The 60,948-nt window shown below is 40.9% G+C and overlaps 1 protein-coding gene across 4 annotated transcripts; it reads left to right on the top strand.

Annotated features, from left to right (window-relative positions):
- Positions 1 to 24,498: 24,498 nt before the first annotated feature.
- Positions 24,499 to 54,432, top strand: csnk1a1 (casein kinase 1, alpha 1; the record flags this gene model as incomplete). 4 transcript variants are annotated; one of them, XM_080901480.1, is made up of 11 exons in its annotated part: positions 24,499 to 25,220; positions 25,477 to 25,583; positions 36,077 to 36,203; positions 36,357 to 36,455; positions 43,773 to 43,856; positions 48,564 to 48,703; positions 48,949 to 49,027; positions 49,272 to 49,346; positions 49,624 to 49,730; positions 50,006 to 50,118; positions 53,269 to 54,432. In XM_080901480.1, exons 1-11 carry the CDS (start codon positions 25,098 to 25,100, stop codon positions 53,274 to 53,276), a joined length of 1,062 nt encoding a protein of 353 aa, XP_080757606.1. In that variant the 5' UTR covers positions 24,499 to 25,097. The 4 variants fall into 4 exon arrangements, with proteins under 4 accessions (XP_080757606.1, XP_080757604.1, XP_080757605.1 ...); XM_080901478.1 differs by having other exon boundaries at positions 50,006 to 50,154; XM_080901479.1 differs by lacking the exon at positions 53,269 to 54,432 and having other exon boundaries at positions 50,006 to 50,159.
- Between the last annotated feature and the right edge of the window lie 6,516 nt (positions 54,433 to 60,948).

Genomic DNA, 60,948 nt, shown 5'->3' with positions numbered 1-60,948 from the left:
AACTTGAGGATACAATAAAGTAAGTATTGGTGATATTACGGATAACGGGGGTAGAATAAGCTGAAGTGTTACTGTAACACACCCAAAGAAAGACTCTAGGTCTGACCAACCGTCTCAGTCGTGGGCAAAAAGATGACAGTCAATAAAATTCTAAAAGATAATTTATTGACAAAAAATATATCAAGAGATAAAAGATAAAACAGTTCAGTGTCCCATTTATGAATCGTATAAAAACACACAGTCCCAAGGCCAGAGCCAGCTATGCCACACGGCCAGTTGCACTCCACGTGTTGCCTGTAACAGGGTTAGAAGTTGTCCTTGGAGACCCACCACCCTGCAAGCATATAGCCAGTGGTCACTCCAGCCTCTGCAACTCTGCTGCCTTTAGGCTGTGGCATATAATAGGCCCTGGCCTGCACAGAGAGACAAAACGACACAGCAGTGTTTGTAGTGTGGGCTATAAGTGGACCAGTGTATCAGTGCAATCAAGTACACCTGCCTCTAATTAGTCCAACCCCATTCCAGCCATTGGCTCACCAAAAATGTGACACACACACACAAAACCACTCCCAACCCAGTGCAACTTCACACAATAATATGGAGCTGAATTAACACAGGCACATTAGTCTACCATGTTACATTACAAGTATCTTCATCAACTCCACAATAAATGTTTATGAGGAAGTTACACAAACACATTAAAGAGGGTGGATAGGAGCTTTTCATGGTTTACACATCATTATAAGGCTTGTCCACAGGTGGCTTTTCACATATCTTATGTATAACAATTGTTATTTGAATCGTTAGAACACAATTCAACTGTCAGGGCTCTGTGTGCGGGCAGGCAGAGATGAGGATCCAAATGCAGGACTCGGAAAACGGAATGTAACTCAAAAACCTCAGCTTTATTGCTGGCAGGAAAACAAACATGAAGTGAGGCTGGAACACTGAGACCAAGGACACACAGGCATAATCTGTGGGTACGACACGGCACTGGGCATGGGAAAACACAGGGCTTAAATACACAGGGTAGTAATGAGGAAATGGGCCACAGAAGGGAGACACAGCTGGGAGAGATCAGGGCTAACGAGACATGGGGAACAAAGCTGCACACACTAACATAAGACAAAGACTTTCACAATAAAACAGGAAACATGAATCACAACTCAGAGACATGGACTCAACACAGAGACAGAAAATGAAACATGGAACTGAACTATACATGAAACCACCATTCCTTAAACATGGATAATAGAAACATGAAACTAATAATAATAATAATAAACATCACAGCAAGAGAATGAGAAACAATCCAAAACACCAAGATAACTGAAACACAAAGTACCAGAGAGACAAAGAATAATCCATGATGCAAAAGTGAACCAAAACATAATAAACTCAAAATACTGGGTCCAATGGACCCAGAACCGTGACATCAACAAAAAGTGTTTGAAATAGTCTCTAAACTGAGGTGACATTTACTTTCAGTCAGCTTATCCGACTGCTAGCAAAGGGTGCATAGAAGGCAGTAGGATACTTTTAACACAGATTTGAGTTGTAAAGATTTAATCTTTTATTTGTTTAAAAAATACATTTCAAAATCAACAAGTGGCAAGATGCAGGTCACATAAATGTAACATTTTTTGCTTCTCCTAGTGTGCTGTAATACTCAAGATTTGTTTTGCTGTTTTCATTCTCCAGAGTTCGGTGGAAACGAGGAGCGAGAGAGAGCCGCCTGGTGGTGTATCTGAAAGAAGAGGATCTCTGAAGAGAACAGTTAGTAGGTAAATCTCACTTTGTTTTGTGATTATATATTTTTAAATGGCACTGTCATGATGTGCTGTGTATAAGACCCAAATGCAGAACTCTCAGAGACAAGACTGAAACTGAAGAAACTAAGAACCACGAACTGGGAAAACCACACAGCAAAATGAGGGTACAACGCACCACGGAAAACACAGGGCTTTTTGTTTTGATTGGTAATTTATTTCAACATGTGAACAATATACAAGTACATTTAGAAAAGAAATAAGAGAGAGAAAAAATATACTATACAAATTACATACAAAAAAACATTCTGATTAATTTACATGTTGAAAGGGAGTGGGAAGAAGTATACACTTATTTAATCCCACCCCTGTCCCATAAATTATCAGTGAATATTTAGTCAGCTTCCTTACTGATATAATTTGTAATAAAAATAGTGAACAGATTTCTGATATACTATATACTATAATATCACATCATGAATTTTTTGTTTGTTTGTTTTTAAATAGAGACATTCACTTAATTTAAATATTTTCCTTTTCTTTATAGATCGAGAAGATCATGTTTTTATAACTCTTTTTGAACAGTTTTATGTTTGGACATTGCTTTAATTCCATATTCAGTTTGTTCCATAGTTTCACTCCTTGAACAGAAACACAAAAGCCTTTTCTTGTAGTACGTACCTTCATTGTTTTGAAGTTACAAAAACCCCTTAAATTATAACTTCCTTCTTTCAAAAAAAACATACTCTGAATATTACCTGGCAGTTCTTTATTTTTTGCTTTGAATAGAATTTGTGCTGTTTGGAATTTCACTATATCGTCAATTTTCAATATTTCTGACTGCAAAAATAGTGAGTTTGTATGTTCCCTATAACCTGCATTGTGGATGATTCGAATTGCTTTCTTTTGAAGAGTAAAAAGTGAATGTAATGTGGTTTTATAGTTATTGCCCCAGACCTCTGCACAATAGCTTAAGTATGGTGAAACCAGTGAACAGTAGAGAATATGAAGTGATGTTCTGTCGAATACCTGTTTTGCCTTGTTTAGTACTGCAATGCTTTGTGATACGTTGGAATGAATATATCTTACGTGAGCTCTCCAGTTAAGTTTTTCATCTATTATTACCCCCAGAAATTTATTTTCACTGACTCTTTCAATATCAACACCATTTATTTGAATCTTTGCATTTGTATTTAAACTACTATTTCCAAATAACATAAGTTTAGATTTATTCAAATTTAATGATAATTTGTTTTTATCAAGCCAGAACTTCACTTTACTTATTTCATTAGTCATATCCTCCAATAAATTCTGCAGATCATCACCAGAGCAAAAAATGTTTGTATCGTCAGCAAAGAGAACCATTTTTAATACTTTGGACACTTTACAGATGTCGTTAATGTACAAGTTGAAGAATTTTGGACCCAAAACTGACCCTTGGGGTACACCACAAGCAATGTCCATACATAAGGAGCAACCACCATTTATTTTCACAAACTGCTTTCTGTCACTTAAATAACTCCGGACCCAATCTAAAACTACCCCTCTGACACCATAACGTTCCAGTTTTCTTATTAATATATCATGATCTATAGTGTCAAATGCCTTTGTCAAGTCTATGAATAACCCAGCCACATATTGCTTTTTGTCTATGGAATTTGTGATGTATTCTATTGAATCTAATAGTGCCGATGATGTTGATCTGCTTGATCTGAATCCGTACTGACTCTCAGTGAGTAGTTTATGTTTATCTATAAATTTTTCCAGTCTGTTTTTAAACAGTTTTTCAAGAACTTTTGAGAATTGAGGTAGTAAAGAGACATAAATACACACTGGAACAAACAGGGAATGGGAGACAGGAGGGAAACACAGCTGGGAGAAATCAGAGCTAATGAGACAAGGGGAAGCAAAACCAGACACACTGCACAGGGACTATCAAAATAAAACAGGAAGCACGCGACAGACACAGAAACACAGACTTGACACCGAACAAAAGGGACACAGGAGCAAAACCCAAGAACTAGAAATGACAGAACAAAGAACTAGAGAGCTAAAAAAAACTACCGGGAGAGAAACCTAAACACTAATAGTGACAACAATGATGAAGTCTACGATCAAAAAACAGAACGAAACCCAAAACACTGGGTCACCGACTCAGGACTGTGACAGGTACGTAAAATACTGACGTCTCCTTTTGTCCTGCGTGGCAGGATGGTGAAGAAGTTCCCAGAAGCTGTGGTAAACATCGCAGTCACCAGTTCAGTCAGTCCGAAGCTGGAGGACAGCATCTCAGAACAGTGTGAAGACGGAGTGAATGGGTGTGTTTTAGCTTCTAAACACACCTTACACAGGTAATAAACATGCTCGTGTTGTTATTGTTTGTTTATACTGAAGTACTGTTTCTGACCACTGATTTATAATTAAAGGGCTGCTGTAATATTTGATTTGGGAATTACTTGGAAAATGTTTTGTAATAAACTGTTTAATCAGTTGGAAAAGTGAAATGTCTGTGTGTGATTTTACAGAAGTTACTTTAGTAACTTAAAACTATTTGGATATTTGTGAGTGGGATATATGTAAAAAAGTAAGTTAGAGCAACTCAGCTAATGTAATGTGTCAACTTAATATTACCAGAAAATCTAAATCAATATGAGGTTGTTCAGCTTAATTATGCTTTCGGTGGTCAAAGTAAAACACGTTGGTTTGTTAAACCAGCCGAGTTTGCCAAACCTAAAAATTACTTGCTGGATTTATTGAACAACACTGAGCTGAGTGGAAACTTTGGGCACATTTTTTTAAGTTGAGCCAACAAAACGTTTTATAGAGTGGAGAAGATGATGTTGTAAACTTGTGCAACATGCAGTGGTTGGATGTTATCACCAAACAGTGTTGGTCAAGTTACTTGAAAAAAGTAATCAGTAACTAATTACTGAAGTAACGCGTTACTGCCCATCCCTGTCACCAAATATTACATCCTGTGACATGTACAGACCCCAGTGTGTGCATTCACTGCTGTAGTCTGACTGCAGCTAGAAGACCTCTGAAGTCTCTCTCACGCACCAGCAGAACATGTAGCAGTCTGCCACTGAAGGAAGTACTCGGGGCTTTAAGAGTGACCGCCATGGAGGGGGGAGTATTATCTAACAGGTACGACAGTTCAGCCAACATTCTCTTATTGCTCACTACCACCACTGGGTCAAGAGGGCGTCCCACAACAGGCCTTCAGCTTGTTCCCAGTATGCTGCTGCCCCAGCAGACCACACCATGAAACACGAGTTATGATGCACTTCTTTCTGTGTGCTGTGGTGAGTGGACATCCAAGCCTTCTTGATTCCATAATCTAACACGGCAAAAATGATCAGAATAAAAGGCAGAACATACAAAACCAATCTGCAGGTTTGCAGTCCGGGCAGCGGTCCCCTGGTGTCTCTGCTGGGAATTTCCACTGTGGACATCTCATCTCACAGAATGAAAAGGGAAGAACCCTATATAGAAAATAGTACATTTAGTGAGTTTTTAAAACTTTTTTTCTTTAAATTAAAACCTCTTGAGACCCAAAGCTGCCAGTAGCGGGGGCAGAGGGGGTGAACTGTAGCTGAACACTATTGGCATGTGTGGTGTCCACAACAACCTCAGGATCGCCACTAAATGCTCATAGAAACCATTTCATCCAAACTCAGCAAAAACAAGTGAGCTAAACTTACAGCCCAGATTCTATTCAGCTGCAAGACTTCAGACTGCAGTTCAGTTTTTTTACACGGCGCCAAATCACAACAGCAGTCGCCTCAGGGTGCTTTATATTGTAAGGTAGACCTGCAATAATACATGCATTATCTTCAGGCATGCTATAGGAGTGTTTGATATTTGGTATGTCAGAAACACTCGTGTAAAATATTGCTTAGCTGTGACTAAAGAAGAGACCTTGCTCATTTGGCAGGACATACACTTTTCCACCGTTTGTTGTATTGTCTACACACAAGTTGTGATTATATCACAGAAATGTGTGATGATGAAATTACTGTTTCTCATGAACAAATCATTGACTACACCACATTTTGCGTACCTATAATAAATAGTATTATGAGAAAAGTCCAAGTACAGCTTTGTGGGACAGGTTTGAGCCACTTACTGTTATTACTGTTTAAATTAAACCTGTTTGTGATCAGTGCTGTTGTCAGGGTGTTTTTGTGTTAAAGGATTAGACCAGAGACATGCTGCAGAAGGTAACTTTATTGAGAACACAAACACAGGAAATCAATAGGCCCTATCTAACACCCATGAGTGCAACATAGCCATCTAGGAAGCGCATGGCCCCTTTTTCGCCACCTTCACAGTATTCTTCTCTTCTCTGTAGGAGAGAAAAACAAACATAGATTCAGTGTGTGTGTGTGCGTGTGCGCGTGCGTGTGTGTGTGTTACATGCCTGTTCTTCTTGCAGAGAAGACACTCGGTGTCATAGGTTTTTCCATCGCTCCCACATACTGGAGCATACTCCTTGGTGCAGATTCCTCCTTCGTACTTCCCACAGTTGGGCTGGATACAAAAGCAGGCAGTGACAGGATTACTGATTCTTAATTTAATCCCTTCAGCAAGTCTTGGGTTTAACCTCCAGTGCCTGGTAGACCTCTGAACAGACCCACACGGGGGTCACCATTAACAGGTGCTCATTTCTTAACTTCTTAACTGAATCAGGAAAATCTGAATCATCTTTATTTGTTTGTGTACACAAACAAGGAATTGCTCTCTGCATGCAAAGAACAAATGTTTTCAAGTAGCAGTATCTATAGTACACACACACAAACACAGGTGTGTGTGTGTATATATATATTTCAATGCGTTAGTATGGTCAGCTCGTTAACGCGTTAGTTAGCGCAGTGCAGCCCCACGCACGGGGCTCGCTAACGAAGAATTGCCGTGTTAATTCAGTTATGGCGTTGATGTTATTTTAACGCTGACAGCACTAATATATATATATATATATGTATATATTCACACACACATATATTGGCAAGAATACCAGAGGCACAAAACACCAGCTACTGGCAGACCGAGCAGTCAGCTGAGACTGCAACACTAGGCTGACCAACCTGTGCAAGAAGGCCTATGACTCAGTGCCCCACAGCTGGATCCTGGAATGCCGAGAACTGTACAAGATCAACAGGACCCTGAGAGCCTTCATCAGGTGCTCAATGGGGATGTGGCGTACAACACTAGCCCATAGCACAAGTCACCATCAAGTACCTCCTGCACAATCCAGTTTCTCTGTCCTGTCTTTGTTTATCGTACAGTTAGTATTGTATAGTATTGTATAGTTAGTAAATAGTACCTTTTAATCCCTTAATTTTACCGAATTTACCAATTTAGCATGTTATTTATTTGTAATTCCTAGTTTTATATCTCTTGGAGATCATTAACAAGACTGGCTACGCAGTTGTCAGCAGCCACCTCCTGTTCATGGATGACATCAAGCTGTATGCTAAGAGTGAGAGGGAAGGTAGTCAGAACTGAGGGGATCGAACTACCAGAAGGCAACATTGCAGACATAGAGGACAGCTACAGGTACCTGGGGATAGGGATGGGTATCGAAACCCGGTTCTTGTTGAGAACCGGTTCCCACTGTTTCAATTCCTTGGAATCGTTTGCCATTTTTGCAAACGATTCCCTTATCGATTCCAGTCGCCCCGAATGACGTCACCACGTTGCGGAGCGTCATTTACCTGACAGGAAACACGGCGCCTAAGCTCAACGCTCAAAAGTTTGGTTAGACTTTATGAGAACAGATGACATCAGGGCAACTTGCAATACTTGCAAAGTAGATGTTTCATTTAAGGGAGGAAACACTACGAATATGCAAAAGCATTTGCTCACAAAACACACGATGACCTTAAATGAATGTCGTGTTTTTAATTCACTCCGGACTCGTGAATCTCAACCCAGCAGCAGCGGTAACGTTTGCACGTCCTCTCCCGTTAATGCAGCAGGTAAATAATCAACTAACAGTGCATATTATGTTAGCGCGATCTGCCTTATTACAAAACCTGCCATTACTGTGCATTTAGTGACCATGATGAGACAGACAGACAGAGTCTGGCTCAGATGCTGGCAGCTCTCGCTGCAGTCTACCGGTAGCGTCTCCTTTCAGGCCAGGACAGACGAATGTCACCGGCCTAGAGGGAAGCGAGCCGGCGTCAGGAACAGGCTGAGAGCTCGTGCACACCGCACACCTCTGCCTAGCATCCTGCTCGCCAACGTCCAGTCACTGGAGAACAAGCTTGACGACCTCAGGGCCAGGATAAAGTTCCAGAGAGACATTCGGGACTGCAATCTCCTCTGCTTCACCGAGACATGGCTGAACCCAGCGGTGCCGGACCACGCCATCCAGCCGGCCGAGTTCTTCTCGGTTCACCGCATGGACAGGACACGGGACTCGGGGAAGTCAAGGGGAGGCGGCGTGTGTTTAATGGTGAACAACAACTGGTGCAACAGTGCGAACGTTGTTCCTCTCACACGCTCCTGCACACCAAATCTGGAACTACTGTCCATCATGTGTCGTCCTTTTTATCTACCTCGGGAATTTACATCGGTCATTGTAAGTGCCGTTTATATTCCACCACAAGCGGACACGGTCACCGCCTTATGCGAGCTGCATGAGGCACTCACACAGCACCAGACACAACACCGGGACGCTGCGCTTATTGTGACGGGGGACTTTAATAGCGCCAACCTCAAACGCGCAGCGCCGAACTTTTATCAACACATCACCTGCCCCACCAGGGGTGAAAGGACACTGGACCACTGCTACACTACGGTCAAGGACGGCTACAAGGCACAATCTCACCCTCCGTTTGGCAAATCTGATCACGCCGCCATCTTCCTCATGCCAAAATACAAACAAAGGCTGAAACAGGAAGTTCCGGTTCAGAGGAAGGTCGCGCGCTGGACGGATCAATCGGTGGCCGCGTTACAGGACGCACTCGATGACGCAGACTGGGGCATGTTCAGAAACAGCTCCGATGATGACGTCAACGTGTTTACGGAAGCGGTTGTGGGATTCATCGGGAAACTAGCGGATGATACCGTGGAGACAAAGACTATCACAACGTTTCCCAACCAGAAGCCGTGGGTGGATAAAACCATCCGCGACGCTCTGAGATCCCGCACCGCTGCCTACAACACGGGACTCACGACGGGGGACATGGACCCGTACAAAGCCGCGTCATATAACGTGCGGAGGGCGGTGAAAGAGGCGAAGCAGCGCTACGGGAGGAAACTAGAGTCACAACTCCAACAGAGTGACTCTAGGAGCCTGTGGCGGGGACTAAGGACAATAACGGACTATAAAGCACCAACAACCGGTATGACGAACGCGGCCGTGACTCTGGCAGACGAGCTGAACACTTTCTATGCTCGCTTCGAGGCTGCAGCTAAGGTCTCCAACAATGCTAGTGCTAGCGGCGCTAACGGCTGCAGACAGGAAGATACTGCCAGCACCGGAAACGTGCTCGTCATCTCCGAGCATGAAGTAAGGAGAGCCTTCAAAAGAGTGAACACCAGGAAAGCAGCAGGACCAGACGGCATCCCAGGTCGTATCCTAAGAGACTGCGCATACCAGCTAGCTCCTGTGTTCACTGAGATATTCAACATCTCTTTATCTCAGTCGGTGATCCCCACATGCTTCAAAGAGTCCATCATTGTTCCTGTCCCGAAGAAACCCCACCCTGCTTCTCTCAATGACTATCGCCCTGTAGCCCTCACCTCAGTAGTGATGAAGTGCTTTGAACGCCTGGTCAGAGACTTCATCATTTCTTCACTACCAGACACACTGGACCCACTACAGTTCGCTTACCGTCCAAATCGTTCCACAGACGATGCCATCTCTCATCTCCTCCACACATCACTCACTCACTTGGACACTAGAAGGGGGAATTATGTTAAAATGCTCTTCATAGACTACAGCTCTGCATTTAACACCATAATTCCCTCCACACTCACCACCAAGCTGGAGCATCTGGGACTCAGCTCATCTATGTGTCAGTGGATCTCCAACTTCCTAACTGGCAGACCACAGGCAGTAAGGATGGGCGGACATGTCTCAGCCTCCACCACTCTCAGCACTGGAGCCCCCCAGGGGTGTGTTCTGAGCCCCCTGCTGTACTCTTTGTACACATATGACTGTGTGGCCACTACCAGCTCCACCACCATCATCAAGTTTGCTGACGACACCGTCGTGGTGGGCCTGATCTCTGATAACAACGAGACGGCCTACCTGAAGGAGATTAGGAATCTGGAGAACTGGTGCCAGAGGAACAACCTCCTTCTAAACGTCAGTAAGACAAAGGAGCTGATAGTGGACTTCAGCACTAAGCAGGAGAGGAACTACCAGACCCCTGTCATCAACGAGTGCCCAGTGGAGAGAGTGGACAGCTTCAAATACCTCGGAGTTCACATCACGCAGGACCTGTCATGGTCCTGTCACATCAACACCGTGGTGAAAAAGGCCCGTCAGCGTCTCTACCACCTCAGACGCTTGAGAGACTTCCAACTGCCCTCCAAGGTGCTCAGGAACTTTTACTCCTGCACCATAGAGAGCATCCTGGCGGGAAACATCTTAACCTGGTTCGGGAACAGCACCATGCAGGACAGACGAGCTCTACAGAGGGTTGTGCGGTCAGCTGAGCGCACCATCCGCTCCGAGCTCCCTGACCTGCACTCAATCTACAGCAGGCGGTGCTGGACCAAGGCCAGGAAGATCGTGAAGGACCTCAGCCATCCCAACAACAGACTGTTCTCTCTGTTGAGGTCAGGAAAGCGATTCCGCTCCCTGAAGACCAACACAGAGAGACTGAGGAGGAGCTTCTTCCCGCAGGCGATACGGTCTCTCAATCACACCACCACACAGTACTGACCCACACATACAGTTCTTACACACACTGGACATTCTGGACTTTGGTTTTGCACAACACTGGTCACTATATTCTTCATTTCCAGTTAATACTTGTACAGCTGCTGTTATTGTGTATATATTTATTTATATTTCTTCATACATTCTTATATAGTTCTATATTGTGTATTTTGTTGTACAGTTATTTTATTTTCAACTTTAGTTTATATATTTTATCTTATTCTTCCCAGTTAAATTTACCCTTCATTCTAATTTGTGTTGTACAGTTATTTCATTTTTAACCTTAATTTATATTTTATTCCTTCCTAGTTAAATTTACCCTTTTTAATTTTTCATATTTATTTCCTATCTTATTCATAGCCTTTTCCTTTTTTTTCTTTAGGTCACGAGCAGTTGTCCAAGCATTTCACTGCATATCGTACTGTGTATGACTGTGTACGTGACAAATAAAATTTGAATTTGAATTTGAATTTGAAGGACATGTCCTGGTCAAAAATGACTCCAAGGTTCCTCACAGTGTTACTGGAGGCCAAGGTAATGCCATCCAGAGGAAGAATCTGGTTAGATACCATATTTCTAAGCTTTTCAGGGCCGAGTACAATAACCTCAGTACAGTTTGTGCTGACCTTTTTGGGTGGTAATATCAGCATGAAGTTCAAAACACAGTTTATGACCAAAAAGAACACCTAAATACTTGCAAATCTCCACAATAACCTCATTCTTTCCTAAATTTCAAAACAGAAAATTAGAGGTCACCTAGAAAGTACAGATATTTGTGTAAAAATAAGAAAAATAAATATTGCCTGTGTCCAGCTCCCAGCAGCGACACTGACCACAGCCGAATGCAACACGCTGAAGAAAAAGTGTTTCTTACAAAACAAAACTGATAAAGGGGTGAATAAAAACCTTGAACTTTGACAAGGATGATCTCAACACTTTTAATAATAATACTGAACCATAACTTTCCCCAATACTGTTTTTCCTTTAAGCTGTTAAAGGTTTCTCAAGAAGAACAGTTCCATGAGGCTCTGAGAAACCAAATACATGTTTAAACTTGATGGTTTGATCTCTGTTAACGGGAAGATCTTGAAAGGGGCGACTCCCGTAAGTAGAAAGGCATCGTAAATAAAGGTAATTAGTTAAAAGAACGTTGTATTCATTTGAAGTGACCATGCCCACTAAGAAGATCCTGGAAAACATTTAAGACGGGAGAAATAAAAATACTGAATAAGACCAACTCGTACCTCTGTGAGATCAACAAGAGCTTCTGATCTTGGTCCTCCAGATGTCCTCAACTTGTGGTTGTTTGGAAACACAGATGCTGTCTCATCCTGGTGGGAAAGGACTGCACAAACATACACACATGTATTATTTGTGTATTTGTATATATGCTTGTGATCGACCCTGTTTTAACCATCACAATTTCATATCCGGTAAGTATGAGGGTAACCAGCAGTTTGTCCATCAGTTTATAATCCCGGTAAGCATAATAAGAGGATGTCATCTGAACGTCCTGTTACGTTGCTCCACTCCAGGTCTTTGATGTGTGAATATGAAAAACATGTTTTGGTCTCTGACAACATCAAAGAAACTCTTCCAGTTTAAATATATTCCTGATCATAAAGGACATCAGGTCTTATCTTGTAAACTAAGGTTTGATAATAATCTGCAGTTCACTTGTTAATGTCGTTTCAAGAGAGAAAACTGGAACTAAAAAAATAATCTGTTTATTTCTTCTGACTATCCTTGAATCCTAAAAGCACACAGTGAATGATAATTTAGGCATTTTTGTATTGTTTAATTAATTAATTAATTAATGTACTGAAATGGACTGAATGTCTTTGTTATAATTATTTGTTTTTACAAATTGTAAACGTTCTTTTAAATTAGTCTTGCTAACATATTTTACATGCACCTAAAACCTCAGTTAAAAGGAGGAAAAAGTTATTTAAAGAAGAGCCTGAGACAGAAAATGTTCTGAAGATCATCAGTTTGTGCTGTGAATGAACTCACCACAGACAGAAAACAGCAGAACAGCCCAGAACAGCACGGTCAGCTTCATAGCTTCCAGTTTGTAGACGTGTTTCTCTGGCAGCAGGTGTGTGTTTCACATGTTATCCTTATACACACACACACTGTGGTCCTGACTGAAGCCGTCCTTTGATTGGCTTCGTTGTAAAGGAAAGGAGACACTCCCACAAGAATACGTCACTGGATAGAAAGAAAACAGCATCCAAAAACTAATATCCAGTTGAAAATGAAGAAGTACAGGGATGTCCACGCCAACAGTTACCCTGTGTTTGGCTTCCTGGAAGGAGGTATTCTTCCAGGTTGGGAAACTTTCAGATTTTGTGGTTTTGCATTTGTGCAAAATAACCCCAACATTTCAGAAAAACAGAATAAAGCTGCTAAAATGGCCCAAACACCTGAACACACACGCACACACAGACACACACACACACAGGGAAATGAATAACGTTACGTCGAAACCAAGCACACCATTATTTTTCTTGTGGCGTTACCAATAAGTGTGATGTGTCACATGGCCCTCTTCCTATTGAAGAAACAAAAGTTGTATCCAAGATGGCCGACTTCTAAATGGCCACCATGGTCACCACCCATCTTGAGGAGTTTGCCCCTCACATATACTAATGTGCCACAAACAGAACTTTAATATCACCAACCATTCCCATGTTGTCACGCTGTATCCATGGCCCACCCTGTTGTACTACTTTTTACTTGCTCCCTACATGTTTACAGTTTGAGCCTAAACAGCAGCACATGGCCTGCAGTCCTTTTATTAATCACCAGAGGATGTTGCATAAAAGAGGCGACCTGTGCCAAAGTCAGGGGTTAAAGGGGACGGTGGTAAATGGACTGATTCTTAAACAGCACTTTTCTACTCTCCCAGAATACTCGCTGTATACAACATGCCTCATTCACACAAGTGCAAACTAATCTACATTCACACACTGATAAACACATCGGAGGGCAACTTGGGGTTGGTATCGTGCCCAAGGATAGGGCTTTGGAGTTGACGTCACGCCGCAATGCATTATGGGAGCGCAGCGCCATTTTCGGGGTCTACGAATCAACACAAACACACTGTGTTGGAACGACGACTACAAGAAAGATGCTTAAAAGCAGCTCAAAAGAGAACGTACTGTATAGAGACCGATTTCATTCAGAGGCGAAGCAGCGGTACTTGCAGAAAATAGCCTGCATTGGAAATGTGGACCCGTATGAAATACGGCCGTGGATTAAAAACCCTGAAGACCAACTGCTACTGACGTAGCCTGACATATTTCATACCTTATCTGTGGAATCAGCGCGTACAAGTCGTCATTCAAACAAAGGTAAGTCAGCTCGAGTACTGCGAGTGAAATGCGTTTGATTTCCCTGCAAACATTCAGATTAGTGCAGCATAAATTCATTCATGAGGGGAAATTACAGTGAGAACATGTGGAGGCTGTCAGAGGGATAACAGTGAGTTCAGTGCATTGATGTGACATTGTCCTGAAGCATTGTTATTCTTTATGGTTAAAGAAATTGCACTAATTTATTCATATTTATTATAAATAATCCTAATTAAACATCTTGCTTCCATGTTTGTATCTTGTGTCACTAAAAATACAATTTATTTTAATTTTATATATTGATCAATGACCTGCAGAATCTCCTTATCATATTAAGGGATTCATAATTGTCACTTTATGCTTTCTCCATCTCTAAAGTGATGACATCCTTGCATTACCGGTACATACTTTAGGTTCATTTTCTGCAGGCAGATTTACACTATAACATGCAGCGTTCTATAGATGGACACATAAAGAAATGAAAAATTACATGTATGTGCTAACTTTCTAAACACTTTGTTACATTTATGATAAAGTAGATAAAACACATTTACGTCGGCCTTGGCTCATAGTTCTTGTCTTTAAATGAACTTTGTCTGTGTGTGTTTCAGGTCCTGCACTCTCAAAGACTGAATGAACCAGCATTGCAGCCATGGGTCACTGTGAGCATCACAGGGAAGGTTGAAGCCGCCCGCTGCACCTGTAAGGCCGGAGTCGCAGAGACCTGCAGCCACGTCGCTGCTCTTCTGTTTAATGTAGAAGCAGCAGTGTTGATCCGTGGCACAAGGACTGTTACAGATGAACCTGCATACTGGGTTTTGCTGGGTAATGTGACCAAGATACAGCCAGAGGTTGGCCATAAGATAGACTTCTCCTCTTCAGCTGCCCAAAAAAAGGCTCTTGATCAAAACCTAAACAGACCATCTGTAGTGACAGGGAAAAGGAGCCGTCCTCAAAACAGAAAAACCCCACCTGCTACTGTGGAGGAGTTGTCACTGCTATTGGATACTTTGCTGGAACACAGTAAAGCTGTGGGTTGTGGGCATGACCCATAATGTTTTATCTAGGGGTCTAGATGTATGCCTGTAGTGCACTGCCGTGTAAATAATTTGCATTTACTGAATATGTACTGACTGAGTCCCACTGTTCAAAAGTTGAATAAAGAAACAAACTAATTTTTGCCTTTTTTTTTTTTTTTTTTTTTATTAAAACCACCTTATAGAACATCACATCAGTTACAATGATGATATCATTTATAGTTTACAAATGACAAAATGTTTACACAAAATCATGAGTGTTTACATGACATCACCCACTACTAACATTATTTACTGTATCTTTTGAAAAAAATACAGCAATTTTAACAGCACAAGACTTAAGAATATTTAACAGGAGCAGGTTTCATTCTTCCCTGGTTTTATTATCACACTGTTCACCAAACGCAGCAAACCTTCACCATCTTATCCAGGAGGGTCACCTCTTCACCTTCACATGGAAGAAGTAATCTGATTGGCATGGTGGTATGTTTGCAGCAGGTCCCTTGTGTAGCGCTGGAACCCAGTCACGATGTTTCATCCATTTCATCGGCTGGTTTGCTGCAATAATGCCAAATAATTAGCAACTCTATAAATAGAAGGTAGTTCTGCAAAATCACTCAGTAGGATGTTTGTTCTAATTTGCTATGAGCTCAGAGCGCATCGAAAATAAAACTAATAGGCTATAAAGATATGAACATATTTAGAACTTACCGGAATGAAAATGTCTGGAGCACCAACAGATATTTGGAGATGGAAGAGAACTGGAGCTGGTCTCACAGCTGCTCTCCAGGCTGGACGCCTTCGTTTGGTAACATCGATACACGAGCTGCTCATGTTGCTTCCAGGTTGGGAAAGAATGAAAAGATAAACCATTTTCAAGCTTATTCTCTTTCCGGTCATGTGATCGAACATTGCAGCCGACCACACAGCAAATACGAACCATGGCTGTTGTGTGTGACTTCGCTCCCTTTTCACTTGCGCTAGACCCCCAAAATGGCGGATCGGGCCAAAATCCTTTCCACGCCCACCCCCCGTGACATCACGCTCCAAAGCCCTATATCCGGTTGTTCAGTCTGACGTCACTAGCCGTGTCTGGACCTAAACTCTGCTGCAGGTCCATATATCAAACATCACTGTGGCATTACTGAGAGTTGAAAAACTGTCTAAAGTCTTTCATCTTTAATAAAATGATCAGCGTTCTGCTCTACCAGGTGTAACAATTGAGTTTAACATCCAGGCATCCATGAAAACGGAATTTATGACATTTAACGGAGTTAGAAGTTAGCAGGGAGTTAGCTCGCTAGCTTCTATCTAAATACAATATAGCATGTCCTGACTGCGGGGTTTTGGAAACAAATTAAAACGTACAGCTCTGTTATCACTTCCAACATAAATGAAGACAGAAAACTAAACAGCAGTGACGTTTGTAGGGTTACTGAAGTTGGGCTAGCTGGCGGGAGCCTGGGATTGTTTAGCTAAACGGCCCTAAACTGTTTCCCATTCATTCTCTATGGTAGCGCTAAAGCACTACGGGTGTGATATATTTTTGGCCACTACGGTCTTCCGGCGCTGTTGCGAGTTTGAGATGCGGCGGCACTTTGAAAAAATCTCCTCTTTTACGTTTCGGGAGAGAAAACAAGTAACTCACCTCTCGCAACACATCCCAACGCTCCTCATTCATTGATCAAAGGTAAGAAACGTCGTTTGAAATAAGAATAAACAAACAGAATACATTTACAGCTGTATATTACAGGTAATAGGCGTGTTGCGATTGCATTTACGAAGCATCCATCGCTCAGTTAAAGACGGTGGGAGTTTATCTGCTGTTGTAAAGTGTCACGGTAAAAAATGAATGAACGTGATCCTTAAATAAATTGCGTGTTTCATTGACGTGTTTTACTGTTAAATAAACTTTGTAGGTTTCCGACTGCTGTGACACTGACATTACTATAATGTGGTACAATTAAATAACCGATAAGTGTCTTGTTATGAGATGACATGCTAAATGACTGAACCTGCTTAAAAAATGTATTGCTTTCATCTTGTAATGGGCAGTAATCTTATCAATGCGAAAATCTATTTTGATATCTCTCTAACATGAGCAATGCCCACTCGTGTATGAATAAACACGATAGCTTAAATAGATATGTTGATAATCTACCAGCAATTCTTATGTGCCATGACTGCTAAGCAGTTATCACAAATTTTGCAGATAATCATTCAACCATGAAAGGTTTTTATTTACAGACAGAACAGTTTGTTATACCTGGAGGAAAAAACAATTTTATCGCAAATGTTGTCAATGTTCTTTCAAATTGTGTCTCGTTATTGTTCTCCTGCATCCTGCTGTCTAAACCAAGCAGCAAGATTATAACCTGGAATGTCTTTGTTTCTGTTTGGAATCAATTTTGTTTAATATAATTGTTTATTTTTTCACTGCATGTCAAGATGCACAAAGGTTTGTTGCGCCATATCCAGGGAAAATCTCTGTGGCGTTCCGCAAGAGGCCACTTGGATACCTCGTCAAAAGAAGCTCGACGGATTAAAAATGACCCCAAACTGCAGGACAAGTCTGCACCTGTGAGGGAAGACGATGCTCTGACTGTCATCTATCAGAGAGGAGGGGATGAGTCTGACATGAAGGAAGTGCAGGGAGAGTACATCCTGCAGTTTGGAAAATATAAAGGGAAATCTTTCCGGTGGCTTCTGGAGAATGATGTCGGGTACACCATGTACCTGATCAAAGATCTCCAGAAGGAAGAGGCTGCAGGGACCTCTGTGGAAGAAGGGCATGGCAAGGAGAGCTTGCATTCATTTGTACAGTATACCCTCAGCTTTACAGAGATAAAAGCTCTTCTGGACTATGAGGCCAGCAGAGTGAGTGTTGCTGCAGAAGCCTCTGAGGATGATCAGCTGGTTGGCTTTGGCTCACGAGCCAAGAGCACCTGGAAGGAGATTCAGGAGTCTCCTTTCTATGAGGCAGAGAGACAAAGATGGGTGGAAGAAAAGAGGAAATAGGGGAGAAACTGTTGATATTGTACATAATATAGTTTTGTTCTAGTTTTGTAATGTTTATTTTGTTTATATAAATAAAAACTGATTGTAAATATAAAAATGTGAATAAATTGTGTTCTTTAAAAATAGCAGCACAGCTCTCTTCTTTATAACCTCTTAGAGTTCACCTGTATGTTTATATACCTGTGTGTGCTCACCATCAGGTAATCAGTTTTAAGAAGCTGTGAGTGCTGCCCTGAAAGCTTACATATTATTTCTAAATCACTTCATGTAATGATAACAAGCCATCCTTTCTCTAGTGGGGTCTCACAGCTTTTATCTTTATAATCTTTCTGGTTGATTTATATCATTAGAAACATGACTGCTGTCTTGTATCTGTGTGACTGTACAGCCTATTTCAGACATGACAACCAGACAGTGTCTGAAGTTATCTTTAATGCATGAAACACAGCTGGAGATAGTCCAGACACTTTCTCACTGATATTTTTGGTTTAGGTATTGTTGCTTTCTGGCTTGAAGCTTATCTACAAAAGCAGTTCAATAAGGAGAGATCATGTGGAAAAACCGAACATGATTTATTGAGATACAGAAATCAATGTAACTGTTAGGAAGTTAGACTCCAATGACCCATCATAGCAGAAGAAATCTCAGCAGTGACAGGATTTTGCATAAGCCACACCCCAGTCAAAATGCTGGTAGTGATGAAGATGGAGGCTGGGACAGGGTTCTGAGTGACCACGGTGAGGAGGAGAAAGGAGAGAGGGCGGGCTGCATGGCTGTGGATCTGAAACGCAGAATGGTAGAAGCAGAAGAGCAACAGATTTAAAGCATGCAGAGTGGAGGCTGGCAAGAGCATGACTGGAATAAAGTAATGATGTCAGTACTGAGTTTGTGCTGGAAAATGAATAGATATAAACTAACAGCCACCAGGAAGCAGACAGATGACTTATTACAGACATGCCTTGTTTAAATTATGTATAAGCATCATTTTCTATGTCATCAGAATGTATCTGTATTATAGTTTTAGCTTTAGTCTTTTTATTAAAAGTTGGATGTCTGCATAATTGTAGACTATATGTCTGGTATGTATCATCTCAAGACTGTCATGATACAGTCTGAGTTATGACAGTATAGGTACGTAATGCAGAAAAATTGCTCCACAGGCCATAACACTATATAATATAAATAAAATGATAATGAAATAAAAATTAAAAGCAAAGTGAAAAATAAATGTTATCCACAATAAGTAGATTGAAAATGGTGTTTAACTTTTGATAATGTAACACAACCTTTGTCCCAACCAGGACTCGAACCCGCGCTCAGACAGTTCAGTGTAAAAAAACCCATTTTTTTCCAATGCCCGAAAAGCTGCGATTTGATTGGCTGTTTCTCCGTTACACCTATACGTTAGGAGAACAACTGAGATAATCCATCCAAAATACGAGGTTAGTCATTCATATACTGCTGCATGGGCTGAGCTGCAGTTACATCCTAAGGTTTTAAAAACTGAGCTTAAATAAATGATTAGCGGTAATAAAAGCCGAGGGAGGTCAACAGTGATCACTGACAGTCAGTGATCCCTGTTGACCTCCCTTTCTTTTGAGATCAAATAGAAGAAAATACATAACATTAAACATGTTAACAACACAAAAGCCATATTAAACGCAGACTACTTTAGACCCGGAAGTAGGATTCGTGGCGTCATCGCTGAACAACCAGATTTGACATGCAGACTGGGGAAGCTAAGGCTCGAACCACCAATCAGTAGCTGATCTGCTCCACCACCTGAGCCACAGCCACCCAGATGGTGGAGTTGTTGTTTGTTATTTGTTTTGTTTTTGCCACAACACCAGAACAACTGCGGGTGTCCTTAATAAGTTACAGTTGCAGTACTTCTAACTAGCTCAACAAACATCAGCACGCACACACTGTTTGTGTGCAGTGTGTTGCACAGTGTACCTGCTGGCTAAAGGTCCAGCTGCTGCATTTCACAGGGAGAAACAAGAAAGAGCTAGCTTCACTCAGAGTTGGAGAAAGATAAGAAAGACTGGAGAGGAAGAGGAGAGGTCAGATTTAAAGTGTGGTCTGCTCAGTGGGATTTTATAAACTGGAAATTTCAAGCTTACATGTAAATCCTCGTGTTTTTAAATCAGGGTTTGTGCACAAGACATTGTTTTTTTAATATCGTGGAATGTGCTACAAATCAAACTGAGGTAGACTAGCTGCTATTCAGAGGCTCCATTACAACCATGCTTAGGATCCCCCCCCTGCTGGATCCACTTTGACCCCTGACTCTGCACATTTTACTGTTAAGAGGCAAAGTCACCTTCTACAATGTAGGCAGCAGTGTGTGTACATATCTCCCTTCTGTTTCTTCAGATTCAGGCTGAGTGTAGTTATAACTACATATAATATAAAAGTATTTTACAGTTTTGTACTGTTCTTCTAGAATATCATTAAATTCACATAAATAGACTGATTTCACATTTCAAACGTAAATTAACGTAAAATCACTGTAAATGTAATAAAACATAATCTTCTTGTTTTTTAAATGTATCTGTCTGTACATGAGCATATTTAGATTGAAATACATTCACAAATGTATCATGATTTCACAAATATCTGTCCGTTATTTGAAAGATTGAACTGTTAAATTCAAATGTAATGCTATGGAAAAGTATATAACATGATTCTTATAAACTTTCTTTTACATCAAATAATAATTATTATTATTGTTACTTTGGGCGATCGTGGCTCAAGAGTTGGCAGTTTGCCTTGTAATCAGAAGGTTGCCGGTTCGAGCCCCGGCTCGGACAGTCTCGGTCGTTGTGTCCTTGGGCGAGACACTTCACCTGCCACCTACTGGTGATGGTCAGAGGGGAATTATAAAGTGGAATTGAGGGTCTCAAAGAGCGCTATATGATTGCAGTCCATTATTATTTAAACCAACTGTTAACTGTATATTTCTGTACATTTAAGTATTATGATTCATATTGCTGCATTCACTGACCTTGTTTATAGGTAATTTCATTGTTTAATCACATTAAATTGTTCCTAATTTAATGTTTAAAAGCACTTGAAAAAGGCAAAATCCCATGTAAAATTAGGGCAACAAACCGTATTTTCATTACTGGAAATAACCGTATTTTTATGAGTAAGTTATTTTCTGTTATTTTACGGTATTGTTTTGGCGCCCCAGCTGCCAGAATATTACTGTTTTTTTAAGATGTTTTTTCTAACAGTGTACAATATCTACTGATATTATTTGTATGATAGCACAAGGTTCACAAACCTCATATAGAAACCTCCTTTTTACTGGTTTCAGAGCCTGTACTTTTTACTTTTACTTGAGTAAAGAAGTTGAATCAGTGAGTAGTTTTTAACAGTAGTATTTATACTAACACGTAAGTACAGAACGCCTGTGCTTTTGCCATCTCGTTGGTCTCTGGATTTCAGCTGGATTGGGCTGAAAGGCCATTAAACCTGCCAGCTTTATTCCCCATTTCATAATATGTTTTATTCATATATCTGACATGTCCTTCTGCCTTATAAGTTAGTAACCCATGTAACTGTCGTTAGTTTTTCAATTGTAACATTTTCTCTATTGTATAATTCCTTCATCTTAATGCATGATCCCACACAGAAGTCTAGCCAGTCTTCATTTGGGCACATTTCAAATTGTTATTTTCATGACTCCTATTGTTTCAGTGAAGATGACAAAATGTGTTTCATCATCGTGAAAAAACGTCCTCATGATTGGTACACATGCTAAACAGGACAGCAACTCCCTACATGATGCACTGCGTACTCAAACCCTTTCTCTGACTCAAGAAACCCTAAATCATTTCTCTTGATTGGGTTATTGATTGTGCTACATTATAACTATGATGTTATGATATGTTCCCCTTTTTGTTTAAACAAGTGTTTCCCATAAATGTGCTTCACTTGTAGATGGGTGTGAGATATGTCCACGACATATGTCAGGAAAAACAAAGAAATGGCATTAATAACACAGAGCAGGACCTCCAGTCAACCACGGTCGTTTAACTGTGTTTACCTCTGTGCTGGTCAGAGGGGTGAGACCTTCCCCCTCTGTGGGAAAAAAGGCTCAGTACGATGTCAAAGAGGCCCAGATGAGTGTAATCTGCTCATATCGAACCACCAGGACATTAAGAAATATCTCTTCTATTACTGTGACATGTAACTGTCCACATCGTCTTCATGTTTATGGATTTATGGCATTCATTGTTCCTCGTGTAGGTTCAACTCCCCTCCTCTTGTTTTCTTTCTTACAGTTGAGTCAACAGACCTCTGCCCTTTACCCTTAACGTCCAGCCTTCCTTCAGCTGTCCTTAACATGCTCCGTTTCTCCACAGCATATCTCGACTCTCCAGCAGCAGCGTGGCCTCCGTTAGTGCAGCGAAAGTCTCCTCTCCGGTGTGCAGATATATTTTCACTTTTGCTGGATGCAGACATTTGGCCTGGACATCCTTTCTTTTGATTTCGTGAACATTTGCTGTCTTCATTCGTGGATCGGGACAGTTGTCTTTTTTAAAGAATGTCCATTTATGTAAAAAAAGACTTTTTGGCTCCATGCTTGTTATTTTTTGCTGTGCTGAGGAATCTCACTATTATCGACCTGGGAGGTGCTGGTGAATCTCGAGGACTAGTTTGGATGTCTGGATGTCCAATTGGGAGGTAGTTTCAGTGTCTGCTGAGCAGCTCTTTCACAACTCTGACTGTATCCTTCCTTTCACTTGCCTCTGGGACCTGGAAGATTGGAATGTTATTGGCCTGTTTTGGAGATCTTTGCGGAGAGGATCCATACCCGGTGAATTCTGTACCGCAGCACCCAGCGCTGCAACATGACTGTGTCTTGGACCATTCTAGCTCTTTCATGTCCTGGGGGGCAGGCCTGTGGCTCCCCCCACACACTATTAGATACTTAAACACAGAAACCTTATGAGCACAGCACGCTCACACACACAGGTGCCCACACACCATCTTGGTCGGCTGCTGCCTCTAAACATGTCATGTAATATTAATACTGTGTGCTGCTCAGTAACACTTATCATATGTATGTTACTCTTAGTTATACATATGCTGGTTGTTGCTATGGTTTCCCTGCTGTGTGGTTTTTTTCAGCAGGTATTCAAGCAGATTGTCTTGTTTTTTCTCTCCCTGCCAAACTTGTCTTACTTTCTTCTTTTGCTTTTCTGTCCCCCAGTTTTGTCTGTTGTGATTTTAATATCTCAAAATAAAAAAATCCTAATAAAATATGACATTATAGCAAAAGGCGTAATGGTCTACTTGAGGAACAAAGATCTGTTTTTTGGTCTTCTGACTGCCCACTAAAAAAATCTACCCTTGTCATATTCGTTCTCTGAATGACCATGTAGAATTTCTGGCAAATATTTGTAACATATTTTGGAATAATATTTCATGTTTTCCAGTCACATGACGTAGTCTGTTCGAAAACATCACCTGCTGGTGCATTCAAGTGCTCTGTGGTGGAACCTGACCAAATTATCAACCAAACAAAAGTTAACCCCCCAAAAAGAACTTTTCACGGTTAATTAATTGGCCTTTTGTGCTTTACGTTTTATTACTGGCTATGGAAGTCGTGTACATCATTGTTCTTTGTATGCTGCTGCTAAATGTCCATCTTTGCATATTCACAGACTCTCCCATTGGTTGATTTTTATCTATAAATCTCTCCTTGGGCTGGTTCCATCTTATTTATGTGTTTATATGTGTAAAAACCACAACCAATACAACCTTCGTTCGAACAAAATCATACAATTGATTGTCCCAAAAATCAGAACAGAATTGGGGGAAAAGGCCTTTAAATACGCTGCCCCTGCTTCCTGGAATAATCTGCAGAAGGAACTGAAATGATCAGAATTGGTTACCTTGGGAGAGTTTAAGTCTGTCTTAAAGGAACGAGAGAACAGCTCTTTTACTCAGTGTGATTGTTTTTAATGTACTCTTAATTTGATCTGTTATTGTATATTTTACACATGTTTGTATGGGATATTGTATTTGTTTTAAATGTTATATACCTATGTGGTATGTGACTTTTGTTGCTATGATGCCAGGTCTCCCTTGTAAATGAGATTTTTAATCTCAATGAGATTTTTACCTGGATAAATAAAGGATTAATAAAAATTAATTGGCCTTTAACATACGTCGACACGCGATAGGACAAAAAAACTAATTAAAAAAGAAACAAAATATACAAAATTTTAAGGCCATTCAAACTAGGAATGTTGCGTTATAAAGCATTTATACTGCGGGCATACATAAAGCATATTTCCTTTCTTAGCACTAAGTTTTGTGGCATATTTTTTATATTTACTTTTATTTCCGATAGCAACTGAAGGGGCCATGAGGTACCTTAGCTAATCGCCTCCAACGGCAACCAGCTGAGAGAAAGGGTAGAGAAGACAAGATGGCGGAGTGAGTGGGTTGTACTTTGTACAGACGGTTTCGACCCTTAAAGTTTGCTGAAAACGTCTTTAAAAGATCGAAGAAGCAACGGCACCCGCGAGAGTATAAAGATTTACTTTCGCTCTTCACTGCAGAGGAAACCTGGACAGTTTCTCCGTTGCGTTCGTTACGACGACGTTAGCTTGATGCTAACGTTAGCTAACGTTAGATTTGACGGACATTAGTTGCTACTTCGAGGTAGCTGGTTGGGTGTTAAAGGCCTTAGGCTTGTTCTAATTTAGTTCTGGATGTTTGTACGTCGATACTAACACGCCATTGAGCGTTTACCTGACCAGTTTGTGTTTTAACTAAGATTATTGTAGCCAGACGAAAGCCAGAAAACTATATATGAGATCTATCGAAGCCTGGTTCATTGGTTTTCGAAAATATTTTGTAGTAACAGCTAGCCCACATTGCCCCCTGTAACACCAAGTGGATATACGGGACGCCGTATGTTCTGCTGACAATCGGGCTAAATTGCCACAGAATTTCCTAAAGCAAATCAGGTGGAATTTGATATCTGGTGGATATGGCGAGCAGCAGTGGCTCTAAAGCAGAGTTCATAGTCGGTGGAAAATACAAACTCGTCAGAAAAATCGGATCAGGATCTTTCGGCGACATATATCTGGCCATCAACATCACAAATGGAGAGGTAATATGGTGCATCTTTCTACATCTTGGATTGTTTAGCTGTCTTCTGGAAGTTGCTAAATAATTTTACCGAATATGACGGTAGCTTTGTCCTATGTGTGCGATAACTTTATAGGTTGGAAAGTGCACAGCTTCTATTTATCTGCTAGGGTTACACAATACTTTTAGCTGCATTCAGTTTATGAATCCCTGGATGTTAGTAGTAAAAAGAATGGTAAATATTGAAGTGTATTTGTTGTCGTGTTTCTATTTTTCAGGAAGTAGCTGTTAAATTGGAATCACAAAAGGCCAGACATCCGCAGTTGTTATACGAAAGCAAACTATACAAAATCCTACAAGGCGGTGTCGGGATTCCACACATCAGGTAAGGAGACATGGTTGGGCGGCACGGCGTCTGTGTCGATACTAACATGGAAACATTTATTTCGGTCAATAAATGTCGTCCCGTCTGCTCTGGGAAAAAGACGGCTAACAGTGATTGTGAACCCTGCTGGCATTAGGCCTGCTAATCAGCCCAACAGCTACGAGGACACACTGTGTATTATGTATTTCCAGCCACCGCTTTCAAACGCTTCCCTCTCGGTTCCGTTTGACACTTTTGGCTGCGTGGTGACAGCCGTGTACAGACCCTAGGTGCGTACTTGTATCCTGAATTACAGCTGTTACGGAGCGGAAAGGGGACTGTGTGATTGGAAATGGCCGCTCTTTTGTTGTGCTAGCTTCCAACATGTCCTCCGTTCCCTTGTCAGAAAATGGCGGCGGCGAACAGAAGCGAAAACAGCAGACCATGCCCAGCAGTGTGTGTTTGCAGCGCGTAAACGAAGCCTCTACAGGGCCCGTCAGCGGGGACACGTAATACTAGTTGCTGTAACTGCTAATAATAACCATTTAGGGTGAGCGGTAATCTTAAGTACACTAGCTGCGTCCCACTTCCACACTGTATATTTGAACTATGCAGTGTGTACACTTCAGTCCGAGCACCAGGGTCGCGGTATTTCACCTCTTTGTTCACATCGTCTGTGCCAGAAAGACTGCTTATGATGACGTTTTTGTTTCATTAGTCGTGAGTTGGACCGGTTGTTTTGATGAAAGCATTACATTTTCTTTAGTGTATGTTTATTTAGAACAGATGTGACACCACAATAATTTAGATTCCTGACAGGTCTTACATGCCTTGATTACCAGCATTAGTAAGGAATTGGGTAGCTGCTGTTAATGATGTGACCCGTGTTAAATGTAGGGCAGGCTGCAGCTGTCAAAGGTCAACTGGATTTTTCTTTAGCGTGCTGGAAGGCAGAAACTGGAGGCGGATTTCCTCATTTCTGGTTCATTTTTTGGTTTCTGGTGTAACACCCGTCCACTCATGTCCACAGACGAACATATTTGAAGGACCATTTTTAGCCATTGGTAACTACAGAGCAAACAAACTTTAATGCAGTGTGAACACGCGTCACTACTGACCATGATAGAGGAGGGACGAGCCATTTAATTAGCTTGGGTCACTTTGTCATCGTGGCACGCAGTGTGAAAGTTGGATAACGTGTGTTTTTTGTTTGTGGTAGTCATTGAACTAGAGTTTTAATTAAAAGCTGGAATCCTAATTTTATTTGTATTTTTTTTAATATTCATGTGTAATTGGTCAGGGCAAAATGTAGGTGACAGAAATAAACAAGACTTCTATTAGAAGATCCAAAAGGCATCAAGACAGGATGAGCTGGGAAATGAGCAGCGCTGACCTGGACCTGCCCCTCATCCTTATTGCTTTTGAGTCCACCCTGCCGTGCAGATCTAGTTCAGTCACTACTCTCTGGGTAAACCCACAGAGACCGGTTGAGCTGAGCTTCAGACTCTAACTGTACCTTTGAATGTTGTTTGATATAATTGATCACTGAATACACAGGAACACATTTCAATAAGAAGTATTCCAAAAACAGACTGCATTTTAAAATGCCTGCACACAGTCTGCATCATCACTCCTGCTGAAGAACAGATTATTGGTGTCCCTCAGCTGGACAGTCACTCCCTGAAGATGAGTGCTGATCACCTGCTTTGTTCAGCTGCTCTTGATACTGTTGCTCCTTTTAAAACAGAGTGTGTTAAACCTAAAAAAGGTGCCTGGCTAAACAACGTGACTCAACGTGCTGTTAGAAACGAAGAAGAGAAAACCTTCAGCTCTCCTTTGATATGTTAAGCCCTGTTTGGTTAGCAGGATGGTGTTAGAGGAAGGATTTTAGGACAGAAGTATTTATCAGACATCATCTGTAATTCCTGTCACAGACCTCGTGTCTTATTAACACCATTAGTTCTGCTATCAACCACCAAACACTTTCCAGGGTCTCCAGCCACCTGTGAAAACTCTTGTTTTTTGTCAATAAGGTCACTGCTATCAGGTCTCATATCACTCCTCCAGCTTCTGTTCCCCCAAATTTATCAGCTGTTGGATGCCTTTGAGCCTGTTTCTGTGTCGCCTCGACATTATCCCCACTCGTTATTTTAAAGACGTCTTTGAAACTATTGGACCTAGTGTGTTGTCCATTATTAACACCTGTCTTCTAATGGGAACTGTACCAACTGATTTCAAGCACGCCATGGTGCAGCAGCCATTTCTCAAAGAAATATATTTAGGTAACGTTTAGACATTGTGTCTTCACTCAGATATTCATTGTGACAAAGCGTGATAGTCAATAGTTTAATTAAAAAAAGAAAGAAAGATTAACCTGTCTTTGGCATTTCGACTTCATGCATCAAACTATCCAAAGCAGCCACGTGATAATGTTCATATTTGACCTTCAGAACAAGCTGCTGATCATGTACCGTTTGTTAATGCTCCTGGCACTTGTTTTAGCATTTAAGTGTTCTATTAAAAAAATAAAAGAATTCATTTTTCTTTTTGTATCTTAGACTTGTAGCTGGATTTTCTAAGGTCAGCGCTCGCAAGCAGGTTTCATACCCGAGGGGAAAATCCCTCCAAACTAAAACAGCCACTTTTCTTTCATTGGTTACAAAATGTACCACATGAGCCAATCAAAAATGATGTGGCAGCACGTGGCATATGGTTGCTTAGAAAGAGAGGAAAGTTTTGGGAGTGATGGCGAGTTTGAAATGTGAGAGATTTGACATTGAATGTGTTTGGAGTGTGTAGCTGGTGTGTAGCGTAGCCATTTGTTTTGTGTGTTAAAACAATGAGACGACTAAAAAGCCACCAAAGCCTTCTGTCACTGTACATGTAGAACACAGTTGTGGGTGCTCTGCACCAACTGTGTATGGAATAAAAACATAAATGTTAGGGCAGCAACAATACACCCGTCTGTCTTGTGGTGGACAAGAACTATCAGGAATAATTAGTGGCGTCTTGTCTCCCCGATTGTTCTGTAGTAGAACAAAAAAGGAATTTGCTGCAGTTTTATATGAATGGTTGGACAGAACTTTGTTGCCCACCTTATATTTGTATTTCAAATAATGAAAAGCTTTCTTTCAACATGTTGGTGGTTTTCACATTAAATTGAGCTGTTTTGGGGGTTTTCTTTCAACTTTTCCCTACTTGGACTAGATTGTCAAACGTAGAATCCAAGTATGCTCGCCCCCGACCGGTTGCAGCAGATGGCCCCGCCCCTCCCTGAGGCTGGTTCTGCTGGAGGTTTCTTCCTGTTAAAAGGGAGTTGTTCCTTCCCGCTGTCACCAAAGGGCTTGCTCATAGGTGTGATATTTACCTGTTTTCTTTGTGTCATTGTAGGGTCTGTAAAGCGCCTTGAGACAACTGTTGTGATTTAGGGCTAAATAAATGAGATTAACTTTTATGATCCTTCACATCAATTAAAATTTGTATCTATAGCACTCTCCTCAGCCTTTGGCAGTACTACGTAGATGAATGGTCTCTAGCAACATACATGAACTGTGATTAGGCTGAACGGCCATGTCCATCTCAGTAATGTATGTGTTCATTTAATAAACTACATCTAAATTGAGCCTGCATCTGTTTGTTGAAAGACATAATTACACACTAATCAGTGGATATTTAGGAGTACTGCATTTGTTTTTTCCCAGTTAAACTGGACTTTCAGTGAAACGACTGACTTTGGTGTTTAACAGTGTGCTAAACGGCAGCTTTTCTGACGTGTTTACATTCTGGTAGTCATCTATTCATGTCATATACCGTGTCGTCGGGGTCTAAGGAGAACATAGTCTGGTCAGATGAGACTAAAATTAAACTCTTTGGATGCCTCAGTACACACAGTGTTTAGAGGCCAAAGACACTGCATATTAGCCCAAAAAGAGGGAAGTCTGCAGCTGGGAACATAATAGCGTGGGGCTATTTTTCATACGGCACTGTCATGCTTCATTGATGGAAGGATTAATGTACTGAGACGTTCTTGATAAAAATCTGCTGCCACCTACTGAGGATTGCCAGTAGCTGTGTCCAACTCTGTGATCCCACATAGTTCCTCATTATTACACATCATTTATGGACATCTATGGTTTGAATTTGCATATGTGGATTAGAGGGGTTGTTACCAACATCTGGTGAGAATTTCCTGTCAACAGTTGCTTTGTAATGCTGTGGAATGTTTTCTAGGGTGATGTAGCCTGAAAATCCTATAAAAGCCTTAATAGCCACTAGTATGGGTTATAAAATGGTTGTAAACCATAAATCCCAGTTTAGGCTTGTTTCAATTTGGCTTTTTTGTAGTTTAAGTCTAAAGTAAGTTTCCACTTTAACTGTATTGCAAACAAGCTGTGTTCAGTGAGTCTTGGTGCTCATAGTTCTGGTTTCATGTTGAAACACTCTTGCCTACAGCCTGCGCAACCTGCTGATCTTGCTGCCTCTCCTACATTCCTGCTACGGTCTGACTTGACTTTTATTCAGGCCCCACCTATACCAGTTTGTGCAACTTCCTCACTGTGGCTCGGGCTTTTTTTGTGTGTAAAGAAGTGACTCAAGCCTTGTGTTGGGGTCATGATTATGGCCTGTGAATGTTACAGACTTCAAAATCATGGTAAAGCTGTCAGTTGTGTGCATATTGTGACTATAGTTGATTCCCACCAGGCTTATGGATTGAAAATATATCGTGCCATAAGATAATTATGGCAGTTACAGGTAGGGTTGTTCCTGGGAATTCATTTCTTAGTCTCTTTTTTTTCTTTTGGTCTCGTTTAGTTGACTCATCAGCTCGTCTAAAACTAAGAGACTGATATTCATTGAATTAAGTCCCTGTTTAATGGGCAGTGTCAAAAAGGCATTTGTAACTGTTAATTACATTCCTTAACAAGGAATCATGACGCTTGACCCTCATTGCCATACACCTTTCATCCCCACCCGGTTTATTTAAAGTATCGTCATCATCGTTTATTTATATAGCACTTTATAAACACACCTGGTAGACCAAAGTGCTGATCGATACAAATATAAAATAATACAAAAGCAAAAACCAAACATAGCAATAAAATTGTCAGTTACCCACAGAGTGGTAACTGTAGTATAAATTGTCAGTCGACCCTGTTACACCTTCAGTATTACTTCAGTCAAATGCAGTGCCACAAACTGTTCTCTTCATTTTGAAATGTTGCCTCTAGACCTTGTTGACATAAGAGTATAGCCTGTTCTGAGTGAAAACAAAATGAAACTATGAAGTTAACGTTAGTGAGACTGCAGTTTTGTTTTAAATCATTTGAGTTTTTTCAGTGGCAGCACACAATCACACCCGTTTCCCTCTGGGCTCAAAATTTCCCCCAAATCTTTGATAGTTTAAAAAATATAAAGTGGATTAATCACTCAGTTATGTTACTTTTAATTAAAAGTTTATTCAAACACAAAGATTTCATTATTCCATTTCAAATCGAAGGTCAATAAACACCCTACTTCCATTAGCACCTATTTGGATTCGCCAAGTCATGGGACATCATAGCACGGGCCTCAGTGAAGGCAGACTTTAATGACAACTGAGCCCTTCCTCAGTTTCCACCATTTACAGGCCAACGGCATACAAAGTAAAATGTCACAGGTATCATTTTTCGCCCTCGGAGACCTTCTGTAATGTTATGGACAACTCAACAAGTTTTTTTTTGTTTTTTTTTTAATGTGCACCAGCATGGTTGCCACTAGGGCTGCACGATTTTGCATAAAATGAGAATCACGATTTTTTTTTTTGCTTAGAATTGAGATCATGATTCTCTCACAATTTTCTTTTCCAGTATAAATATTTATTGCGCTTATTAACTGCACATCAACTTCGCAACAGTTGAGACATAAAAACAACAAATGTCTCATTTTGTCGTTGCCAAATGTTGTACTGCTTGAGATTCCGTCTCCACCGTTGCTCGACGCTGCGTGTACAGAGCAGGTAGTGCAACAATAGAAAAATAGTTGCGGGACGGCACTGTGTAGCGTTTGTCGAGGGTGTTGATCATTTTCCTAAATCCCTTGTTTTGCACAGTGTTGATGGGAGCCATATCTTTGGTCAGGTGATAAGTGATAGCCTCCGTGATTTCTTTGTGCCTGCGGGAGTTCGACGTGTATAGGGAAGCGCTGTATAAGGTTCCCGTTATTGATGTTTGGGTGGTTGACCGGGACGGATTTTCTCCTGTCACTTTCTTGTCATCCCTGACGTGCTCTCAGTTGTTTTTCCCTGCTAATTTTAGCAGCCAGCTTCTGTATCACGTGGTAGGAAGAGTGAGCGCTTGTTTTCATGCAGATTACGTCCCGGATCAAAATGCGGTACAATCGTCTTTTTTTTTTTTTTTCTTTTTTCTTTTTTTTTTTTTTTAAATCGTTGTCATTTGGAAATGAGATCGCACATAAGTATGAATTGAGATTAGGGCTGCCACAAACGATTATTTTGATAGTCGACTAGTCACAAATTATTTTTGCGATTAGTCGACTAATCAGATCATCATCCATTGGACGTAAAACTACAGCTTATTGCACCAGCAGCATCCGGTCTTATATAACTATCATTAGCTTACAGCTTGAAGTGTTTGTGCTAACTAAAAATAAAGACAAGATGGTAGTTTATTAAATTTAATGAAATTTGCAGATTGTCTCGGTGAAGTTTAATAAACTCCTTGCTATCTAAAATATAACAGGACACCGGAGTATATTCTCCAGCGTCTCACACTTCTGATAATCAGCTGTCTGCTTGACAGTTTTAGCTGTGCAAAAAACTATAACTTTAATCTCAGCCAAACCGATTTACTCAGGAACAAATAAAATACTAAAGAAAGCCAAACAATAACATTTTTAAGTTATCTAAGTGACTCATATATATTTAACCTGACTAGCGAAAGACGGCGGTGGGTTTGAAAACGATTTGCCGGGAGTCCGGTGTTCTCACGGCTCTAGTTAGCCTAGCCCCCGGCTAGCTATCGAGCTAGTGGGTAACAGACGTCGCCGAAAACGTCGGAGCGCTTTTGAAAATATGCGGTGTCTTGATAAACTGAGCAGATATTTGAGGTTTACACAGCTACATTCTCGCCTGAAAATATGTTAAATGTTTATTTTGTGACCCAGAAAGAATAATAAGAGTAATATTAAAACTAACTAGCTGCCGCCATTGTTGGAAACTGAGCTGGGCCGCGCTATGAATTCTGGGACACAGCTGCTTCTTCTTCTTCGGGGTTTAACGGCAGCTGGCATCCTTGTACATGCAGTGCTGCCATCTTCTGTTTCAGTCCGTTATTACACTCTTAAATCCTGCTACTCATTCCTGCGTCCTTTGTGATCTTACAAAGCTTCAAACGACGCGTCGACTATTAAATTAGTCGTCGACGATTTTAATAGTCGACATAATCGTGACTAGTCGACTAATCGTGGCAGCCCTAATTGAGATTGTGATTTTCTAACGATTAATCGTGCAGCTCTAGTTGCCACCATGTGTAGCTGGACCTGGTGTTACATACTGCCCATATTTTTGTGAATGTGTGTGTGAATGAGTGGATGACTGGATATGTAAAGCGCTATATAAATACAGGCCATTTACCATTTTACTGCCCATATTTTTGCCACAGATTTACTGGTTTACTAGCTGTAGCTTCTTTACTGAATAGGTGCACATCAGTAAGAATCAACATACCCACATATGTCTGTACTAAGGCTGCCACAAACGATTATTTTAATAGTCGACTAGGCACCGATTGTTTTTGCGATTAGTCGACTAATCAGATCATCATCCATTGGACATAAAACGTACAGCTGCATCTGCTCTTATATAACTATCATTAGCTTGCAGCTTTAAGTGTTTAAGGTCTGTGCTAACTAAAAATAAAGACAAGATGATAGTTTATTAAATTTTAATGAAATTTGCAGATTGTTTCGGTGAAGTTTAATAAACTCGGCCGTCTGTTCTTTATGTAAAATATAACAGGACACTGGAGTAAACTCTCGAGCATCTCACACTTCTGATAATCAGCTGTCTGTTTGACGTTTATTCAGCTGTGTGAAAACTAACTTTAATCTCAGCCAAACAGATTTACTGAGGAACCAATAAAACACTGGAAAAGCCAAACAATAACATTTTTAAGTTATCTAAGTGTTTGGACAGTCATCACGGCGTCGCTGTAACCTAATTGGCCTACAAATGCGGCCTCCGAAGGATGCAGCCGCTAAATTTGGACACAGCTATGAAACCTGACACAGCTTCTTCTTCTTCGGGGTTTAACGGCAGCTGGCATCCCTGGACATGCAGTGCTGCCATCTTCTGTTTCAGTCTGTTATTACACTCTTAAATACTACTACTACTTATTCCTGCGTCTTTTGTATCTTACAAAGCTTCAAACGACGCGTCGACTATTAAATTTGTCGTCGATGATTTTGATAGTCGACGTAATCGTGGCAGCACTAGTTTGTACGTCCATTCAATTCATCTTTCTACGCTTGTTGGCATACACATTTGATCCCTCTTTGTTTGTCGTGTTGGGCCTCACCTCTTCAATAAGGTAGCTGTAGCTTAGGAGGTGGAGCAGGTCATTTACTAATTGAAAGGTGGTGCTTCGATCCCTGACTGTTCCAGTTTGGATGCCAAAGTACCCTTGGGCAAGATACTGTAACCCTAAGTTCCTCTCCAATGCAACTATTGGGGTGTGGATGTTAGAAAGCACTTAGGTGTAGAAAAGCTTGTCTGAATGGGTGACTAAGGCATGTCATATAATACTTTGAGTGCTTGTTGTTCTTGTTATTACATTTTATACAGTTGTTATCGGTGCCTTTAAAGACGTGGTTTAAAAGTGCAGTTTGGTCTGGAGATCTGGTGTAAGTGCGTTCCAAAGTCTTGGGACAGAACAACTAAAGGCTCTGAGTCCCATGGTAGTCAGGTGAGCAGACAGGGGAAGATGAGCAGAGTGTACTCTGAGTACGTATGGAGAACATTTGATAAAGACAGGCGAGCAGGGTTATAAAGGACTTTGAAAGTGATGAACAAGATCTTGAAATTGATACTTAGGTGAACTGGAAGCCATGGGAGCTGTTTAAGAACAGGTGTTATGTTTCAGCAATTCTAGCTGCGATTTCATTCTTTTGCCTTTTAATAAAATTAACAGTTACAGTGTTAACTAAACGATGAGGCGACTTGTCACTGGGACCTGAGCACCTGTGGACGTGGGAAGTATAATCCCTGTATAAGTAATCTCGGTTCAAGCTGTAATCAGTAAAATTGAGCTTTTAGAGAGGTATGAAAGCACATCAATGCAAAGCAAAGGGGTGTTTGTTACAGATATTTATTTACTAACAAAATATTCTATGAAAAAACAAAATCAAAAGACTGACTTTCAGTGATTAGTTTTGAAAATATAAATATACAAAGAACCGTGGTTGGTTTGTTCTTTTCCATGTTTCTAGACACATAGCTGGCTTTAGTGAACAGATTGTGTTCAATGTTTTTTCCAGAGTCACATGACTCCACATCACAGTAGTGTTTTAGAGTAGGGAGGAAAAAATGACTGTCTTAAAACAATTTTAAAAGGTAAAAAGTTCAACCTCTGCTGCGTCACAGTAACTTGTGTTTTCTTGTTTCCTTGTTGACACATCAGGATGTCAGTCGGAACAACTAAATTAAACCAGAATTCCACTAAGCAATGATGTCATTGGTGGAGAGAATTCATGTGATGGGCTTCCATGGAACAGCGTGACATTTTAATGTCTCATGTTTGTACCTCAGAAACACATTAGAATTGTTTCAAAGTGACGTGTAACCTTTTGTTCTTATATATACACGACTCATTTATTATGCACAAGGGACACGTAAAACGAGCCTTTTTATAAGAGGCCAACCTGCTTTGGGTCTACAGTGGTCCCTCGCTACAACGCGGTTCACCTTTCACTGGATTTTATTTTTGTGCACTTTTGCATGTTTTCTTGTTTGTTTGTTTGTTTTTTGTTTGTTTGTTTTAAACGGCGTATTGTGTCCTGCGTCCTGATTGGCTACGTTCAGCTTGTCACATTTACATAAATCTTCGATCACTAGCAATGTGACTCTGAAGTGCTGGACTGTATGTTTGTACGTTTTCTCCCCAACAAACAACAGTGTCGACAAAACGTCGCCACCTGCGGGTTCCTTTGGACTTGTTTTCTATGAAGGTTTGAACTTGAGAGTTTAAACGAGAGAAAAGTGTGAAAATGTTCCTGCCTGTCTGAGAAACGAGTATAAAGTGTGTAGTGAGGGCTTTACAGCCTTAAAACATCTATAGTAATTGTAAAAAATAAAGTTGGCTACTTTGCGGATTTCACTTATCGCAGGTTATTTTTGGAACGTAACTCCCAGGATAAACAAGGGACCGCTGTATATTCAGCCTGTGAAGTTGGTTTAGAGAATGCATTGTGACTGAGATCAACCGTGAAAACCTACTTTTCTATGTTACTGTTGTCATCAGGTGGTATGGCCAAGAGAAGGACTACAACGTCCTAGTTATGGACCTGCTTGGACCCAGTCTGGAGGACCTGTTTAACTTCTGTTCTCGCCGCTTCACCATGAAAACTGTCCTTATGCTGGCAGACCAGGTATCCAGCTCATACACACCCACTTCTCTGCAGGCTTTTAAAAAAAGGGAACTAAGCAAAGGTTTATCTGTATCCTGCCTTCATATATAACCTGGAAACTTTTGTCCATTGTAGTAATTTGGTCACATTTAAAACACATTTTTATATCTTCAGATGATCAGCAGAATCGAGTATGTACACACAAAGAACTTCATCCACAGAGACATCAAACCAGATAACTTTCTCATGGGCATCGGCCGTCACTGTAACAAGGTAAGATATGCAGGACCAGTACATAAGTATGTCATATTCAAGGACTGTATAGACCTGTTGGAGGATAGTGATATGACAGGGGCCAGATATTATGAAGCAGTTTCAACATACGTCTTTCAGTTATATGGAATCACTGACGACTAGACTATACGGTCACATGAAGTTGGTTAATCAACTTGCTGAGTTAATCCAGGGTTTCACCTGCAGTTCACATGAAAGGGGTGTTGGCAGCATCCAGTTCATCTAAAAGGGGCTTTTTCATGGGTTACATGACTTTTCTTCCACATAAAGTGGAAGAAGGGGAAATGACTCTAATTTGTCGGCAGATCAAAGTTAAATGAATTTGAACAGGTGTTCTACTAGCTGCAGTTACAGCAGTGTAAAAGAGAAATATAGGAACATTTTATGCCTTTTCGAAATCAATAAATTAATACATGCACATTTCTGTGACAATGCAACACAGTGTGTGCTTCACTCAGTGGGTTTAGGTACAGTTCAATAAGTAGCATATGTATGCCCCCAGCATAGAATCCACATTGCTCTTAAAACATGCTGTGAATAAAAGAAACAGTGAAAACGGTGATTTTAAAATGAAACCCCCAACATAACCTGCTTTGGACACTTGTAGTTTTTATTCTGTCCCCGTTGTCTTTAAAGGGTTTGAGAGTAAAGTTTAAGAACAGAATTCAAACAGGAAGTGTCCTGTTTTAGGATCATGAATTAAAGGTAAATGAACAACCAAAGTGTTAGTGTTTGCTGCCAACGGGGGAAAAACACAGGATTAAAGTTGCATCTAAGAATTAGATCTATTACTGATACTCATCAGGGAAGCACCCTCCAACTCTCCATGCAGAGGTTACAGGAGTGGTGATGCTGTATTCTGCAGAATCAGTCAGTGGGCAGTGATTTCATACCTGTCGATGTCTGGAACATCTATAGCATGAGGCTATAGCAAGTTACACCTCTGTAAGTCAATCACCTTTTGTACTACAGAAAACCAGGACTAACCCTGAAGTCATCTGGATAAGCTGAAGTCCTGCTTCCTAATAGACACCTCTGGTAGTAAATGTATAGCTTTAGTAATCTCCTGATGGTGACGTCATCAACACAAACGTTTTGGTTTTCTGCTTTGATGCTTTGTGTAATGACTCCAGTCGGCACCATGGAAACATGAACCTCTCACTAAAACAGATCTGTAATAGAACTGTGGTGTGTCTAGGAGTGTGCTTGTGAATGTAAAAAAACATAATGATGTTAAAACAATGCAGCCCCAAGTTTTTAAAGAACAGACTTCTGATACCAGCAGCAGTGAAGATGATGGTTTCATATTTTAACGTGGAGCCGCAGTCTGTCTACTTACAGTGTAGAGTAATAGATTTCACAGGGAAGTCAAAATTAATAAATTATTACATTATATGCACAAGACGGTGAGCGTAGGTGAAGGAAAGCATCCAAAACAGCAGCACTTGTTCCTGTAATCACAGTAAATCCCACACAGGGAAAAAGCTCAAAGTCACTCATTAAGCCACCTGCTCAATAAGCTGGGAGACAAAAACAAAACTGAACTTTGTAGCTGCTCACATCCGCAGCCAAAAGCCACAGACGCTACATTAAAATGTGCATATCGGTCAGATACGGAGTTTAAGCTGAAGAGAGCCGACCCACTTTCTGTTGCAGTGACACCTGCACCAAGCAGGGGGCAGTTTAAACGGTGAGGATTTTCACAAGACCATATTGATTTCAAGCCCTTCATAAAAATGTTTTAATTAAATGTAAAATAATATAAAATATTAATTTGTAATAATATATAAAAATGTTTTTTTTGCAGGCCAGTTATAAATGTACATGAGTCTGAACCAGTCACCTGCAGCTGTTTGGTAACTGAATTATTACCATCTACACCGGCAGAGAGGCTGTTTTCAGCAGCACACAGTGTTGCAGCAAAGCTCAGGGACAACTTCAGAATATGCTCACTTTTCTTCATTGCAGCCATCACATGTTCTTTTTCATTGTAGTTTTATTTATAGAGCACAAAATCTTTAAGGGCTTATCCTGCACACACAACCACATATACCTGAACACACAGTCTGTCATCCAGCAGATACAACACTGTTCCAACAGTGTTGTATCTGCATTTTTGCCTGAATGCAGTTAAACTTTGAGTTTCTAAAATGGAGAAACCTTCGTCATTTTCTGTTTTGGTTTTGGAAGACTGCAGATCAGGTGTGACTATTACTATAAATATTAGCAACTTTTCTTTTTGGTCTACTAGAAATGGAAAGGGACATGGTAATCTGTGTTATTGAACGGCAGGGTTTGGTGCCTTGGGCACAAGTATGAATTGTATTTTACAAGAGGGAACAAAGCCTTATTTCCCATTTCCAGCTTGAAGAAGTTCTCATTTAAACATCAGTCCTCCTGTTTTCTCTTATTAGGATTAAGAGGATTATGGATTAGGATTATGAGGGCTGAAAAATTCTCCCAACACACGCAAATTAGACTTGGCATGTGCAAGTCTGCATTTGTGAACATGTTCATGAGTCCCCGTCCCCATGTTGGGAATATTGGTTGAAGGTAGATTTAAATGGGCTTGAATCTCTAAATGCATCTGTGGGAAAAATTGGATACAAATTTGACACCTCTTTATAAAAGCTATTGCCATTAACCTTGAACCATCGTTGATCCCCAACATTATCATCCATGAACATAAGTAAATAAAGCTCTTATTTTGAAAATCGCTACTAACCAGCCAGCCCTGCTCGCATCCGTTTTGTTTCTTTGTAGTAATTGTTGTTTTGCTCTGGATCTGCTGTCAGCGGGAGGACTCATATTAACATTAACGTACAGTTGGTGGACATCTGGTTAATCTTGTGACCACACTCACCAAAACTGCAGTGCAGAACCAGGGTTACTGTTGCCAACTGTAGGTCCAGATAGGGACCTAACACCGTTTAGTGGTGTCAACATGAGCTTATCGCAACTGCAAGATGCAGTCGCAAAATGTTGAACACCTGTAAAGTCCAACATGAACGTGGACTGAATGTCAGCATGCTGAAGGAGCTTTGTGACTGGTGGGAATCAATTCTGAGTCTACTTCCTGAAGTTATTGTGTTTACTGGACATACCGGTCTGTTTTCCCAGATGTCCTTATCTACCAGTTACCAGTTATCTACCAGTTTCCTATTAAACCCCAGTTTCTCACAGAAATCCCTTAAAAATAACAGGCCTTGGAAGTATAGTTGTAAGTTTCATTTACTTGGTCGAATTTGTGACCTTGTTTTGTGGTAGTGTTAGTATCTAATGCATTTTGGGCCACTTAATAGTGTTAGTTTCTTTCATAATCTCTCTCTGTTACCAAATTCAAGTCTGCATGTCACCATGCCTGAGTGAGGTGATGAGTGGTGTAGAGCCGGGGACTCATTTCCATCAGCATTGTGGTTTCCCTCAAAGGACCATTTGTAACTGGATAAATGTAATTGAACTTTGCCATACTGTTAAACTGTCTCTGTATCTGATTTTTGATATTGGGTTACAAATACTCCAAACATTTGCATAAATGCAACAACATAGGTTGACACGTTGCTTTAATTAACAACTTTTAAAGTTATAAGTTTAATAAAGTCACACTACAGCAGCAAAAATAACCTCTTCATAACTTAGCATGTGAACTTTGTCCAGGACGAGCTTTGTCACAGTGGGTGATGAGCAGCTGCTGAGAATGTGGGACAGATTTGTATTTTAGAGAAACAAATGGCTCAACAGTCTTCACATTGTCAGCATAAGCTACCCCCAGCTAATGATGTAGTTAAACAAAAGAAGAGGGGGGCTCTGCAAGCACACTGAATACATAACTGCACATACAGAAACGTGTAGAATTTATTCAAAAGAACAAATTTGTTTCAGTCCACAACTAGATTGGTGAAGTTGGATCGATGGTGTGACCTATGGTCGTGTTCTAAAAAGAACACAAGATGCAAACACCGCCATTAAATTTCAGTTAAATAAAACTATTAGAAGATTTGAGTTAAAAGGGGATAATAATTCCATCCAGATGAGATGCTGACCACAGGCAAACACAAATTCTGTTTGTTTTTTTTGTTTTTCTTCTCATGAAAAAAATCTCTCCTGAGCTTAAATAGTTTGAGAACTACGTTCCTGCTCAGCTTCTGTGGATGGTATGGCATGTCTCCATACACACAATCCACACAAAGCTTCTTGATGGATGATGAAGTAATGTTATCAGAGGTTTGTGGCACCCCCCCCATTTTTGTCCTATGTTAATCCTACCAAGCAGCCTTTTCCACCACACCGGTCCCTCCCTGTCTTCGTCCCATGCATTGAAGCTACATGAAAGAGCTCCTCGGGACAGACAGACGTCAGCCTTCACGCTCCATATAAAAATTGCTAACTGCACTGTGTCAGTGTTGTCTGTGCTTTTATCAACAGCTAATGAAAAAGCCAGATACCTCCCTCTGTGACGGATGTAAGATTGCCTGTAAATTCCCTCACTCACTCTGCTACTGTGTTTTGTTTTTTGACAAATTGATTTTTCATTATTTTTTTTAAGAAGTCTTATCTGGTTGGTGGATCCCTGGTCACAAAGCCTTGGCATGCACCGCTTCAAAAACACTGAGAAACTCTTTGAAGCACGGGCAGTGGCCACAGTAAAGCTGTTGGTGCTGTGTCCCTCTGGGCTGTAGCTTTGATGAACACATTCTGCTGAGGTTGCAGTCTGCCTTTAATTCTTGAACCACGTTGTGTTTTTGATGGAGACTAAAATGACTGATGTTTTTTCTTTTTTAAATACATGTGAAGGAATACAACGTATATCGACCTCCCTCACCACCGACACGCTCACAGCACAAGCTGTTTTGGTTTTTCTTCTTAAATAACAAATATTCATTTTCCTATTTCTCATTAAACAGCCTTCCTTCTGCATCGATTCTCCTTTTTCTGGAAATTCTGAGATGGTCACTAAACCCAGTGGTGTTGTAGAAACACTTTAATCTAGTGGCAGTTTGCTGTCTCTTCATGGGACGGCTTGCGTTTTGGGATATGTAGTTTATTGTCACTTTATGTATATTTGTATTGAATCTCTCGTGGCAGATTAGGCCCGCAGCCTGGTGTGTGACACAAGTGGTGTAGAGCACATAACACAGATCACAGGGAGGTGGTGCTAAAGCTGTGTCCACACTGGAAACAATTTGCTGTGCTTTGAATCGACAGCTGTTCAGTTGTGGACATTACAGGCCTCTGATACATTTAGTACCAGATCGGATGTTTTTCATAATCATTGATAGTCACTTGAGTGACTCATCTGGAAGTTGAGAAACGTGTATCTTGGGTCCCACGCTCGTGTATACTTATTAATATGATCAGTATTACCAACATTTAACTGTTAAGAGTTTGAGTTACCGTCACTTTGTCCCTGTCTTGCTCATTTTTTCTGCACTGCCTGCATGCAAGAAGTTAAAAGCTGCCGTAAATCAAAATTCTGAGTATTATGTTTGCTTTGCAGTTTTAGTCAAATTAAGGTGAAACTGAGCACTTGATGGGTTTTAATAGTGATAAAAGTAAAGCTTTTCATTAAGTTCAGGCGTTGTATTTATAAAGGTTTCCAGTGGAAATCCTAACATCTTTCCTTTTTAAGAACCTTGTTCAATTACTTGGAGGCTTTTAACCTAAAAATTACAACTTTGTGTGTAGTTTGCTTTTGAATATTTTGTTTTCTTGACATGCAGAAAGTTCTTCCTAATATTGAAATATGCTGATGAGTTATAACTGCTAAAGAAATGAGAGTAAGAAGCTGGCCTGACAATTTTAAGGAAAGTAAGGCTTTGGGCCACTCCTTAATATGCAGCCACCCCACAGGCCCTGTGAATAAGAGTGCTGTCATTATGGAAACAACAAGTCCCAACAGGACAAAACATTTTCATCAAAAGAAAAAGGTTATTATTCAGGACAGTTTGGTATTCATTTAGGCACAGATTCTACTCAATGTGCAAACTATAGTCATGGATTTGTTTAATGCTTCTTTGTAGTCTAATCTGTGTCCACTTCACAAAGCAGAGCTGTGCTGAATTAGTATAGTGTTGTGCATGCGTGTACAGACCTTGCCATGTGAAGTATAATACTGATGAGGCACATCTAATGTTAGACCGAGGCTTCCTTTGCTTGGTCATGGCCCCAAAAATCCCAACATGAGTCATTTATGCCTGCGTTACTGGTGCGTACTGGTTTGTGGCAAGGAAAGTGTCCAGTAAAAACACAAGTTACCTGTGTGGTGGGTATATTTTGTCAAAGATTGATTTTTAGCTTTGCTCTGTGTTTGCTGTGCTATGTGAATGCCCTGGGTAAATATTGCACCTCTATTGCTCTTCACTAATGCAAGTAAGCTTGAGTAGGCCAGTAACAGAACACTGGACGTCCTCATTCGCTGGCTTCTACCTCCCCTATTAAAGAGCTAAAATGACGCCGCATGCCCGTTATAAGAGCTGTCATATTTCATAGCAGATTTATGCAGTGTTGACCATTTAAAAAAAAAAAAAAAAAAAATACATTTTTAAAAAATTAGTATTTATGTGCTAGGAATGTCCAACTTGAATAGAACCAGATTTGGGGTTTGTTGTTGTTTTTAGATCACCAAATCACAAACCACACATTAGCTTAGTCCCTCTGCTAGAGCCTTAAATCTTTGGTAAGGTTGCACTGTATCAGAGGAAATCTTGGGTGTTGGTTTCAGACTTTACAGGTGACTTATTAACCACTTTTGGTTTTGGTTTTTTGGCAATACTAACCTAACTGTAGAAAAGACATTAACCCATGAATTTGCTTTTTGTTTTTTACATGCTTTATGTTAATATCAAATACTCTTCACCACTCGTCACTACCAGTTTACCAAAACCCCACTTGTGCCCAGGTCTTTAGTGAGATATGGCACTTGCTGTCTATTTCCCCCAAGTGTTTGTCAGACATCATACTGAAGCATCCATGTGTCCCATACTACACACACACTTTTGATCTGATCTTTCCATGGTTGTCCTGACAGAAGAAAACCATAATATGATTTCTTCTAGACAGGTGGCCAGAATGATCAAATCTGTAGCACGGTTATTTAAACTGTATTTCTTATTTAGATCCAGCATCGCATGTACAAAAGCCAGTGCATATCCTAGCTCTACAGGACAGTGTTAGTTGTTAAAAGGAGAAAACAATGTGGGTACAAACAGAACTGCCTGTTGTACTCATGTTAACTGTAACTGAAGGTGGATGGAGGCTGTGTAATTTTGACCCCTGCCCCTCTACTGTCTGCCCTAGTGTTTAGACTCGTCAGTGGGGAAGAGGAAAAGAAGCTTGGCTGTTAGCTCTTCTCAGGATCCATCTTTCTCAGGATTAAACCAGGTGTGACCTTTACCACAACACCAGCTGCCTCACAACTGCAGTTGTCGCTTTGCAATCATATTTTACTACACTGGTTTAAAATGAATTAGCCCACCAGCACCCATCTTGCAGTTGCATAATGCCCAGCGTATGTACTCCATCTAACAGTGTGAATCTTGTTAGCATTGGCTAAGAAGTAGTTGTCATTGCCATGTAACAAAGACGCTGCATTCATCTAAATTATACACGAGTGCCTGATTGTCCTCATTGGCCTAAGAGGAAGTGAAATGACTTTATTTTTTATTTTGTTTTAGCGATGAATCAAACCTAACTTTAATAACAAGAAGTCAGTGAGCTAATAGGAACAAACACTGGAGAAACTGCAGAATCATAGAATCTAATGTTCTGGTTGATTCTTGTTAAGTGTTTAATACTTTACCAGTACTGGTGGGTGGTGGGACTGACAGACCAGTGTGCACTGTGTAAGTCTATTTCACACAGAAAAGGAAAAATGGAAGTTTATTTCTTTCTCACCAATAAGACTGGTGTCTTAATGTGCCAGCAGGACAGCAGCAAATCGTATTTAACGTGATTGACATACAGTGATAAACTGTTTGACCTGCTTTAGTGCCTCAATGTTGAGGCATTAAAGTTGCCTGGTTCTTATCCCCCTTTTTAAAGGTCGCTTATAGTTGCTGTGTTTGGTTTTCTAAGCCTAAAATGAAATCTTTCAATAAGAGACATTCAAAGTCTTACAGCTAAGCTGAGGCTGTGCGGGGGACATTATTGATATGTCATCCCAGTGAAGGTGAACTGCACGTGCGACCTCTGTAGAGTCCAGTTATCATGTCATGCTACCTGTAGTGACACTGACCATAGCCAAATATAAAAACTACTTTAAAAAAAGAAGCCCTATTGTTGTCCGTCTAGTGCATCGGTTAATTTCATTACCACCAACACAACCAATGTCAGAGGTCAGGGTTTTTCTGAAAATCCTGTCAATGCAATCAAGAAAGTTGCCTTGGATTTTCAAATTGATGCAATAAGTGTCTACTTAGGTCTGAGGGGTCGTCACCGGCAGTCACCAGTACTTTGTTTTTTGAGCAGTGTATCTGGTGCTTAAAACTCATATCAAATAATGACTATTTGTCAGTTGTGGAAAATAAAATGGGCCAGTATAGTGAACTGTAGGTGTGCTCACTCCAGTCTTGGAGTGAGTAGGATTTCTGTCTTGATAGGATTGCAGGTTTGGTCATGTTGTAACAGGGTGTTTGTGTGTAAACACTGTAGAATTATGGCTGCAAGCCTAAATTACAGAGATGAGACACCTTAATTTGATATTTTTTTTTTTCCCCCCAACCCCTTGACCATCTCACATTTGGGAGGGAGCTATTCATTTATTTATTTATCTCCCCCCCCCCCCCCCCCCCCCCCCCCCCCCCCCGGTCATAAATGGCAGTATTATATTGGCTGTGAGTGTGCATCCAGTTGTAACTCCTGTTGTTGGAAATGTGTCTTCTCTGGACCCCTCAGCCGTAAAAGGTCAACGGGGGTGTTGACGTCATGATGCTGGTTGTGCGGGCAGTTTGGATGCCTATGTTTGTGAATGTGACAGCTTGAGAGCGAGGTGACATAGGTACATAGATACCACAGGTGTATCGACTTAAAATCCCCCTACCAGTGACTTTGACCTCAAGGCCAAGGACGGAGGTCAAGTTTTCTGAACATTTTGTGAATGCCATAACTAGAGGAAGCCGCCTGGGATTTTCAAATTGATATCATTGGTGCCTCTGCTAAAACTCTTGGGCGAGTTTGAATCTCACCGACCTTGACTTGAAGATCAGAGGTCAAGTTTTCTGATTAAGTCGAGAGCCAGGCGACGTAACATTTTGACATTGCTAGCATAGATGTAACCTAATGAAGGTACTGATATTTTAAAGTGTTGTGATCAAGCCTTTATTTGACTTTGGGGGTTTTGTTTTTGATTTTTTTTTTTTTTTTTGTATTTAGCATTTAAGGGTGGGGTTGTTTTTTTGGTTTGGTGTTTTTGTTTTTTAAAAGAAATTCTAATAAAGCAAAAATACATCGGAAAGTTTTTGGGGTTTTTTGACAAATGTTATGCAGTTAAACGATTACATATTGCAGTTTCTAAAATGGAGAATGGGCAGAAGTGTCCGATTACTTTTAAGTAACAAGTAAGATTACTCTTCCAAAAAAGTAATTAGATTACTGTTACTTTCCCGTAAGCACACCGCATTACTAAACCGTCGTGATTTTATTTGTGAGTGTGTCTCATGACGATGGCGTAAGCGCGTGTGATGTGTGCAAGAGAGTACGACCATGCAGCGTTTAAAGCGTGGACGCACTGACAGTACTTTGAGTTTGATTCTGTAAAAACTGACAAACATCTGCATGGTAGAGGTGGGAATCACCATATATCCCACGATGCGATATTATCACGATATTTAACTCACGATACGATATTATTGCGAAATTTAAAAATATTTTGCGATATTTAAATTCTGCACATAAAGGTAAACTTGATCAATATTCATTTTATCTAATAACAAAGTCTCGCACTCAGTCTTTCTCTCATCTCAGTCAGTTTTATTGTTGACAAACTGAACGGTTTGTATTACAGTCTAGTCCAACTGAACTGAATGCAACCATCTGGTACAATTACAGCTATTCTGAACTATGCAATTTATGAAAACTATGCAGCCCCTTCAGCAACTGAAGAATTTGAAAGTAAATTAAAACAAAATATAATTTTACATTAAATAAAAAAGTTTTAAACTTAATTAAAATAAAACATGTCTTAAATTAAAATAAGTAAACTGTCGTGTTTATTGCTGCCATAAAACAAGTTAAAAACATTTGGACAGTGAAGGAATGTCAGGATTCTTGCTCAGAAAAAGGATCAACATGCTCTGAAGTCAGAGTCCACAAAAACTTTTTTTGTAACAAAATATCGATTTCTGCTGTCCCTGTATCGATACATTATTAGCAAACAAAATATCACGATACTACACAGAATCGATTTTTTTCCCCACCCCTACTGCATGGGAAGAAATGAAACTTCAAATCTGAGCGAGCGCCGAGCACGCCGGTTGTCAAAAACTGATTTCCGGTATTTCCGTGTGTTTACTTATATTGGTAAATAGACTTTACTGAACAGGATTTACAAAGACGTTACATATAAAATTGCCTGTTTTTCAAGTATCTTTACAAATCTTGTGTTATTGTACCGACATTATAATCGATCCGGTCCTTTTTGGCCACTTAAAATATGTTTACAACATAACTGTTGTATTGGTTGCGGGTTTTTTTCTGCTGCCCTCTTGGCCAGATTACTCTTAAAGAAGACAGTTTTATTGTCAACTGGATTTTTTTTATGTATAAAGGAAATATAAAAGTCACTGCTAAAAACTGATTGTAGTTTCTACCTTTGCAGCTCAGTATGACTTGATATCTGCGTAAAGTTATAAGATTAAAACAAGTTTAACTAAATGTTATGTGATTATGCAGAAAAAAACTGGGCTCAAAGGTCTGTTGCTTTATTACGTATTCAGGTTGTGTATCATGTTTTTAAAAAGTAATAAAGTAACTAATTTTGAAAAATAATCAGTGAAGTAATGGATTACTGATTACATCTTCAAGAAAGTAATCAGTATCTAATTACTTCTGTTAAGTAACATGACCAACACTAATGGAGATTAATGAGCAGTTTGTTCGTTTTTTCATATTTATTATTGCTCGTTTAATAAGACTGGATACTCTTTATCCAGTTACTTACCTGGTTACTTAATCAATGGAATACCAGATTATTACAGTAATCAGTGGCAGCTGTAATTCAGTGTGTGCCGTCATCTGTACAGCACAGTGGACATACTGCCATGGTTTGTGTTTCAGCCAGTAACGTTGGTAAAATTTGGTAATAGTGTGAATGCAGAGGACTGCGTGAGATTTTGGACCAATGCCATGTGGAAAGTTTCTAGCTTTAGTTTTAAACATGACAGTGATTGCAAAGACACTTTGAGGTAAAGGCATATCTGATAGGGGGGTACCCCCAAAATAAAACAGTGGAACTGTGAACCCAGGCTGCATTATTATTGAAGCCAGGTGGTGTCATATTGAGAGAGTGGAACAAAAGACGGCTCGCCTCCAAATGAAGCTCGGCCAGTCGTCCCAGAAGGCAACTTTAAATATTACCAAAAGCTTTAGGCTGTGTTGAAGATTAAGGGTGCTCACTACCAAATACACTCTGAAGCTTGTTAACTTGTTTTGTTGTTTTGTTTGTCCATGTATTAGTTGCATGTGTCAATAAATCACTGCACCCATTTACGCAACAAAGAATAAATGACAGCTTTTTCCAGACTTTTGCACAGTGCTGTAAACGCAAACTAGAGAATCAGTAGTCGAGTAATAGATCGATTATCAAAATGGCTTTTTACAGTCATTTAAGACATTTCACCTGAGACTAGTGTCAGTTCATATAAATGAATCGTAATGTTCCAGAATAAGAGTGCAGTGCCCCCACCCTCCAAGCACACTCCGCTCAGCAGACACCCGTACGCTTCTGCATATCGACACCATCACAGGGTTACGTTCATCGTTGAGTAATGTTAGCATTTGTTTTACAGAAGGACAAAAAGGATGATTTTAATGAAAGAACTCTTTGTTCGTCGGTAACCGACAACTAACTAGTCTTCTGTCCCTCTCCATCAGTTGTTCCTTATTGACTTTGGTTTGGCAAAGAAGTACAGAGACAACCGAACACGACAACACATCCCATACAGAGAAGACAAGAACCTGACTGGCACGGCACGCTATGCTTCCATCAACGCGCACCTGGGCATCGAGCAGAGGTCTGTGCAAACATCTGATAGACAAAGGACATTATAGGTTACTTTTTTTCCAACAGTGTTAAAAATCAAGCCAATTTTTTTTTTTTTTAAATGGGCTTTTTTCTGGTTTACATTGTATCTTTCTCTTCGTAATACTGCCACAGCAACCATTTCTAAGAGAACGAAAAATAATGAATATTTTGACGGTGTCAGGGAAACGCTAATGCACTCGTTGTGTACTCAATGAACACTTTTGTTGTCTTCAGTCGCCGTGATGATATGGAGTCACTAGGCTACGTGCTGATGTACTTCAACAGAACCAGTCTGCCATGGCAGGGATTAAAGGTATGTCGCTGCCTTTGACACACTGCAGGCAAAGACGGTAGTTTTGTTTGTGCTGGACGTGTGGTAGACAAACTACAGACGCAGCACACCATGATGTTTTGTGGTATCGCTCACTAGCATGAGTTAGAGATGCACTGATTGTAACTTCTCTCTGGCTCAGACGCAGTGCACCTGTAGCCTGAGTGCATTTAGTGTAACAGTGGGTTGTGGCGTAAACATGCTGTTTGTATTTTGTGTTGTCCAGGCTGCCACAAAGAAGCAGAAGTATGAAAAGATTTCAGAAAAGAAGATGTCCACCCCAGTTGAGGTCCTCTGTAAGGTAAAAACACTTTAACCGCACAACACCAAGAGTTTGAGACCTACATGTTCAGTGTGCCCACACAGAGAGAAACCTAAATAGACTGTACAAGGATGCCAGAGCTAGCAAAAAGAACACTTTGAATTTTACATGTAACATTAGTCAGGCCAATAAACCCTTCAGTTTAAAAAGTCTAATGAAAATGGCCTTTTCTTGCAGTTATGTCACATCTTACAGGGTTAAACAGGCACCATGATCAAAGCAGTGCACACTCAGTTGTATGAATGCATATTTCCAGGGTTTCCCAGCAGAATTTGCCATGTATCTAAACTACTGCCGTGGCTTGCGCTTTGAGGAGGCTCCAGACTACATGTATCTGCGCCAGCTGTTTCGCATCCTCTTCAGGTGAACACACGTGTCCAACTTTCTGTACATGGCTGTCAGTTTTGGGGTCGTCAGCTTTGAGAGCTAAATGCAGTTTCCAGTAGTTAACCCCAACACGTGCTTTTACTACATTGCCATTGCTGATCCATTAGCTAATCTTTTGTATGCAATTGCAAACTTTTAGTACAGACGGATTTGTATGCGTTTGAATAAACTAAACTGTTTCTTTCCTACAAAATTATTTTAAACTGTTCAATGTTAACGTTGGTGTATTATTTCTGTGTGTGTGTTTTAAGGACTCTGAACCACCAGTATGACTACACATTTGACTGGACCATGCTGAAACAGAAAGCCGCTCAGCAGGGGGCCTCCTCCGGGGGCCAGGGCCAGCAGGCACAAACCCCCACAGGCAAGCAAACTGACAAACCCAAGCCTAACATGAAAGGTTAGTAGCAAACAGCCAAGTGACGTTTTTTACAGGCGCCAATAGCTCAGCATTATATTCAGGACTTTTAGATACTGGGTTTATTTTGTTTGTTTGTTTTATTGTTTTGTTTTATTATTAGAATTCCCTATTCCATGCCCCAGTGCCCCTGGAGAACAAACAAGCACCAAATTGGAAATGTACAGCAAAAAGGATATTGTTGCTGAAATAAAGTCAAGCCACATTATAAGCCTGAGGCACAATAATATTAATGATAATAATAATAATAATATTGGAAAAGAGAGAAAGATTTAATTGGAAGCAAAGACGTCCTTGGGGAATTTGACTACTAACTTTGCTGTCATGCTATTCTGTCCTTTTTGGGGGTTGGACTACAGGCTTTCTCTGCTGTCGCAATGTTTTAATACTGACCAACTATCATTCTTGATTCTTCTGCAGTCGCTAACATTTCCTATCCAAATGAAAATGCTGAACATGTTGTGTCTCTTGCTGCTCCATGTTACATGATTGAGATGGTTACACTGTATGGCAATGGCAGCTGTAGGCTGCTGCTGCGTTTGTGTGTAAAAACATTTTTGTACACATTTGACAAATTGAATAACATCAACAAATAGCAACATATCAGGAATTTCAAAAGTGGCTGCATCAGATGTTTTTGCTGCAGCGCCCTGTTTAACAGGGATTTCTCTGCCTCTATCTACATAAAGATGCAAAGGGAACACACGTGCACATATGTACACACAGAGACGTGTGTGCACATGTGTGTACTGTTTGAATGTCAGAGCTTGACATCATTCAAAGTTGTATGTATTTATTTACTGATTATAAGGCTGTAAATTCTGCCCAATACTGACTGTAAATTATGTGCCTTTAACTTCTTCTAAACCCAGATCACTCAAATGCATCATTGTGACAGCAGCATCACGTGGCCCAGTTTGCATTAGAACCCATTTTGGCCCCACCAGACTTGAGGCTGTGACAGTCTTGCTGTAGCAGGACCTCGTGGCAGCACACATATGACCACGAGCATGTTCTTTTGTTGCTCTGTAGTGAAAAATGGCTTTGAGAATAAGACCAGTCTAGAAGGCGCGCAGCATTTAATATCTATCAAGTGATCAGCGTGTTCGTCTGTTGATCTTGTGCTCAACGTTTTGCACACCATAATCTACATGTCATAGTTGGTTGCAGTCACCAGAGGGCAGCTGCTCTCATGCAGTGCTGTTTGTGATGCTACTTTAGTTTAGCTTGTGCTACAGAGAAGACCTGGACAGAGTCATCAGGCTATTGCACAGCCATGTGCCATGTTCCTGCAGGCACAGGAAGAACATGCAAACTCCACACAGAGCTGAACAGCCACATGCAGTTTGTTGCAACAAAGTGGTCCATGTACGCCAGCATATAGAGTACTGACATACCTGTCTGTGGGTGACATGTTGTGGTTCAGGTGAGATGCAATATGTCACCATTTAAAGTAGTTTAGTTTACAGCATGGTTCGATGTAACATTGGCACGCACATGTTGTGCATGTGCACTACCGTCAAGTTTTAGAGCACCCCAGTTTTAGGACGCTGGTTTAGCTCAGCGGGCGACCACGTGCCATACGGCTGAGAGCGGCCGGCCCGGGTTCGAGTCCGACCCACAGCCCTTTCTGCCCCCGCTTTCCTGTCCTTTCTTCACTAAATAAAATATATATGTTGTTGTTTTTTTAAAGAGCAACCCCAAATTTTCCAGTTATTTATTGCAATTCAAGTCCAGTGAAGAACTTGAAATGGTGCAAAGGACAGTGGTGAACTGCCAGAGGTTTAAAAGAAGGTAAGGTTGCCTAAGACTAGAAACTGCATTTCAGAATTATTCAAAAAGGCCTTTTTCAGGGAGCACAAAATGTGTTAACAATTTAAAGCTTCTCTGCATCAATGGAGGTTCAAGCCTTGAGAGCTGGTGCTACTAATGCCTACATGAACCTAGTTAGTCAGAACCACCTCAGGAAAAAGAACAAGATGGTGAGCTTGGAAACACGGAGCGTCCAGCACAGTCTCCAGACTTGAACCCCGTCCATTTACAAACTCATGACAGAAAGAAAAATGTTCAGAAAAACATTTAAATAAAAAAGCACAATGCTGCTTCTCTTTTCCACTCTGTTTACAGTGTCTCTGACACTCGACCAAACAACAAATACAAAGATTAAATAAAAAGTCTGTTAAAATTCAAAATGTCTCTTCCAGCCATCATTAAAGGAAACAAACTCAGATGTTAAGTCTTTTTTGTGATTTGGTGCATCTCAAATAAACAAGTATCTGTGTTAATACTGAAACAGGAAGGTGAAATATTCCCTCCAAACAAAACGTCTAAATTCTAAATGCACAAGTCAGTCCGTGCGTGATTACATCGCTCCGCCCATCAGAAAGTCTGTGCCTGCGTCCGTATCGCCTGTCGTCTTTTATTGGACTGACAATTGTCGGTTGGAATATTTTTACACATCGCCCAACTTTAGTCTATAAATTGATTCCATGATTTCTTTTTTAACTCCAGTTTCTTTCATACAGTGAGACATTAAACTGCGTCATTTTCAATAAAAACTGCAAACACTGGGGTGTTCTAAAACTTTGGTAGTGCACATCGGTGAGCTCACCAAGTGCTGCTAAATATCCTACATTAAATGTATGATGGGAATGCTACATGTAGTTAGAATTTCTGGGTTTTGTAGTTATGTTGGTATAGTGCGGGCTGTATGGTTAAACATGCTCGTGTTACCTGTGTAGTCTCACACTAGTTGAGAGTATTGATGTTGTTTCAGTAACTCTAGTTTGAAATGAAACCGCAGGTAGCTTGATGGACTTTCCTGGGGAATCCCAAAAGGTCGATGCTGTTCGTCTGGGCCTTTTCAGAGTTGCTCACCTGGATGGCTGAGCATGCAACAAGACGTTTGTAGGGAACTAGCGCTGTAGGACACTGATACACCTCCTGTGTTCTACACCTGTGTGCTGGTTGTAGTTCTTTGCTGCTGGCCTTTTGCTTTCACTGCGCTACATGCTTCCCTCGCTGGTGTGGGTGTTCAGTTTGTCCATCTCTGTGCTCCTGAACAACTGTGGTAATGATGCTTCTGTCTGTCTCCAGGTTTTTGAGGGGTCTGCTCTGAGCAGAGCTCCTGAAGTGTTGGTGACCAGGACTAATAAGTCTCCCTTCCTGGATAAGCGACAAACAAGAAAGTCTTTCCTTCCATCATAACTGTCTATGTAATGGAAATATATAGATTTACACACACCTTTGTCAGCTGTGTTATCTATATATTCATATATGTGTATATATAATAAACCCTCCACTCTGGAAGATTTTTTTTTTTTTTTTTTTTTTGGGCTTTTGGTTTTTTTAGGATGTGGAGGCTGTAGCCCCCCCTCCCCAACACACATGCCCTCCCCCATCCATCCTTCTGTCTCTGTTCTCCTCAGTGTTGACTTTGTTTCTTTGGAAACTGAAGTTGAGATCAACTGACCATTCTTCTGTTTTTCCTCTCCCAGTAGAAACATCTCAAAGCATCTCTTCTCTTCCCATTCAGTTATTTCACTCCCTCCTTTTACCAAATGTTAAACATGTAAGCCTACAACCTGTTCTCCCTTTTGTTTCTTATATAATTGAATGACACACCCCTGGATGTTATTTACTAAAAAAAATCAAATGTTGATTTTTTTCTTCTGGTTTTGTTTTCCTATGGTGATTAGGAGTTTGCCTGTTAATAAGCAGTGGATGGCAGTCAATGGTAGAATGATACTCCGGCTCTCTCCCTCTCTAGAGCTCTGAATGATAAATCTGTTGTTAAATCTTCTCCATAAATGCCAATAAAAATATTACATAACTCAGAGCAAGCACAAGTTCTTATCAGCCACCTTCACATGAAAACTGTGTAGAAAGCACCAGCCAGGCATGAATGTGAGCGTCTGTTGCTTGGTGTTTGTTTTCCCCAGCAGGCAGCACCGTAAAGAAATCATGTTCACCTGAATATTCGGGATATTCACATGGTATTAAAATCCCCCTTCTGCTGTTCTTTAGTATACCAACGTGAATTTTTAACTTACTGTTTTGTTTTTTCCCTTGTCCCTTTTTTCGGGCTTTAGGTTCAGTGTGCTGCATCATGAGACCAAACTGTTTAAAGCACCGTCTCAAGATTGAGTCCAAGTTATCACACGTATACCAGTCGCTTGTTAGGTGTATAAAGAACACTGGGAAACAGTTTTTCTTGCTCAGAGATGTCCTTTATTATAAAGATTCAGTGATTATAAAATATATGGTTGTCTTTGATTATTTTTTCTTCTTTTTTGTTTCCAACGGTGGAAAAAGCTTCTCGTCATCATTGAGTCTTATACACTGTACACCGATTAGCACTGTAGCCTCGTACCCAACATTCGACCAAACCACTTATTTCTGAATAAATGTTGAGACGCTTTTGGGTTTTGTTTTTGATTTTGATTTTTTGTTCTTAAGAATGATTTAAATCAGAAAGACTGGATGACCTGCAAAGGTTGAAACTGGGTGTATTTAAAGGCATGTTTCCTGTCGTGCTGTTAATGTAGAAACTATTCATTTATTAACAGTAATATTTAAGTCCAACCTGACTGCATCAAACTAAATTGATCATCTGTGCCTCACCTTGCTACTGTTAGCATGTGACTCTGGAACAACCAGCCTTGTTGTTGGGGATTGGGATGTGACCTGTACAGAAACACAGTGACCTAAACTGCAACTTGTGACACAGAGCACGAATTATAGTTCAAGTTAAGGACGGAAACACTCGCACCGAGATGGACCCTGAATACAGATCAAACTAATGTGAATGTTGGACACGAACCTGACTGCAAAGCAACAGTGTGCACAACACACGGTGCTCTGTAGTTTGTGTTATTTGAATGTGAGCTGTTGCACACTGTTCAAAACCTGCAGGAAAACCAGCACAAATGATGTGCAAGTTTGCACATTTGTATCATTTAGTGTAAGCAGTTTCCACTGAATGTTTGGATGTGTGTGAGATCCTACTGCAGCTGTTGGGTCGACTTGATGTCTGTTTGGGGTCCAGCTGAAACAAAACATAACACAACTTTTCCGTTTGCATAACACGGCAGTACAAACCATGAACGTCTGCACAATCGCCACCAAATATGTGGAATCCTGGTGACAGGAGACCAGATCCATAAATACCGACGTGTCTCCATCCTTTGCATGCTCCATACGTTATACAGAGGTTGTGTTTTTTCAGGCGACCTCCATCAGCCCCCAACAGTCAAACAAGCTTAGTTTCCAATGAGCCGTTATTCCTGGAGAGCAGAGCGGGTAACTCAGTACGATGGGCAAAGTATAAACACACGAGTGGACGTCCCAGCAGCAGTCTGATGTGCCTGTTGGTGTTTGTGGTTCCTCGGCTGTTTTTGTAACAACTTGTGACTTAACCTGGAAATCACTGGTATTTTGCACAGCTGTCCTGACGTAGGTTTGACATACCAACACAAAGTGTTTATTTGAACTCCAAACCTTAAGTGACGCTAAATCTAAGAGTAGTTCTGTTGCCTGACCAAAATGTAACCGAAGAACCTTGAAAAGCTGAAGTGACTGCTGAGCATTCTGTTGGTGTTACAAGAAACGTCCCCACTGTTGTCTTTTGGACATGACGAGGTCATTTGTCAGTTCTAATTATGCTCCTGGAACAACATCAGGTATGTTTGTTATGGGGCTGAAACGGCACCAATACAGCAGAAGATGTAACGTGTTATTTTTAACAACATTAAGAGTCAGTTACTGGAACTGTTTGGTTTGGTTTTACCTTCAAGGTGAGCATCTTTCTCCAGTTACATCAAAAACACTTGGTGGGCCTTTTGTAGGAAGAATGTTCAACAAACTCAAGTTTCCTGTATGTTCATCGTGTGTGCACGAGCAGAGGAAGAGAGATCATCGATGCAGCCCGATATGCTTCGTGATGGCAACAGGTAAGGAACAGCCTCCATCGCACTCCTGTGGACCGAGGAGTAAGAACAAGTGTCAGGAGGAAAGAAGAGTTATTCGTGATGATCGGATGAAGCTAAATTCTACTTTTACATTTGATTTTAAATCAAATTATTCATCTGTAACCCAACAGGACAAAATATAAAAGGCATGAAGTGAAGATCCAATGTGGAGAAACACGTCAGACACATTATTGTGTAAAATGCTTAAAGACAGGACTTTGAGTCTGTGACCTTGAATCTTTACACCTGCATGTGCGATGTTGGTCCTTTCAAGCTGACGCATGAAAGGGGGAAACGTTCCCAGGAGAACTTTGATACTTCTGCCGTGTGGCTTGCGAGTCGTTCACATCCAAGTATTGAAGTGTGCGACCTATACTCTCACCTGCTCAGTCAGACCTGATATTTCTCATGCGGCGGTGGGCGGCCATCGTGTGGGACAGACGAAGACGAACAGCCCTGCCACCTCTCCTGCCTGTGGATTGTAACACTGGAGAATCAGTGGTACAATCCACAGGCAGGAAACGTGGCAGGAGCCAAGTTTGTCCCACCAGAAATTATTCTAAGACTAGCATGACCCCTGCACACTGCAAGCATGCAGACAAACATGACTGCTGGACAAGAACTTCATGTCCTGACTACTTAACTGATGCCCCCCCCCCCCCCCCCCCCCCCCCCACACACACACACACACACACAAAAGCAAACCAACAATAAAAGCACTGTTCAACTCTGCCGTTGCCCATATTTTTTTAAAGAGGAGAGGTGAGTGAAAGCGATGCTGCGGCGCTGCAGCAGAGGGTCTAGGACATAGGTGTCAAACTCTGGCCCGCAGACTAATTACATTTGGCCCGCGAAGCCACTCCAAATGACTATCAGAGCTGGCCTACTGGTATTATACAGCTAATGTATATATTGTCTAGTATTAAGCTTTGCTTGTTTCATATTCAGTTTTTCAGCAAAACGTTTTTGAGTCCATAAGAAAAGATTCATTCTTATATCTGGAGGAATAAATATATTTCAATAAATATTACTGTTAGCCCGCGACTTTGTTCCAGTTTTGAATTTTGGCCCACTGTGTGTTTGAGTTTGACACCCCTGGTCTAGGATCAGGAAATTCAGCAGGATTCCTTCTGAAGGGTGGATGTGGTGGATGTGCACCCCGAATTAGAAAAATATGGAGGAAGGATTTTGAAGATGCACTGAACCTAAAATTGAAACTTTGACCTGATGGTGGTGCTAGAGAAAAGGTTATGTCATCACCAAAAACCAGTAGGGTTCATCTACTTGTGGTCATTAATGTTGTCCATTGTCATTTGTGTATTCAGTGCACCTATACATGCATCCAACAGACCACTTTTCACACAGACAAGTAGGGCAGGGGAGCAGGCAGATCTTCCACCCTGTCTGAGGCTGGGTTTGGGATGCACCAATCCATCCATACATCAGGGGGTGGACATGTGTCTTTGTGCAGGTTCTGTGTCTGTGGGTGAGCCTGGATCTGGGGCTCATTGAGCTTTGGTTACTCTGGGACATTGTTATAAAGAGCGGAGAGGATCTCCTTCCCTGCCACTCCCCACTGGTCGTTGCTTCTGGTACTTATGTGGCTTCAGGGTACCTGACTAGGCCCACGTGGGCACGTGTGATTCATGGACACACGTTTAAGGCTTTGCAAGAGAGCAAGAGGGATGTCACATCTGTGCACACTCACACACATATTTATAAAAGAGAAAAGCAGCCGAGTCGTGAAGCTGAACTTAATCAATTGTGTGTAAATAATCACCATTTATTCAGGTTTGAATGTAGAGGTTTGTCAAAAACTGTCTGCTCAAAGTTCGTGTGCGTGCGGATGTAATTCCTTAAAAGCCAAATCACTGTAGAAACTTGTGGATCGTATCGTACGCACTCGTATCACTTTTGAGGCAAATTTCTCAGCTTAGCTTCTGAATGATCTTGTTAATAATTTCACATCCTCGTTAAGTTGGACTGTGGATCCTGCAGCTCCTGCAGCTCCTGTGACAATCAGAACAACCCCAGGTTTCTCTTCAGCTCTGTAGCCAGGCTGACAGTCAGAGCTCTGTCGGGCCAACCATCCCTCTAACCTTAACTAGTAACGACTTCATGAATAACATTTGAACCATTAGAGAAAAATGGCCAGTAATCATCCCACAGATGTAATATTATTCAATTCAATTCAATTTTATTTATATAGCGCCAAATCACAACATAAGTCGCCTCAAGGCGCTTCATAGATACAGAGAAAAACCCAACAATCATATGACCCCCTATGAGCAGCACTTTGGTGACAGTGGGAAGGAAAAACTCCCTTTTAACAGGAAGAAACCTCCGGCAGAACCAGGCTCAGGGAGGGGCGGGGCCATCTGCTGTGATTGGTTGGGGTGAGAAAAGGAAGACAGGATACAGAGAGACAGAGGTTAATAACAGATATGATTCAATGCAGAGAGGTCTGTTAACACATAGTGAGTGAAGAAGAAGCACCCAGTGCATCATGGGAATCCCCCAGCAGTCTACACCTATTGCAGCATAACTAAGGGAGGATTCAGGGTCACCTGGTCCAGCCCTAACTATATGCTTTAGCAAAAAGGAAAGTTTGAAGCCTAATCTTGAAAGTAGAGATAGTGTCTGTCTCCTGAATCCAAACTGGAAGCTGGTTCCACAGAAGAGGGGCCTGAAAACTGAAGGCTCTGCCTCCCATTCTACTTTTAAATACTCTAGGAACAACAAGTAGGCCTGCAGAGCGAGAGCGAAGTGCTCTAATAGGGTGATATGGTACTACAAGGTCATTAAGATAAGATGGGGCCTGATTATTTAAGACCTTGTATGTGAGGAGCAGGATTTTGAATTCTGGATTTAACAGGAAGCCAGAACAGGAGAAATATTATCTACAGCTGCTCTTAGCACCACTGATGTTAAGTCAGACTCTTTTTCTCCAGTCGATCTTTCTGAGTTAACTTCAATAATTACTTCCTCCAAACCATCAACGTGTCTTTTAGACCCCATTCCTACAAAACTGCTCAAAGTCCTGCCATTAATTATTTCTTCAGTCTCTAATAATCAGCTTCGTAGCACAACATTCATCCAAGCACCAGCTAACACTCACACACAGACTCTGATGGTCGGAGAGAAACTTGGCTCAGTATCTGGCCCAAGGACACAGACTGGGGGAGCCAGGGATCGAACCACCGACCTTCTGATCAGTGGATGACCTGCTCCACCTCCAGACCTACTGCCACTTCATACTGGAATTCATAAACTGGAAAAAAGATACCAGTATAGCTGGTTGAGGAAGTTCTTTGATGTCTGCTGAACGAGCAATTAAACAAGTAACGTGTTCATATTCAGCCGTGTGCACAGATGTGTTGATCTGTACATGTACAACACAATGCAACATGCAGGGAAACCGTTGTTGTTGTTGTTGGGTTTATGAGCACAGACAGAACAGAGAAAATTCATAAACTGAATCATTTTCAGCTTTGGATTTATTTTATTTTGTTATTAACTAAACTTCAGTATCTGTATCGCACACCGGACTACATGCAGGAACTGTAGGTGCAGGAAATGGTTAAACTCACTGCAGTATACTGAACATGCAGCGTGTTAGAGGCTGGGGTTAGGTGAACATGGTGTCATCATCCATGTGTGCTTACTGTAATAATTCATTTTGAAGTATTGATGTATATAAATGGTGTTTTTATTTTAAATTAAATTCATTACTTCAGTAATGTTTAAATGAATAAAATAATGTAAAAATGAATTTATTAATGCATATTTTATGGTGCTGTTCATTACTGAAGCACAAGCATCTTTGATGCACATGGCTCTTCTCCTCCATATCCTGCTGCCATGTGCACTTACAGACACTCGTGTTTGAACACAGTGTTAGTCATATGCAGCTTGGGTTCAGGTCAGGCAGGCTGTTCCACCCAATCACGCCCCTCCACATCTCACCGTTGTTGCCCACATGAGCGCTGAAGTCTCCCAGCAGGAGGCCTGAAACTGTCGTGTGCTGCATAAGCGGCAATGATGGTGAGGTCCCACTCCCCGACCTGAAGGTGCAGGGAACAAACCAGCGAGTCTTCTTCTGGCCTCTGACAGTGGACTCATCTCTGTGCTTGTCCTGCTAGACCTCAGTGCAGCGTTCGATACTGTCGACCATAATATCAGAATCAGAATCAGAATGGGTTTATTGCCAGATGTTGAGGTTTACAACATTAGGAAATTGCTGCGGTGCTTCAGTGCTTCAGTGCTTCATATCCTATTAGAGCGATTAGAACATGCTGTAGGTATTACAGGTACTGTGCTGCAGTGGTTTGTATCATATCTATCTAATAGACTCCAGTTTGTGCATGTAAATGGAGAGTCCTCTTCACACACTGAGGTTAATTATGGCTTGAAGGAAAAATTCCCTTTTAACAGGAAGAAGCGTCTGACAGAAGCAGGCTTTGGGAGAAGCAGCCATCTGCACCTCCTCCACCTCCTCCCTGCTCTCGTTGCTGTCCCAGGTGAGATCTGCGCTGTTGTCTGTGAACTTCATGATGTGATTTGTACTAAACTTTGCATCAGCACCCCTGAGGAGAACCAGTGCTTGGTAGAGACGTGGTAGGTGTGTTTTTAACCACGTGTTGCCCGTGAATCAAAACCAGTACAGGAGAAATCTGCTCTCTCTTTCTAGTCCCTGTCAGGACTCTTGCTGCAGCATTTTGGATCAGCTGAAGGCTTTTCAGGGAGTTTTTAGGACTTCCTGATAATAATGAATCACAGTCGTCCAGCCTGGAAGTAATAAATGCAT

Source organism: Rhamphochromis sp. 'chilingali', assembly GCF_963969265.1.
Source record: "Rhamphochromis sp. 'chilingali' genome assembly, chromosome: 13".
Lineage (NCBI taxonomy): Eukaryota > Metazoa > Chordata > Actinopteri > Cichliformes > Cichlidae > Rhamphochromis > Rhamphochromis sp. 'chilingali'.
Note: the sequence above shows the minus strand (reverse complement) of the source record. Positions and strands in the feature narration are given on the sequence as shown.